Source organism: Zingiber officinale, chromosome 6A (genome assembly GCF_018446385.1).
Source record: "Zingiber officinale cultivar Zhangliang chromosome 6A, Zo_v1.1, whole genome shotgun sequence".
Taxonomy (NCBI): domain Eukaryota; kingdom Viridiplantae; phylum Streptophyta; class Magnoliopsida; order Zingiberales; family Zingiberaceae; genus Zingiber; species Zingiber officinale.
In genome coordinates, this window is record NC_055997.1 from 728,219 (window position 1) to 796,754 (window position 68,536).

Sequence of the window (68,536 nt, forward strand, 5' to 3'; positions counted from 1 at the left end):
TCGGAGATCACTTACTCCTACTACATGGTTGTTCGTAAGATGGATGATTCTAATCCGTCGGTGGATAATTCCCTGGAGAACTTTTGACTAGCTCGCATAGTTCCTTGTGGGTGGAGAAACCTCACCACAACTCGCATAATACCACACTCTATTCTACTAAACACATCCCTATTTATCTTCTAAATGCACTGAACTCAAGTTCAAGTAAGAGTTTTGTGAAAATGTCAGCCAGGTTTGATTTGAACTCAACATAGTTAAGTATAATGTCACCCTTAGCTACATAATCTCTTACAAAGTAATATTTTACTTCTATGTGTTTAGTCCTTGAGTGGTGGATTAGAATTTTGATTAAGTTAATTGAACTGATATTATCAATTAAAATTTTTATATTTTTATATTCTAATTGATAGTCCTTTAAGGTATGCATTATCCATAATAGTTGAAATACACATTCCCTCATGGCTATGACTTCTGCTTTAGTAGTGGATAAAGCAACACAGTGTTACTTTTTGCTTGACTAACTTACTAGGCACTGACCTAGAAATTGACAGCTTCCACTTGTGTTTTTTCTATCTAGTTTGCACCCGGCATAGTCTGAGTCAGAATAGCCAACTAGGTTAAAAATGCTAGTTCTAGGGTACCAAAGTTCTACATTTAGGGTTCCCTTAATATATCTAAGTATTCTTTTAACATTTGTTAGGTGTGATTCTTTTGCACAAGATTGGTACCTTGCCCACATACCTACTACAAACAAAATATCAGTTCGACTTGCAGTTAGGTATAGTAGACTCCCTATTGCACTTCGATAATATTTTAAATCTACTAGTTTTCCTTCTAAATCAAAAATAATTTTAACATTAGTTGTCATTGGGGTATTTCTATTCTATGCCAAACTTTTTAATTAATTCCTTAGCATATTTTGTTTGAAAAATATATATTCCTTCTTTGGTTTGTTTAATTTGTAAACCTAAGAAAAAGTTAATCTCTCCTACTAAGCTCATTTCAAATTCATTTTCCATTAATTTAGTAAAGTCTTTTAAAAACATAGTGTTGGTTGAGCCAAAAATTATGTCATCTATGTAAATTTGGGCTATAAAGATGTCTTTTTCTAAGGTTTTTACAAATAAAGTTTGATCTATTTGACCTTGTTTAAACCACTTAGATATTGGATAAGTTGATAGACATTCATACCAAGCCCTAGGTGCTTGTTTTAGTCCATATAGGGCTTTCTTTAACCTAAAGACATGATTTTGGTAGTCCAAATCCTCAAATCCTGGGGGTTGACTTACATACACCTCTTCCTTAATGAATCCATTTAAGAATGCGAATTTTATATCCATTTGGTATAACTTGAATCCTTTATATACTGCATAGGCCAACAACATCCTAATAGATTCATGTCTGGCTACGGATGCATAGGTTTCATCATAGTCTAACCCTTCTACTTGACTGATTCCTTTTGCTACTAGTCTGGCTTTATTTCTCACTATTTCACCCTTATCATCCAAGTTATTTCTAAATACCTTATTTAGTATCAATTATGGTTTTACTTATGGGTTTAGGTACAAGTTCCCAGACTTGATTTCTTTCAAATTGGGCTAACTCCTCTTGCATTGCTAAGATCCAATCTGAGTCAGGTAAGACTTCTTCTATAGTCTTGGGTTTAATTTTAGAAATAAGGGCTATTTTACTTAGATTTCTATAGGATAATCTAGTTCGGACTCTTAGGGTTGGGTCATCCAAAATTTGGTCAGATGGGTGGTTGGAACTTATTCTTGAAGGTCTTATGTTAGGATCAACAACTAGTTCTTGTGATTTTCTAGGTTTAATTTGAATTTTTTCATCATCTTTTATGTTTCTTGTATTAATATTTTCTATATTTTCATTTGTTAGATTAGGTAAGTTATTTTCTTCATCAAAAATCACATTCGTTGTTTCTTCAACTTTTATGATATCTTTATTATAGAATCTATAAGCCCTACTGGTTGTAGAGTACCCTAAAAAGATTCCTGTTATTGATTTTGATGTAAATTTTCCTAAGTAGTCTTTAATGTTTAGAATATGGACTTTATAACCAAACACCTTTAAATAATTTAAATTAGAGATTTTATTATAATATATTTCATATGAAGTTTTATTTTGAAATTTGTTGATTAGTATTCTATTTTGAATGTAACATGTCGTATTTATTGTTTCGGCCCAGAATTGATTATTTAGGTTATATTCGTTTAGCATGGTTCTAGCGGCTTCTTGTAGTATTTTATTTTTTTCGTTCTACTAGACTATATTGTTTGGGGGGGGGGGGGGGGGGTTCTAGGGAATGAGTACTCATGTTTGTATCCATTAATTTCACAAAATTCAGTAAATTTATGATTTTCAAATTCTCCTCCATTGTCACTTCTAATTCTTTTAATTTTAGTATCTTTTCCATTTTCCATCAACTTGCAAAAGGATTTAAATATTTCATAAGTTTCATCTTTAGTTTTTAAAAATTTTACCCAAGTAAATCTTGAGTAATCATCAATTATAACTAAGCAATATTGGTTTTTGCTTAGTGATTTAGCTCCATGTGAATCAAATAGATCTAAGTGTAGAAGTTCAAGTATTGAGTTAGTTCTATTTAAGTTGGTTAACTTGTGGATTGACTTGGTTTGTTTACTCTGTTAGCAAGCATTACAGATTGTATTTTCTATAATTTTTAATTTGGGTAAACCTGTAACTAAGTCATTTTGACTCATTTTTTAAATGAGTCTGGTATGAGCGTGACCCAGTCTTCTGTGCCACAACTTAGTTTCCTCTTGTTATGTCAGGAGACACTTTAGTGACGAGGTTGGTAGGTTAATTGTATAAATGTTCTCTTTCATAATTCCCTTAAGTGTAATTTCAGGATTTTTAACATTTTTAATTAAACACTCAGATTTTGAAAATGTGACTAAGTACCTAGAGTCACATAACTGACTAATGCTAAATAAGTTAAAATTCAATTTATTAACCAATAAAACATTTTGAATATAAACATCGGAACTCAATCTGATATTACATGTTCCGATTACCTTAAGAGTGTGTTTGGTTCGGGGTTATTCTTGATAACCTTGGTTATCCATCCAAGGTTATCAACAAAAACCTTGTTTGGTTTAGGTATTCGATGATTCCCAAGTAATGTTCCATTCCCGACACATCAGCAAAAGGGTCATGCAGCCCGGAATCGAAAAACCTCAGAAAACTAAGGTTTTTCTTGATTCCGGGGTTAACGAATTTTTTTTACCAAAAATACCCTCCGATAAGAAAAAATATGAAAAAAAAATAAAAATGTAAAAAAATATTAAAAAATGTATAAAAAAATGTTTTAAAAATTTAAAAATTTATTTATTTTTTTTAAATAATTTTAAAAAATAAAAAAAAATAAAAAATATAAATTTTAAAAATAAAAAATAAAAAATAAAAATTTTAAAAAATGTTAAAAATTTTAAAAAATTTTAAAAATTTAAAATTTTAAAAAATTTTAAAAATTTAAAATTTTTTTAAAATTTTAAAAATAAATAAATAAATTAAAATTAAAATAAAAAAATGTAAAAAAATAAAAAATATAAATATAAATAATATAAAAATATAAAAACATTAAAAAAATTAAAAAGCACATAAAAAAGTAAAAAAAATATACAGGAAAAAGAAAAGTAAAAAACATTAAAAAATAAATAAATAAATAATAATAATAATAATATGTATAGTTGGTTTTGTAATTAAGGGTAATACGGTAAAATATTAAACTAGGATATTCATTAAAACCTTCAAACAAACAAGTTTTTGTTGCATTACCTAGGTTGAACCAAACAACATTTGGTTATGTTTTATTCCCCATAACCTTTGTTATGTGATTACCTGGTAATCACATAACCAAGGTTATACATGATGACTTGAACCAAACACACCCTAAGTGTTTCGTCGTTGCCGAATGCAACTGACCCTAGATTTTTGAATTTTATCTTGGTGAACTTTAATCGATCTCCAGTCATGTGTCTAGAGCATCCACTATCCAACATTTATTGGTCCAAATCGTTATGTTCCTACACATAAAGTATTGATTTGGATCCAAATTTAAAGGATTGTAAGATAGATTAGATTGGGTTCATCTCACCCAATCTAAGTTTATAAATATATTATTCCTATGGGTGACTATGAGATGGTTGATTGAGTTTTAAGTTTAATTTAACTTATTAGAATTATTAAGTTAAGTTAAGTTATGAATTGATTAAATTGATTAGATTTAATAAATTTATTTGATTTGAATAAGATTTATTAATTTATTTGAATAAGATTTATTAATTGATTTATTTATTAATTAAATTTTATTCATTGATTGATTTATTAAGATTTATTAATTTATTTAGTAATTAAGATTTATTAATTTATTATTCATTAAGATGATAATTAAGATTTATTAATTTATTAGTAATTAAGATGATAATTAAGATGTATTAATTAATTTAGTAATTAAGATGATAATTAATTAAGATTTATTCTAAATTTTACCTAAGTCCATCTCATCCTTTTCTAAATTATCAATCAAGGAACCTTATAGATTTTTGTGAGATGGTTAATTTTATCTTTAGTTTCGATTATCATCTAAGGATTGATTTATATTTGAGTTAGACTCAGGTTTTACAATCAGTCAATTAAATATTCATTTCAAAGATTGGCTTCCAGGCTGTGGCGAGGCGTTAGGCCTTCTTGAGTATGAGATCATCCACCACTTCTAGACAAAGTCTTTCAAAGAAATTGGATATTTAATTTCCTTTCTGAAACCCTTAGGTCTAACTGGTCAAGTGTAAACCAAGCCTAGGTCCTTATCTAGCCTAGTCTAAACATATATAATAAAGGCGGTAAAACAAGTACCAAACAAATTTATTTATCGATAAAGATGGTCTTGACTCGACTCGCGATAAAGATGGTTGATATCTAGTATTTTTTGTGCATAATTGGGCTCTTGAATTGAGTATTTTGCATCTTCTCATATGATTAATTCTTGTTTTATCTTATATCTTATGAGTTGAGAATTATTTAGAGCCTTGTTGCATTTTCTATATAATTCTTGTGGAATCTTATCTAATAATGGTACTTTATTTGTTTTGAAGGAATAGGCTCATTGGACTACAAGAATTTGGATTGGGCCCGATCCATTAAATGGAGCTTTCCTCTTGAGCTAACCCATATCAAACCTTATCATCAAATCCCTAATTTTCCTCCTAAACTAAGCCCTAAGCCAAATGCAAATCCCGGTTCAAACCTTGGTATAAAACCCAAAAAAATCGCGGGTGAACAGGGGCTGCGTCTACTGTTCATCGTGCCAACGGCGATTTCCTCTCCGTGAGCGCGCGCGCATGCCCCCGATTCCAGTGATAATCTGATCTTGAGTTCCAGATCCATAGAGGAGGATGCAAGGAAGCTGCTGACCTAATTTCCTGAAGCTGGAGGTTTGCCAAAGAGGTTTCGACGGCAAGCTTTGCTGGGATTCGATTCTTCATTCTCCGCCCCTGTTAGAACGGTGTTGACAGCAGGAATTCATCAGCCATCTTCAGGAATCATCAAAGAGGTCTCTCTAGTGGTTCTTGACTTGAATCCAGCCACATTCAACGCCCCATCAGCAAGTCATTGCTGAGCACAGAATAGAATTGCAGATCCAGGTTTCGACAATTCTGCACAGATCTGAACTTGTGTTCTTCCAGAGAGGTTTCTTTGGCTAAGATCAGCGGGTTTCAGATCTAAACTCAGATCAGCTGCGTTCCCTTTTCTGCTTTTCTGGATTTCGCATTTGAGGTTTCAAGTGAGGACTCTTGTGTGACGACAAGAGTTGTGATTCAAGAATTGGTTGTGATTGGAATTGGTTTAGTTTTAATCCTGCATTTCATTACTGCTGTTAGCTAGATCTAGAACTTGTTTGTAGCTCAGTTTAGTGCATAGATTGGTTTCTTTCCAGAATTTTGCTTTAAATCTCTGTTCTGTAATGTAAATTTCCAGCAAGTTTCTGTTAATAAAAGTAGTTTACAATCTTTGTTTTCAATTCAATCATTTCAGTAGATTTTGTTGAGTTTAAATAGTTCCTGGTCTTGTAGTTGCTGCAGCTTTGATTACTGTTATTTGATATAGAAATTTCCAACAGTATTCTTTAGGGACTTGTTCTGTTTTTGTTCTGTTTTTCTCTTGATGCAGTAATTCTAGTAGTTGCTGTTATTGTAATTAGGTTTCAATCTTTGTGTTCGATGCAGTAATTTCATAGGATCTGTTTAGTGTAATTAGTTTCCAATCTTGTCTTAGAGAAGAATGTTATTACTTTAGCAGTAGAGAGTAGTTGTAGTTTGATTGCAATTAATTTTGTTTGCTTAGAGGTACTTTAATCGTTTCAATTTTGAGTAGTTGACAATTCTTGAGAGTTGCTTTGTTTTATTTTACTTCTCTTCAGATTTTAGTCATTAGAATTCTGCAGTTTATTGTTTCTGCATCCTTATTTTCTTTAGATCTTGTCATCGAATTTGTTGTTTCTTTAAATCTGAACGAGTAGTTCTAGTTTTTGTTCCTTTAGATCTCATTTCTGAAATTAAATTCTGCTTCTCTTGTTTCTCTAGTTGGGTATCTTTATTTTGTTTTTGCACTTTCCATCGCTGCAATCGTAGTTGTGACAAGTTCCTGCACAAATTCATTTATGCAATTTAAATTCTGATGTATCTCTTTTAGTTTCTAGATCATAGAGTATGTTAGTTCTCTTAAGCTAGGATTTAATCATTACATAGGATCAGGTTATTAGCTGCATTTGATTCTTAAGTTAGGATTTGAAACAAACTAAACACCCCCATTTTATCAGGAGAAAACCTAAAAAAAATAATAATTCTAGTCTAAGATCAAACATTCTATTACTAGTTTCCTTGAGATATTCGACCTTGGCTTTTTACTACAACAATCTGGAATAGTTAAGGGTTTTCAAGATTAATTAATTTGGAGTTCATACGTGACAGTCAATTCGAACGTACCAAATTTTGGCGCCGTTGCCGGGGAGACTAGTAGAGTTTGTTTGTTTTTAGATTGTGCATAGTTTATCTTTTCTTTGTTTTCACTTTCTTTATTTTATTGTCTATCCACTTTTGTTCTAATTATTGATTTTTGGTGGTATGACCAGGTCTTCATGTGATAAGTTACTTGATATTGATCCGGAAATTGAAAGGACCTTCAGAGCTTTGAGAATTCAGGAGAAAATTTCAGAGGACTCAGGATGTTCTTTATCATCTTCAGATACCCCCATGGCTGATCATAGTAGGACAATGAAGGAGCTTGCAGCTCCTGATGAAGCTTTTAAATATTCATGCATCACTTATCCAACTCTAGCTGGTGATTTTGAGCTGAGATCAGGGTTGATTCATTTGCTTCCCAAATATCAAGGATTATCTGGAGAGGACCCAAACAGACATTTGCATGAATTCCATGTGGTTTGTTCAACCATGAAGCCACAAGGAATTTCAGAAGAGGATATCAAGCTAAGGGCTTTTCCATTTTCACTTACTGGAGTAGCAAAAGATTGGTTATATTATTTGCCACCGGGATTTATTACTTCATGGATTGATATGAAGAAGGCTTTCTTGGAAAAATTCTTTCCAGCCTCAAGGACTGCAACAATTAGGAAAAGCATCTGTGGGATTCAACAAGTGGTGGGAGAAACACTTTATGATTATTGGGAGAGATTCAAGAAACTATGTTCAAGTTGTCCCCAACACCAAATAAGTGAGCAGTTATTAGTCCAATACTTCTATGAGGGTTTATTACCTATGGACAGAAGTATGATAGATGCAGCAGCTGGAGGAGCTTTAGTAAACAAGACTCCAGAGCAAGCACGGGAGCTAATTTCGAACATGGCTGAAAATTCACAGCAATTTGGAAGTAGAGCACTCACTACTAGAGGAGTTGGTGAAGTTCAAATGGTTTCTAATGAACAAAAGGAGATAAAGAATTCATTGATGGAATTAACGACCTTGGTGAAACAATTAGCCTTGAACAATGCTACTCAACCTTCTGTTGTGCCGAATATGCAATTTCCATGTAAACAAAGCATAGTTTGTAGCATTTGTTCGAGTCCAGATCACCTTTCAGAACTTTGTCCAAATCTCATTCAAGATGAATCTTTGGCATCATTCTCTAGAGCTCAGTTCCAACAAAAACATGACCCGTATTCATCTACATATAATCCGGGTTGGAGAGATCATCCAAATTTGAAGTATGGCAATTCATTCTATCAACATCCATCTTCAAATCAGCATTCCAGCCACACTTCCAGCAATTTCCAGCAACCTCAGCAAGGTTTCCAGCAGCATAATCAGAATTTCCAGCAAGGTTTTCAGCATCATTACCAACCTGCAAATCAATATCAGCAATCGTATCAGCCTTATCAGCAATTTCAGAATCAGAATCAGAATCAGCATTATCAATATCAAAATCAAAATTTCCAGCAATCAATTCCAGCACTTCCAGCACCTACAAAGATGAGTTTAACTCAAGGAGGTTCCAATAATGTTTCAAATTCAGATCCACAGCAAGCTAGATTGGAGGAATTGATGCAGCAAATTCTTCAGCAGCAACTAAATCAGGAAAGGCAGATTGGGCAATTGGCTTCTAGCATTAATCAGATTCAAGCTCAGGGATCGAGTCAATTGCCATCTCAAACAATTCCTAATCCTAAAGGGAACGTTAGTGCATTAACTTTAAGGAGTGGGAGAAAAATTTCAGAATCTTCAAGAGGAAGAGCTGCTGCTGAAAATTTTTCAGAAATCCAGCCATCCAGTTTCAGCAATGAAGAACTCCCAGAAGTGCAGAATGTGCCAGTTTCAAGTTCTAATCCAATTCACATTGATCCCTACGGTTTGGAGTATGCACAAGGAGGTGGAAATCTGATGCCAGATTTTTCCAGCAACTCTTGTCCAGCTGAACATTTTCCAGCAACAACTTCAGAAAGCAGCAAATCTGGAAATGCAGGATTTCAGAATTCAGAGCAGAACATTCCATTGCCTTTCCCTCAACGCAGAGTTCAACCAAGGAAGAATGTAGAGGAAGAGAAAGCAAAGGAGTTCCAGGACCTTGTGGACTTATTCAGCAAGGTGGAAGTAAATGTTCCTTTACTCACAATGATCAAGCAAATTCCAAAATATGCGAAATTTTTGAAGGATCTTTGTGTACACAAGAAGAAATTGAAGGGGAATGAGTTGATTAGCATGGGCAAGAATGTGTCTGCACTTCTTCAAACAGTTCCTCAAAAATGCGAAGATCCTGGAGTTTTTACGGTTCTAATTGGGAGTAATCTGTTTAAAGATGCCATGCTAGATTTGGGAGCTTCAATTAATGTGATGCCAAAATTAGTTTTTCAGACATTAGGGATTGGACCATTACAACCTACAGGAGTAGTCATTCAGTTAGCTGACCGCAGTCAGACTCATCCAGCTGGAGTTATTGAAGATGTATTGGTGAAGGTGAGAGAACTTATCTTTCCTGCAGATTTTTATATCCTCGACATGGAGGGAGACTATCTGGCCAGTAGATCTCCACTCATTCTTGGACGACCATTTTTGAAGACTGCAAGGACCAAGATTGATGTTCATGCGGGCACACTTTCTATGGAGATAGGAGACACAGTGGTTCGATTCAGTATTCTTGACGCTATGAAGCATCCTAGAGAGGATCATTCTATTCTTAGTTTGGATATTTCAGAGGAGCTGGACAGTATAAATTTCTTTTCAGTGATTGATTCAGACTCAGATGCTGCAGAGGGAGGTATAGGTGATTTTTTGTTTTCAGAAGAGGAGGATATTTCAGCCTTGGGAGTGGATGATGAGTCTTGTGGAGTATTTCCGAGTGAGAGAGATAAATTATGCGTAGGGGATTGCTTAGGAGAAGCTCTATCCCTAGGATCGCCCAGAGAAGAGAAATTATGCGTAGGGGATTGCTTAGGAGAAGCTCTACCCCTAGGATCGCTTTCTATCGATCAGACACAAGATGAGTTGAAGCCATTGCCTCCACACTTGAAGTATGCTTATTTAGGAGAGAACCAGCAGTTCCCTGTCATCATTGCCCAGAATCTAGAACCAGAACAAGAAAGCAGATTATTAGAGATTTTGAGGCAGCACAGGAAGGCCATTGGATGGACTTTAGCAGATATTCCTGGTATTAGTCCTTCTATTTGCATGCACAGGATTTACTTGGAGGAGGATGTGAAACCAGTGAGACAGCCCCAGAGGAGACTTAACCCATTGATCCTTGATGTAGTAAAGAAAGAGGTGACTAGACTTCTACAGGCAGGTATCATTTACCCTATTTCTGACAGTAAGTGGGTAAGTCCTATCCATGTGGTTCCAAAGAAATCAGGGGTGACAGTTGTGACTAATGAAGAGAATGAGTTAGTGCCCACCAGAGTGAAGAATTCTTGGAGAGTTTGTGTGGACTATAGGAAACTGAACCAAGCAAGCAGAAAGGACCACTACCCCCTACCTTTTATTGATCAGATGTTGGAAAGACTAGCGGGCAAGTCACATTATTGCTTCCTAGATGGTTACACGGGATATTTTCATATTTGCATCGACCCAGAGGATCAGGAGAAGACCACCTTCACTTGTCCTTTCGGTACATTTGCCTACAGACGGATGCCATTTGGATTATGCAACGCTCCAGGAACTTTTCAGCGATGCATGGTAAGTATTTTTGGTGATTTATTAGAGCATTGCATGGAGGTTTTCATGGATGATTTTTCTGTATATGGTTCATCATTTGATGCATGTCTAGAAAATTTGTCTAGGGTTTTAGATAGATGTATTGAGACTGACTTGGTACTTAATTTTGAAAAATGTCATTTTATGGTTGAGCATGGTATTGTTTTAGGACACATAGTCTCTAAGAGAGGTATTGAGGTAGATCCTGCTAAAGTTAGCGCTATATCTTCTTTATCTTACCCCGCATGCGTGCGGAATGTTCGAGCTTTTCTTGGCCATGCAGGATTCTACAGGAGATTTATTAGGGACTTCAGTAAGATTGCTCTTCCACTGTCTCAGTTGCTTCAAAAAGATGTGGAGTTTCAGTTTGATCAGAGGTGTAAGGAAGCTTTTCAGAGATTGAAGGAGGCTTTGATTTCTGCACCTATCATCAGGCCACCAGATTGGGCTTTACCTTTTGAGCTGATGTGTGATGCTTCGAATTTTGCCATAGGGCGTGCTTGCACAGAGAGTAGAGGGAGCACCGCATGTGATCTGCTATGCATCAAAGACCTGGATTCGGCTCAAGCAAATTACACCACGACGAAAAAGAGCTTCTTGCCATTGTTTTTGCTTTAGATAAATTCAGATCATATTTATTATGTTCTCACGTGATTGTATTTTCCGATCATGCAGCTTGAAGTTTCTCCTAGAAGCCAGATGCTAAGCCCAGATTGATTAGATGGATGCTTCTCCTCCAGGAGTTTGATTTAGAGATTCGTGATAGGAGTGGGAAGGAGAACTTGGTTGCAGATCATTTAAGCAGAATTGAAGGGGATTTGGACCACACAGTTATTGATGATGATTTTAGAGATGAGCAACTCTTCAGGGTGCATGGTGAGTCTCCATGGTATGCAGATCTGGTTAATTTTTTAGTAGGTAATGTTTTTCCTGCACAATTTTCAAAAGCTCAAAAGGACAAATTGAAAAGTGATTCAAAATATTATGTGTGGGATGATCCTTATCTGTGGAAATTTTGTAGTGATCAGATTATTAGGAGATGCATACCTGATTTTGAGTTCCAGTCTGTACTTACATTTTGTCATTCATTTGAGTGTGGGGGGCATTTTGGACCCCAGAGGACTGCGAGGAAAGTTTTGGAATGTGGTTTGTACTGGCCCACCCTCTTTCGTGATGCCTATATTTTTTATAGATCATGTGATAGGTGTCAACGAACTGGAAACATAGGACCTAGGAATGAAATGTCTCAACATTTCATGCTATTTTGTGAGGTCTTTGATGTATGGGGCATTGATTTCATGGGTCCATTTCCTGTCTCTTTTGGATTTTTATATATTTTGCTAGCAGTTGATTATGTTTCCAAATGGGTGGAGGCCATCCCCACCAGGACTGATGATTCTTCAGTTGTTGTTAGTTTTGTCAGGACACATATTTTCTGCAGGTTTGGCGTGCCCAAGGCAATAATCAGTGATCAAGGGTCACATTTTTGTAACAAACGCATGAAGGCTATGTTGAGCAGATATGGAGTTTCACATAGAGTTTCCACTCCCTATCATCCCCAAACAAATGGACAAGCTGAGGTATCAAATAGAGAAGTGAAGTCAATTTTGGAGAAAACAGTGAGGCCTGACAGGAAAGATTGGAGTAAGAGATTAAATGATGCACTTTGGGCTTATAGGACAGCTTTCAAAACACCCATAGGGATGTCTCCATATAGGATGGTGTATGGTAAAGCTTGTCATCTTCCGGTGGAAATTGAACATAGAGCATTTTGGGCAGTGAAAGCTTGTAATTTTGATGCTAGCACAGCTGGGGAAGAGAGGAAGTTACAACTCCAAGAACTTGAAGAGATTAGACTAGAGGCATTTGAGAACTCAAGGATCTACAAGGAAAAGACCAAGAATTTTCATGACAAGCACATCATAGGGAAGGAGTTCAAAATTGGTGACAAAGTGCTTTTGTATAAATCCCGGCTTAAATTGATGAAAGGCACATTGAAGTCTCGTTGGGAAGGACCCTTTAGTGTGACTAACATTTTCCCCTATGGAGTATTGGAAATAAAGGAAGAGTCTACTGATCGGAAATTCAAAGTAAATGGACATAGGCTAAAGATATTTCATGAAGGAGCAAAAGGGATGGTAATGCAAGAATTGAACAGTACCGAAGCCATCTATTCAATGTGACAGAGAAGACTTGCTATTTCTCATTACTTCATGTCTTTGTAGATATACATGTCATTACATAATTACATGAATAATTCACTTGTTCGTTTTGGTAGTTTTTATGTTTTCTAATAATGAATTCGGTCATAGTGAATAAGATATCATCATTTGGTGGCCAATTTAACTTCTTAGTTTTCTTAGTAGTTTTACTTTCACATATAATAATTCAAATTTTAGGAATCATGTCCCTGTAAAAACCTTTGAATCAAATTTGGTAGTTTTTGGTTAATAATGGTACCTCCCTTTACACTTCTTTATATCATTTTAGAGGTTTTAAAATAAAGTTACATTTGAGCATGAAGTTTTAAGTCTTTGTTGCATAAATGAATTCTAGGCTTGCGTAAGGTTAACATTTAGTGATGAATTCTAATTGATAATTTGAGATAATAACTTTTGCTTGCCTAGTGAGGATTGAGCCTAATTGTGTGATGCACTGATGGTTTTTATCACTCTAGAACTTGCTTGAATCTTTTCAACATTCCACTTGATCAGAGATTAAATCATTTTAATGAAGGTTATTCCAATTCCCCACTAGTTATCACTAATTCTATTTTCCTATACCATCATATCATTTATCTTTTCCCTTGTTTTATTATCTTGGATATGGTTACATGGGATGTTATGTGATGCTTTTATTTTGACCGGGACGGACAAATATTTAAGTGTGGGGGAGATATTTAGTCTTTGATTGAGGATGATTGTTGTGTTGTGTACCAGCAATTGATACATTCAATGTGGGAGCAGGAGTGTGGTATGTATGTATGCTCAACTACTTAATCACTATTGGATTTTAATCATTCATAGAGCAAGTTCAAATAGTTTCAAATTTCGGAAATTGATACTATGATGGTCTTTTATGAGCTAGGAAATCTGGTTGTGGCAGTGTGCAGGAATTCAGAAGTTGTTGTTGTGAACAGTTGCTAATGACATATTTATTGAGAGTTTTGAAATGTGAAGTGACAAATGGAATACTTGTGTCATTAACCACTTCTAGTCTGAAGTTCAGTTACTGGAGATATCAGGAATGCAGAAGACCATGTGCAGCATATGAAGAGCTGGAATTTAGTATCAAAGTGTATCACAAATCTGATGCAACATTTCAATGACTGAAATGTTCAAGGGAAGTCTTGCTAGATGCAGAAATAAATGGTATTTCAGATTTGTCATGTCAATTTTGATCTCGAGAAACTGAATACATGTGTGCAGGAAACAGTGGCTAGCTGAGAAATTGGATGAAGGCTAATCTGTGCAGAATTGGATGACAGCTAATCTTGAAAAAAAAAGAAAAAAAATGCAGAAATGCAGATGTGTGCAGAAATGTAGAAACTGAAAACAGAATTGCAGATGTGTGCAGAAATGTAGAAACTGAAAACAGAATTGCAGATGTGTGCAAAAATGTAGAAACTGAAAACAGAATTGCAGATGTGTGCAGAGTTGCAAAAGCTGAGAGCTGTTAGCTGAAGTTGAAGTAAATCAGTTTCAATTGATTCTTTAGTGCTGAGGGAATAAACTGGGACAAGTGAGATCAGAGAAGAGAGAGCAAGAATATTAGTCATGAGGTTGAAGCATATGCAGAAAATGCTTAATCACAGAAATGTAGTAGTTGATATGCAGGAATGTGCAAGACTGCATCCTGATCTTTTTGGATGGAAGGGATTGAATGATAACTGATTGTTACTGGATGATGGATAAAATAGTCTTTTAAAGGTTCAAATTAAAATAAACAGGAAAGTTGAAGAATCAGCAAAGCAGAAATTTCAGAAATTCTGCTAATGGTTATTTCTGTGCCAATCTGGGGATCAAGTTGTAACAAGTTAGAATTGCTGAAGCTTGTAATTCTGTGAAGTATGCATCAATAGGGATCACAAGAAGCTAGATGAAGAGGAGTTGAGATTTTAGGGCAGCTAATGATGTGTAGTTGGTACAAGTCCGAGCTGTATGAGAAATTCAGAATGGCACTTAACTGTGCTATATGCTGTAGAGCTATTGGATCACTGGAAAATCAGAATCCAGCTGTTGATTGATTGTGGTGAAATGATGATCTTGTTTCTCTATAATTTGCATGATTTGTAGACGGTGAAATGGACACAGAAACAGAAACATACAGCTGAAAAGTTAAATCTGAAAGAATTCTGCAGCTTGGGTTTTGTCCAAAACACTGAATTGCTTATAATGAGACTTTACTGATATCTGTTTCGGTTGTGAGTAAGGAATTCAGGGGATTTGGTTGGAACATTTAAGTGTTAATATCTGATTTCTCAAATTACAAATTTTGTGGCAGCCAAACTCTACTGAATCAGTGCAATCTGTGTATGTAGAATTAAGAATGCTGGGAATTATTGAGTATCAAATGGAGTATCAAAATCTAGTGGCAGATTTTAATCAATGAGAAACTCAAGTTAAGCTCTATATTGTGCTGAAATAAATGATATTCTACCTTCTATGGCAGCTCAAAATAAAAAAAAAATGAATGATGAAATTCAGGAATGCCATCTGGAAACGGAAATACAGAAGCAGTGTTTAACTATGGAGCTGGAATCAGTTGGTGCCAAATCTCTGCTTGAATTCAATGTCCTATCACAAACGAACGAGTACAGATTCACATTATTTCTGAGCAAATCTGTAAATTATCAGGGGATATCATGAAATTGCTATAGATGGAAGCAATAGCATGCAATGGCTGAATCTGCCATGAAGGACATTCTGGAGCCATTTTCAGAACTAATTCTGATTGTATAGATCTGTTCTTGTTGAATCTGTAGATTTAGAGGGGAAGTGCTGGGTGAAGTATCTGCCATGAAAATTAGCATCAAGACTAAGAGAACAGCATTGAATGCCATGGCCGAAAATTAGCATCACATAGCATTCTCATTCCATGTCTTCCACTTCTACTTTAATCTCTGTTCTTTTACTTGCCTTTGTAATTCTAATGCTTCCATTTGTGTTTTCCTTTATACTTTCAATGAACCTTCATAAGGATGTATTTTGATACCTGTGATGGAGGTGAGAATTAGATGAAGAGCAAGCATATGGTAGTGCTTTTGCCATAAGTAGCTTGAGTGATCTCCACAATTACATGAATTTGAAATTAGGATGAGAGCCACTAAAAACTACCATGTGAGGACTAGTTGTGTTATTATTTTCATTTTATTCATGATGGATGAAATCATTAAATGGTTAACCGAAGTAAGAATGGTGTTCATGATTGCTTGAGTTTTTGAAACTTCATGATTTTAGGTGACTTCTTTTTACTATCTTCTGAATATGATTAAGAAAGGTAAAGGGGGGGTGCAACCTCGGTCATTTCTTTAGTTATTTACTTGCCCGGGACGAGCAAAAAGATTAAGTGTGGGGGAGTTGATATCTAGTATTTTTTGTGCATAATTGGGCTCTTGAATTGAGTATTTTGCATCTTCTCATATGATTAATTCTTGTTTTATCTTATATCTTATGAGTTGAGAATTATTTAGAGCCTTGTTGCATTTTCTATATAATTCTTGTGGAATCTTATCTAATAATGGTACTTTATTTGTTTTGAAGGAATAGGCTCATTGGACTACAAGAATTTGGATTGGGCCCGATCCATTAAATGGAGCTTTCCTCTTGAGCTAACCCATGTCAAACCTTATCATCAAATCCCTAATTTTCCTCCTAAACTAAGCCCTATGCCAAATGCAAATCCCGGTTCAAACCTTGGTATAAAACCCAAAAAAATCGCGGATGAACAGGGGCTGCGTCTACTGTTCATCGTGCCAACGGCGATTTCCTCTCCGTGAGCGCGCGCGCATGCCCCCGATTCCAGTGATAATCTGATCTTGAGTTCCAGATCCATAGAGGAGGATGCAAGGAAGCTGCTGACCTAATTTCCTGAAGCTGGAGGTTTGCCAAAGAGGTTTCGACGGCAAGCTTTGCTGGGATTCGATTCTTCATTCTCCGCCCCTGTTAGAACGGTGTTGACAGCAGGAATTCATCAGCCATCTTCAGGAATCATCAAAGAGGTCTCTCTAGTGGTTCTTGACTTGAATCCAGCCACATTCAACGCCCCATCAGCAAGTCATTGCTGAGCACAGAATAGAATTGCAGATCCAGGTTTCGACAATTCTGCACAGATCTGAACTTGTGTTCTTCCAGAGAGGTTTCTTTGGCTAAGATCAGCGGGTTTCAGATCTAAACTCAGATCAGCTGCGTTCCCTTTTCTGCTTTTCTGGATTTCGCATTTGAGGTTTCAAGTGAGGACTCTTGTGTGACGACAAGAGTTGTGATTCAAGAATTGGTTATGATTGGAATTGGTTTAGTTTTAATCCTGCATTTCATTACTGCTGTTAGCTAGATCTAGAACTTGTTTGTAGCTCAGTTTAGTGCATAGATTGGTTTCTTTCCAGAATTTTGCTTTAAATCTCTGTTCTGTAATGCAGAATTTCCAGCAAGTTTCTGTTAATAAAAGTAGTTTACAATCTTTGTTTTCAATTCAATCATTTCAGTAGATTTTGTTGAGTTTAAATAGTTCCTGGTCTTGTAGTTGCTGCAGCTTTGATTACTGTTATTTGATATAGAAATTTCCAGCAGTATTCTTTAGGGACTTGTTCTGTTTTTGTTCTGTTTTTCTCTTGATGCAGTAATTCTAGTAGTTGCTGTTATTGTAATTAGGTTTCAATCTTTGTGTTCGATGCAGTAATTTCATAGGATCTGTTTAGTGTAATTAGTTTCCAATCTTGTCTTAGAGAAGAATGTTATTACTTTAGCAGTAGAGAGTAGTTGTAGTTTGATTGCAATTAATTTTGTTTGCTTAGAGGTACTTTAATCGTTTCAATTTTGAGTAGTTGACAATTCTTGAGAGTTGCTTTGTTTTATTTTACTTCTCTTCAGATTTTAGTCATTAGAATTCTGCAGTTTATTATTTCTGCATCCTTATTTTCTTTAGATCTTGTCATCGAATTTGTTGTTTCTTTAAATCTGAACGAGTAGTTCTAGTTTTTGTTCCTTTAGATCTCATTTCTGAAATTAAATTCTGCTTCTCTTGTTTCTCTAGTTGGGTATCTTTATTTTGTTTTTGCACTTTCCATCGCTGCAATCGTAGTTGTGACAAGTTCCTGCACAAATTCATTTATGCAATTTAAATTCTGATGTATCTTTTTTAGTTTCTAGATCATAGAGTATGTTAGTTCTCTTAAGCTAGGATTTAATCATTACATAGGATCAGGTTATTAGCTGCATTTGAATTCTTAAGTTAGGATTTGAAACAAACTAAACACCCCCATTTTATCAGGAGAAAACCTAAAAAAAATAATAATTCTAGTCTAAGATCAAACATTCTATTACTAGTTTCCTTGAGATATTCGACCTTGGCTTTTTACTACAACAATCTGGAATAGTTAAGGGTTTTCAAGATTAATTAATTTGGAGTTCATACGTGACAGTCAATTCGAACGTACCAATGGTCTTGAGTCAAAGGATTTAGTTTAGTATCCTCCTTAAGAATTGTTACCTCCTTTTGGAGTGACTTGACTCGGAGGTTGGATTTGGCTAACTTATGTATGAGATAATTAACTAAATTATCCAATTTATTTAATTGAGAGGTTCTTACAATGGGGTTAGGCCCTTCGAAAATGGATTCGGATTCGTGGCTTCTCTCAAATTCTGTTTCCGACTCACTCTCGGTTTCTGATTCGTCGACTTGTTCCCGGGTCGTAAGCGTGAGGAAACTCGTCTACTCAAGCTCTTCGTCAGAGTCTTCTGAAGAAGACTCATCCCATGTCGCCTGTAGTGCTTTCTTCTTCCTTTGCTTCTTCATTTCCTTTTAATTCGGACAGTTGACTTTGATGTGTCCCTTCTTGTTGCAGCCGTAGCAAGTTACTTCATACTTCACTTTTGGACTTGATTGCACCGTCTTGGACTGAATCACTTTCTTGATGTCTTTCTTGGTGAATCCTTTCTTCTTCTTGTAGAGCTTTCGTACAAGGTTGACAAGTTCAGCTGCTATCTCATCGTCGTTGTCTTCTGAGTCCGATTCATCTTTGGACTCGGGTTCAATCTGATACTTCTTTCCGGTCTCCTTTGTCTTGCTTGTACCTGCAACCAACACAATACTTTTCTCGATCAAGCGTGCATTAATCTGTTCATGTAACTCAAAATTTGAAAATAGTTCATCTAATTTAATTAATGAAAGGTCCTTAGATACTTTGTAAGCATCTACCATGGATGCCCACAACGTATTCCTTGGAAAAGTATTGAGTGCATACCTAATTATATCGCGATATTCTACTTTTTGACCGATTGCATGAAGACCGTTCAGCAGTTCCTGAATCCGTGCATGAAGTTGGCTAGCTGACTCACCTTCCTGCATTTTTATATTATACAATTTATTTAAAAACAAATCACGCTTACTTACCTTTGTGTTGGAAGTTCCCTCATGTAGCTCAATCAACTTTTCCCATAACTCTTTCGCGCTTGAGAACGGGCCGACTTGGTTCAGCTCTTCTTTTGTCAGGCCGCATTGTAGAGTACATGTTGCTTTGGTGTCGGCCTCAATTTTCTTCATCAAAGTTGTGTCCCAGTTTGGGCATGACACTGGATTTCCAGCACCGTCGAATGGAAGTTCGAGATCCGTTTAGATGATTATCCACATCTTGACTTGCGTCTTGAGGTGGTACTCCATTCGGCTCTTCCAGTAACCAAAATCCTCGCTAGAGAAGAGGGGAGGGTGTGCAGTGCTATACCCTTTTTGGTGGGTCATTTGAGAAGAAATCTCACACATAATAAAAAGACAACAAAGATTCCAAGAATTGGTCTTGGATTAGTAGTGCGGGAACAAGAGAATATAATAAAAACTTGAGTGGTGTTTGCACCGACTTCGAGAAACTAAGAACTCGATCGATAAAATAGATCGGAAGGTGGCAAGTTTACCAATTCCGATTGACTCTGAAAATTTAAAAAATTACCATGGAAAAAAAATTACTTGAATGGTGGTTTCACCGATTCGAAGCGACCCCGCTCTGATACCAATTGTATGATCGAAAAGCGCTAAAGGAGGGGGTGAATAGTACTCATGGTTAATTCATTTGTTTCATAAATACGTAATGGAATATAGAGAAAGAACATAAAAACAAGCGCTAACATTTTACTTTTACTTGGTTCGGAGCCCGTGATGACTCTTACTCCAAGGTCCGCGATCGTTGATCGTTTTCATTGGACAATCACTAATCAATAGTAAAATCTTTACAAAGATAATTACAACAGATATATAATTTAAGTGCAAAATTAAAAGTATACCAACAACTATAAATAAGGAACTTCGCTCTTCCGGTTGTCGGAGTTGCGTTACAGCTTCGTCGGATTATTTTTATAGCAGCATGCAAGAGAAGAAGTCACTTAGAATGATGATCTCTGCCATCTAGTCGAGACAGCCTTAAATAGCCTGCTGAAGGTGCCTTCAGACTCTATAGAAGGGGGATATTTATCCCTTGCTGATTGAAATTGATAACTCTCACTGCCTACGAAAGTTATCTAGCTTAAGGCGCCTTCAACGTCCTTGGAAGGCGCCTTCCATTAGTTGTCCAAGGTGCCTTCAGTGCCCTTGGAAGGCGCCTTCTGCCTTGCTTCCTACGCAGCTACAGCTAAGGCGCCCGAGGTGCCTCTAACAGCCTCGGAGGCGCCTCAGACACTGTTCATCCGAGCATATCCTTGTGCAACTTCATTCCTGCAAGGCATATTGGTCTACAAACAAAGTATACCCTACAAAACCAAGTCAGCACAATAAAATACAAATAATATAAGTATTTGACAGTCTTTGGGTTGTCCAGTTTTGGCTTCAAATTTTGCCTAGAAATCTTAGGTCGAACCGACACCTACTGTTCCCACTTTGGGGAATGCGTCCTCACCTACTTCTCTCAGGAGAAGTTACCTGCTGCCAGATTGATCCTCCAGACTAACTGGACTTTTGCTCAGCGTCTGAAGCTTCCGGTCTTAATGCTAGATGTCTACTCCACGACCCGTCCAGACTTCCACCCGGTTCGCGACACCAGGATTTCAACCTAGAGTCCCCGACTCTAGGATTTTGCCTGAAGCTCTCGACCCACCAAGACTTTTTGCCTAGGGTTACTACCCCCTAGGACCTAAGGTTACCGCTCCCTAGGGTTTGCCACCTGCCTAACTGTAGGTAGGACTTTTGCATAAGAACACTTAGGACTTTCCTGCAATCTCATTCAAACTTGTTAGACAACAAATAACCTTAACTTTGAATCTTTTACCATTATCAAAACCTAGGTTTGATCGTCTGATGCTTCCTGCACCAACACACTCGTCCTTACCTGACCAACCTTGACCTAGCCTTCTAGCCTCCTCCATTAGTCTCACGTCCCTCGAATGTCTCCCCATCCTTCACGTCTTACCTTCTGGAACTTCCTTCGGCCTTGTCCTAGTTGTCGGATCTTCTTTGTCAAGACGCTCCTCACCTCCGAGACTTCAACCATTGACAAGTCACACTTGGACTTATGTTGCCAAGACTACATACTTGGACTTACACTGCCAATACTCCTCTTGAACTTTTCTCCTTTGCCAAGATTATACTTGGACTTTCCTTGTTGTACATGTATCTTACACACTCACAATACATATCAAATACAACAATAAACCTAACTTAAATCTTTGCCAAAATATCAAAACCTAGGGCACATAGATTACTCCAACAATCTCCCCCTTTTTAATGTTTGACAACCTGTTTAAGTTAGGGAAACATAAATACAATAACAATGCAAATAAACATGTATATCTACTCATGCATAAGTCATGGAACCTAACCCTAGGCTCCCCCTTCATCTAAGCTCCCTCTTGAGCTAGGATTTCCCACAAAGTTAAACTTCTTCTCCTTTACCAATAAGTGAGCAATTGCTTCCCCTTCACCTAAGCTCCCCCTTGAGCTAGGTTTTCTTGCAAGGGTGTGTAGATTTCCCACTTAAACTCAACACTTCTCCTCCTTTGCCATACATCAAAAAGAACTCCAATACTAGCCTAATTATTGGACCCTTTAACTTCTAATGACCATAAACATCATGTATTAATCTTCCATAAAATTACATACATATTCATCATCCTTTTGGTCATTTTCTATTGCTAAAATATATTTTCAGACTGTATCAGTCGACTGTCATTAACCCTAGTCAACTGCCCTCTTCAAAATGAGCTTATAGAGACATTCTGTGTTTGTCAACATTTCTGACCCAATTTCAGAAATACACTAAAAATTCCACAGACCTCTACAAATTTTTAAGAGGTTTGTTTTATCTATGTATACTTAGGAAAAATATATATATAAATATATTTATCATAGATCTCAAGATTAATATAAATTCTAAAACTATCTAAATAGTTCAATTGAACCTTGACCTAAATTCCTAGTTTTGGCTTCCTCTTGATGTATCTACCTATACCAAACCATAATGTATCCCTAGCATTGGTTTATATGGCATCTATACATCAAAAATCAATTTTTATGCAATATGACCCCAATGTCATATTTTCGTACATGATAGATATCATCCCAATTGTGTCAACCCATTAGGTTAGAGACTTAAGTCTATCTCTTAACCACTTGGCACATTTGATAACTCATCTACCATGGGTCCCAGAGGCTCTTCCTAACTTTAGGAATTTTAATCTTAATCACCTCCTTATGTGACTCATCTAATATGTCTACACCCACATGGTGTACCTTAGTAGACTTCTTCTTCTCAACCTTGAGCACCTCATCCTTTCCATAATCATATGTCACCCTTGCATATTTCTTATCATAGACCTTGGATGATTCTCCCTTGCCCTTGGTCATTCCCCCTTGTCATTGTCATGTGCCGCCCTAGCACTTGATCTCCTCTTGACCTTGGAAGGACCCAATTTAATATTTTTTAGTCTTTGACCATCCAAACACATGTCAAGTCCTTTAGGTCTAATAATGAATCTATCTAGGACTTTCTCAATTTCCTCAAGCCTTGACTTTAAGGCTTGATTTTCCAACTCTAGGGTTCTAACCCTAGAGTTAACATGTCCACCTTGGACATTCCTAGACCTACTCATCTTCCTAAGCATATGTGTCACGCCCCAGAGGAGTCCCTACCCAATAAACGGACAGCATCTCTCTTGCAGTAGTGACAAATAAAACTTATATAAAATGCCACAAGTCTATTCACAATCTAACAACAGCTCACACGGCTGGATGTAAAAGGAATATAATCACAGTTGTATAATAAATAGCCCACACGGCTGTACATAGTAGAAAACATAAGTAAAACATAAAAACCATACATTTGACTGTGAGCCAGCCTGATTTGACACAACAAGTATATAACCAAATATAAACACATCATAAAATGAAAACCACAATCAAGTTAATTATTGCACAACCAAGTCTGAAATCCAAAATGAAAATAGCAATAGAAACAATGTAGAAAACACGATCTTGAGTGTGATGTGGGACTGATAGCGAGGACCTCCGAGTGACACGACACATCCTTTACCTGCTAACCTAAAAATAAAGGGAAAGCAAGGGTAGTGAGTATAAAATACTCAACGAGTATAGGAAGATAGTGCATGATACTATATACATGTAAGGATATCAAAGGAAGCAGTCTCAGGAAAAATACTTACCATAAAAGTAAGAGTACCCATATAATCATCTACTAAGCAAAAACATACCTCATAATATAACCTTCACTAACTTGCTCAACCAGGTATAACCATTAAATCAAGAGTACCTACAGTACGTCCAAACCATGCACAAAAAAATGCATAACTAGTAAATAACAAGTACTGACTGTCTCAACAATATGCTACCATGAATGGTCTCGTGGTCATTCAAGATATATAAATAGTCACTGTCCGCGAGAGAACCACGGATGGTCCTGTGGGCGGATAGGATGAAGTAGCTATCTAGCACCTCAGCTATTGACTATGGAAGAATACTCTACCATGGATGGTCTTATGGGTAGTCAAGGGATGCAAACAATTACTGTCTGCAGGAGAATGCTCTACCACCGATGGTCCCATGGACAGACAGGATGCATAAGTGGCTATTGCCTGCGGGAGAGTACTCTACCACGAATGTTCCCATGGGCATACAGGGTATATATAGATACCAATCCATAATGACAAATAAGCAGTAACAATTCATCCGAGGATAATGCTCTTCAAGCTACCCTACGGTCCAAAATCAACAGCAGATAGACGTGAGCATAAATAATAACCAAGGATCTAATAGGATACTCGATATCATACATTATAGTATAATCTTACCAATGTGTAGGGTTAAGCTTATATAACAAGTAAAAGGTCTAGTAGGATACTCAACTATTCGCTACAGTTTACATGCGATAGGTCAAGATTACTATCTAGTCTAATGGGCAGTTCAAATGCATAGATATGCATTAAATAACAAGTCTAATAACATATGTTTAGGTATCACAATAGCAAGTACAATAGTAACAATCTCAATTCAAGGGGATTCTAGCCATCTAATCATAATATTCTCTCAGACTCCATGATATCATCATACATATAATAAATAATGAGATTAAGATCAAGTGGTCCTAGATGGTGATCTAAAAGACAATAGCCTAGTGGGATAGGCTACTCTTAGGAAGTGATTTCTATCAAGTATAAGTAAGTATGATCTCACTAATATATATGCCCTTACGCAAGTATACAACTTTACTACATATGATGTCAATAACCTACAGGCAAGAGCCTAAGTATATAGTCATATTATAATATAATGCACAATATAAGCCTATAACTAAACTATGGTCTGATAATATCATGTATATATATAATCAACCCAATCATGAATAACAAACAAGACCGACTACGTAGATATCCAATAGATCAAAATATAAGGGCAAGCAATAAAGTATCAAACTCAAGAACCAATCTAGAGTAGAGTCAGGTAAGTAAATTAGTACTACCAAATTAATAAAATAGATCATGCAATAAAGTCAAAGATCTAAAGAAACAAGTCAAGAAGTACTCATCTTTATGTAACTCATGCTGAACTAAATCTGGCGTCAAAATGCACATCTCAAAATAACATCCCTTCGCTTTCTCTTCCGACAGATGGTCACTGATCCAGCAGTGACTGAAATGGCTCACGACACTGATGAGGCGACCATGACTGGTTTGGCTGAACACACCTGATGAGGACTGTGGCGACTGGTGAGCTCAGCTACCGATAGAAGCAAACGACAACAATGGTCGTGAGCTACTGTGGTGGCTGGAGCAGAGGCACGACGATGGTAGATTTAGGTTAGGCGATGGTGATAGAGGGCCAGCAATTGGGTCGGAAGAAGAAAGGGTAGTGACAGTGGTGAACATCGGCAACCGTTTGCGGTGATCGGGAGATACGTGATGACCAATGGAAAAAGGATCAAGAGGCGATGCACCATGGACACTGGCGCTCTCGCAGTGGCCGGCGGCATCAACGTTGCCGACCTAACCCCTCCCGAAGGAAGGGCGACGACACTTGGGGAAACCATTGGTTTCTTGCTTGTGACCGGAGAAGGGTCGACAGTTGCTCCCACAACGACTGGTAGAATCGACAATCGGTGGCCTGGTAGGGATGGCGCGATTAGGGCATTGCAAGAGGGAAGGGCAACGACACGGGTCGAGAGAAGAGAAGCTCGGCGGTCGATCAAGAGAGGAAAGAAAATAATCCCCGATCAACACTTAGGTTTTGTCATTTAAACCTAGGTTAAAAATAATTCCAGCTTAAGTTAATGAAATTAATTAACTCCCAACTTAATTGGGATATCAAAACCAGCTTTCTCTTAACATAATAAATTTATCACTTAAAATATGTCATCTGAACTCAGATTAGATTCTGAAAAGCCACTTAAACTAACCGATCCTCATCTAAGAATAACTACTATGTAACATACTAATGTACTAATCCATCCTAATATCTTAAACAAATTTCTAACTAAATATACTCACAAACTTTGAGATGCTCCACCCGATACTCTAATTTTTGTACACTGCTCAAATTTCACCAACAGCAGGTTCTATCGAGTAATGATTTATTTTACCAGCTAGCTTGGCATGTGTGAGATGAGAAAACAGATGAGTATTATCAAATGTCTCTTATTGACAAACTACCTCAAAAGTCCCACATCCAATTGACATTCCTTCTTTGTGCCACCTTCTCTCCTCTACTAGGCATGGGCAGGTGTCAAGCCATGCAATTTTTTTTTTTGTTCAAAGTTGTAAAATTCCTTGCCATTATCAATTCCACGGACACATTCAGACTCTAGATCTTCTTTGACACTAGTGTCTACTTCTGGAAATTTGACTTCACTATGAACATTTTCAGAAGGTTTTAAATTCTGACTTCCACTGGAATGCTCTTTCTTTTCAAATCATCATTTTTTTCTCATCCCATTTGATAACGATTCATGACTTGTGCTCTTCTCGGTTTCCTGAAAAGTATTTGTCCCAGTTTGTCTTTCATCCATAGTGGATTTCAAACTTGAACAACTACTTCCTCTTTTATATATATATATTTGTGCTACTACTGTAGTTAACAGAAGGAAACATCTTTGTGGAGTTAATGGGAAGAGATGCACAATCAAGTTCCAAACGATCCTTAGGAGTACCTTCCCTTTCAGTACCCATCAACTTATATGAAGAACATAATGAGAAAAAAAATGAAGTATTTCATTGGGTGGAATCATGAATGGGGGCATTTCTTTTTTCCTTTGCTCGCACAAACAAGCTCACGGTATCTTCTAGCCATTCCAAGGGAACACTAACTCCAGATCCCTAAGCAAAATCTGAAAGGATTTTTACTATTTTATATGACAATTAATCCAGCAAAATATGCTCTCAAAGCTCTTTCCTATCACATTTTTTTATATCTTTTGAACACCACCACAAACTAAAAGGCACTAGTTCAAACAACAAAGAAGTCCGAATAAATTCTGTTTAAATCTTAAAAAATTAATAAAAAAATCTTTTAAAATTTTATAAGATTATTTTTTTAATAATTATTATTATTTAATTATCATAACTTACATATAAAGTTTACCAACCAAGGTAACATTGAACCAACACTGAATTAAAGAAAATACTAAAAATTTCACTTCTAAATAAATAAGAATAAGCTAATTTGTCAGAACAAGAAATTAAAATTAAATTTCGTCAAAAAATTAGTACAACAAATGTATTTTTCTAAATCCAAAAAGACATTGATTCCTAAACAAAGCCTAAAAATACCAATCGACTCGATTTTATCCTTTTTTTCATTTCCTGTATAGATGTATTTTTCACTATCAAGAGGAAGTCAACTCCTGGGACAATCCTGCATAATAACACCTATGTGAGTAGTAACACTGGTATCTATCCATTAAGTGTCGCTAAATTGACTTCTGAACTAATAAAGTTGAGAAGTTTACCCTTCTTTACACGTCAGTTGGCGTATTTGAGATGATCTTTCCTCACATAACCTTTCTTCTTGTAAAAGAAATAAGTGAATTTCTTATCCTACTTCTTGCGCTCCTTATGATCATTGCCTCCAGAATCTCCAATTCATTTTCCTTTTCTTTTATTATTAATCCCCTTTCACTTTTTGCTTGTACTTTGAAAACCATATGCTAAATGAGCACTCTCAAATGCCTCAATCTTTAGTCTTCCCTCCTCTTGCGCACATTGAGCAATGAGCTCATTCAATGATTGCTTTCCCTTTTGAGTATTATACAATATTTTAAAAAGAGTGAACCGTGCAGATAGAGACATCAAGACAAAATGCACTAACATACTCTCAGACATATCGAGTTTTAGTGATTTTAGACTTGTCGCTATATTGGACATCTTCATAATATACTCCCTTCTTTACCACTATACCACAAGATTACTAACTTTATAAGAAGTGTAGTAGTCTCGGCCTTTTCATTTGAGGTAAACTGGTCTGTCCATTGGTCTAGGAAACTCCTAGCATCTCCTTCCCCTGTTATTGAGCCATTTATTGGTGCTGGTATAGAAAGTTTCATGATACTCAGACACATGCTATTTAATTTCTCACACAGTTGAAATTCATTCCTCTACTCTATAGCGCTAGCATTGGTCTACGAGGTGATCATTCATTAATGCATAGTCTAAGTCCATGCAGCTTAAGACTACGATCACATATTCTTTCCATTCAGTAAAATTGAACCAGTTAATATCAGCATGTTATTAATACTGACAATTACAGATTGTACTAAATTAAAGAGAGAAATTTATTTTAAGTTCATAATTAAATTAAAGCTAAGAACATATATAAGTGCAAGTAATAAAACACCATATTATGCAAATAAAAAAAAAATAATGCATATGAATGACACTTTATAAGATACCAAATACAACATTGTATTTTACTTTATGAACTAAAATATAATTTGTTAATGGTATTGTCAAATATAATTCAAACTTTAATTAACCACATAATGTGTCTTCCTTTGGGTCAACTCATTGTGCACATAATATGATATTTATATGAGTTATATTTTTGTTCATATATGACAGCAATCTTAATGAACCACATAATATGTCTTTTTTTGGGCCAACATATTTTATACATGATCTGAACAAAATAATAATTTTTTTTTTCTATAGTTATAAACTACCTTGTACGTATATCTAGCATAAAAATAATCTTCCCTTAAGCTGATTACTCTTAGCATAGATATACGTTTACTAACGCAAAATGACTAACCCTATGTAAGGTGTCTTTTTTTGGGTCGACACGATAGTTCAACTTAGTAACATGTTATATAGATAGACCTAAGAAAATACTAAAAACTTTAATCGAACAGATACTTATTTAATCAACCTTAATAACTCTAAATTAAGTTTATCAATTAATTGATACTATATGAAATTCGATTAATTTTACTACATCAATTATCATAATCATAATCGATTTAAAAGTCTACTATATATATGGTTGCATAATTATATATATATAGGACTTGAAGTTAAAAGCTTGGGTGTAAGTCCTATAATTTAATCATTTATGTATTAAAAAAATTATTTAATGTATTTATTATTATTATTATTTAATACATTTTAATGCATAAACACACTGTTTACTTAAAATTGTTTTAATTGATTTCTATTCCCGGAATGATTAAAGCAATATTGTCCTTGAAGCTATATATGGTGCTATGGTAGGATATTTAGATTGTCATCTAGATATCCATAATTTGATCCATAACTATGGCATATTTATAGAATTTTTTTTTCTAAATGGGACACGTAACCAAAGGATGTTAGGTTCCTAGGTTGTCCGCCGTGCGCACTTTCCGATTTATCCTTGTGATCAGTGGAAAATTTTCATAGGGTCGGATTGGTCAACCTCAGGGTTAGTCAATGGGACTAACTAGGTTTATTATTATTTTTATTAAAGCAATGTTAAATTGATAAAGAAATGTGTTTAATCGATTAAAGTAATGTTTAATCATTAAGAAATATGTTCACTCGATTAAAGCTAGTTTAAGGTTATTAATCGATTGGACTTTAATCTCAATTGATTGGACCTCAATCTCAATCAATTGAAGTACCAATCGATTGGTTGATCAATTCTAATCGAGTTTGTCATATTTTCAGCCTATTAATTGATTAGGAAAAAATTCTAATCGATTAATACCAAAATTTTATCACGACTCAAGACTTTTAATAAAAAAATTCTCAATCAATCAGGGAAACTTTAATCGATTAAACGATCAATTCTAGATGATTATATTCATAATTTTAGGCTTGATAATCAATTAGCCAGTCAAGTCAACCGATTAAGTCATTGCAATTTAACCTAAATCGATTAAACGATCAATTCTGGATGATTCTATTCATAATTTTAGGTTTGATAATCAATTAGCCGACCAAGTCAATCGATTAAGTCATTGCAATTTAACCTAAAAATTAAGTTAAACGCGGTAGTTTTTTCTACTGTTCTTTATGTTCCTCTCATAAACATGAAAAACTTGAAAAAAAAAAAAAAGTCTATCCTAATTCTTTTTTACATGTTTTTCGATCATCAAAAAATTATGTTATACTAGGAAAACTTGATCTAGCATATAAAAAATAAAGATTGATGCAAAACTCAACCTTTACTACCATAAAAACGATGAAACATATCCTCGGATCTGATACGAATTGGTAGAGTTTATTGTTTTCCTTAACCTCATGATTTCTAAGAACAAATAAAGAAATCCAAAGAGATAAACGATAAATCTAATCGAGATCTAGTTATGTCATAAACACGACATCACATAAGAAAGCATAATAGACAAAGAAGTTGATTGAAGAGTCATGTCCTTGTCTTTAGTATCGTCAGCTTAATCCATGTGGAAGATCCAGCGGAAAGGAAGGTCTTCCAAGAAGTTTAGGGGATGATGATGTCGAAAAACTCTAGGTCAATGGGGAACCAAAAACTCTGTTAAGATTGTCATAAATTCTTGGAGACCTCCCCTTTATATAGAAATCTAATCATTTATCAACTCATAAATAATAATGGATTAGACTAAAAGATTATATACATTGAACTCACATATAATAATCTGAAACTCAATGACTTAAGTTAGATCACTTAATATATTTTGGTATTGTAAATCTCTTAAATCACATATGAGACCATTGTAAAGGATATTAAATTCAACAACAAGCTCTTTACACTCCTCATTCATCTTGTTTGAAATTGTTTTTGTGTTGCATACTCTTTGACTCTTTGTATGGAGGCGTTTAACATAATTGAGCTCGTCATTCATTTCTTAACCTTTGATGTTCTTCCTACTTTCTTACTTCTAACTATTATATCTATATCTATTTTGTAAATCTAACATATGATTATCGGCTTACACATATTATGTGTTGGTATCCTATAGAAAATCTTTAAATAAGTTGATATTGATATTGTATTTTCAGTACTAAATAATTATATATATTGTCTATTTTAGATTTAGAATAATAGCAATTGTTGACTTTATAAAGTTGATAATGTGTAAATATTGATGATGAATTCAAATGATTTTAAAAAAGTTTTTACCATAGAATTTTATTAAGTTTTATAAATTTCATTTTGTTTTCATGTGCTGAAATATTGTGGTACACTTGTGCATTAACGAAAATGCTAAACTTGAGTTTTACTTATGTTTTCTTTCTCAAACCTTTATGAAATTGTTTTAAAATCAAAATCAATGCACTTAAATATAACAAAGTGTCCTTGATACTAAGACAAAGTGGTGGACCAAGTTTTTTCTTTTCTTTTGAAAAATTAATGCACTGCAAATATTCTAGATACACATAACTAAGACGGAGTATTAGGTTAAAATTAAATAGAATTGAATTAATTAAAATTAAATAAATGAATCGTTTTAAAATTAATTTTTTTTAATAAAAAATAAATAAATAAAATATCAATTAATTCGATCAAAAATTTAATTAATCAGATTTTTTAACAAAAATTGAATTTTTTTAACGTGAAAGATTTATCGTTTAAATTTTTTATTTTGATTTACTCGATTTAACTAAATAAAAAATTGTATAATTAAAATTGAACTAAATTAATTTAATAAATTTATTTTTTGAAAAAAAATAAAATACCGAAATAACCAAGCTAAAATTTTAAATTCCATCTGTTTGATCGTTTATTTGGTTTAACTGATTTTTCTCACCCATATACACGAGGATTAAACTTAGCATAAAAAAAGTGGCCTACACAAGAATTTTTTATATTTTATATTAAAAAAGTGATTCTTTTAAGCCAAAATTAATCCAAGATATATAAAAGTATTCCTCATAGTCTACACGAAGAATTAAGTCTCAATTTGAGGGTAATACACGTAATTATCGTTAAGAATTAAACTCCATTAAATAATATAACACATTGTGTATTAAAGAGGGTTAAGTTATCGGATGTGGATTAACATGGGTAAACTATAACTTGATTCGTTAATGATGTTCTTTTTTTTACTTACTTGGGTTCCTCCTTCACGAGTTTTCCTTTGTCGTATGAACGAATGAATTTGAGATGGTAATACAAGTTAGAGTCAGGATAACCTCCGACGCTCAAATTAGTAATCGATTGAAAAAGAGAATAAGAAAAAATAGTATAGCAAAAGAATGACTTGAAAAAGAAAGAATTACCTTTATAGTGAGAAGAAGGCTATAGTACCTAAAACTTCCAAGGCATTTATATACATGACAGAAAAGGAATCTCCACGTTATTCATCTTCGCACTTTTCCATTTCTTCCTGCTTAAGTCAGTGATTGTTACTGCACCCCCAATTCCTGACTGCCACGTAGAGTGAAGGGGGGTTCTGAGGACACCGTCTCTAACAACCAATGTCCATCTACCATTCACTAATTATCACATATTATGAAGAAGGAATAAAGGGAACCACCTCTAACCTCTAACACTTGTCTCCCAATCATTAGTTATCATGTAAGACAGGAAGGGTTCAGAGGAAACACCTTTATCTCCCTCTATTTGATTATTATCACGTATTGTTAATCAAGAGCTTTGATAATGAAGGACTTGCTTGACCATATTGTTTTGCAGATCTTCATATTATTTCCTTCTGCACTCTTAGCACTATTACTTGACGATCTTTCATAAAGTTATTCCGCGGAATGTAGAGTTATTACTCAACATGTCTCATAAGATTGCTCTGTAGAACATAGAGTTATTGTTTGGTGATCCTTCGTGAGATGGCTCTGGGGAACGCAAAGTTATTGCTCTGTAGGCTTTGAGGATATTGCCCGATGAATCCTTGTATGATTGCTTTGCATAACACAGGGTTATTGCTCGACACATCCACAAAATCCTTCCACAAATTATAAGTAACATTGTCCAGTAGGCTCTGAGGATATTGCCCGGTGAACCCTCGTAGGATTGCTCTATAGAATACAGAGTTATTGCTCGACATATCCATAAGATCATTCTACGATTCTAAATAACATTGTCCTATAGGCTTTGAGGATATTGTCCGATTATATTCATCCAGCCTCCAAAGGAGGAAATTCAACTATATTGCTCAGTAGGATCTGCTACATCTTTTTGAGTAAATGTAGTTACCATCAGTTAACATTAATAGACTATTAATGGGTTACGGATCCTTGAGAATGGTCCTTGTAGGACTTGGTTGGTATAAGAGGAGGAAGTCTAAATTCATTTGGGCATGCTGAGATTTTGATTCTTCTTCTTCTTCTTCTTGAGACAAGACTACGATTATCGTCAAATCTCTTGCAAAAAACTTTTCCACTGTGTTTCAGGTACATTCAGCGAACAAGATCAAGACAATGTCATTGGCTTTGGATTCAGGTCAACCTTTTGGTTTCACCATTGTTTCAATATCGATAGGATTTTAGCCGTAAACATGATAACTACATCCTGTAGATACATATCGTTAATTTGGTTTTGCTAGTTGCATTGAATTCCTTTCACTACGAGCATCTGAGATCTATTAATGTAATGTGTATAATTACTCTTGCACCGTAGACTAATATCACAATAACATTTATCAAACATGTTCAACTCTAAACATGTGGGTAAACTTGAATTAAACATCAAATAATTTAACAAACTTAGGAGTCTTATGATGCAAGTTTTGATAGAAACACTATATACAGAATAATAGAAATGTGTTTTTACTTGAATAATTAGAAATGTTTATAGGGTTTAGGTGTTAATTTTTTATGAGTTTTATATATCTTTTTACAAAATATTTTTATATTAGTTTTTTTAAATTTTTTGAAAAAAAAAATATCAAAAAGATATATAATTAATTCTATCTAGTATTTATCGCCGCTATTTTAACGACGGCACTTTCTTCTAAACCGCTTGCACAGCGGACGACCGTCGTTTTTGGCCCAATTGATTAAAAAGGGGAAGGCCAGAGTAACGGTGGCCGGTTACGACGTGGGTTCCACTTTCCTAATGGAATCACGCCCCAGAAATTAATTCTGATACGCCGAGTAATACCCGCCCCACCAACCCGGCAACAACCTCGCCGAAGGAGCCCACTCATGCTTCCACGGTAAGCCAGTGGGTGGGTCGGCTATGCAGCTTGCACGGAAGGCTAGCACCGGCACCACGTAATCCGCACCTTCCCATACGCCACGTGGCCATCGATCGGTGCTGCGGCAGAACCCCACTACCATTGACTCTGAACAATCCGAAACGGATGACTTCTCATTTGACCCCTTTCGTTCTCTCTCCTCCGTAGGCGATGCCGACCAATCTGTTCTCCGGTCATCATCCGCCCTAACGATCCTGCGTGAGATCCACTTCCGATGTATCCCTATCGACGGATCCTTTCCGATGGACCAGAGCACGACGACGAGTGCCCTCCCTCCCTCGCCCTCCTTCCTCCTCCTCCGCTTTCCAGCCCCGAACGTCAACACAGCCTCCGCCTCGCCAACTTCCTCCTGATCGGCGCCTCCATCTTTGCGGCCGCCCTCCTCTTCTTCTTCACCTACTACGCTGTTCTCCGCCGTCGCCGCCGTCCCCCGCGCGACGCCGCTGACTTAAGCCTCGGAGGTAATCAAGACGATGGATCGTCGTCGGGTGATGGGGATCCGTTCCAACACGTGTGGTACATCCGGACAACCGGCCTCGACGAGTCCATCATCAGCTCCATCTCCGTGGCGGAGTACCGCGCCGGAGACGGCCTCCTCGAAAGCGCCTCCACCTGCTCTGTGTGCCTTGGCGAGTTCTGCGATGGGGAACGCGTCCGCCTGCTCCCTAAGTGCGGCCATGCGTTCCACGTACCCTGCATCGACACCTGGCTCCGAGCTCATGTCAATTGTCCCCTCTGCCGGGCTCACATCGTAGATTCCCAGGGCGAGCCTGCACTCGCTTTCCCGGACCTCTCTATCTCTAATTCGAGGGACTCGGTGGACTCCGACTCAGTATCCTCCGCTGTTGTGGATAGCCAGATAGGAAACCCTCTACTGGATGAACAACAAAACGGAGGATCACGGAGCTCGATTGACTTAGGGATTCCGATCAACCCTTCTGAAGCATTTGATTCATTTCCTGAGTGTTCTTCGTCGCAAGAGCAAATTGACATGGGTGCTAATATTCGGCAGCCGGTTAGGCGATCCGTCTCAATGGACACACCATTTATGAATTCTATCACTGTTAGAATCGAGGCAGGACAAATAATCTTTGAAAAGAATGGGAAAGATACAAACTTCATGGAAGGGAGTGCAACAAAGGGCAATTCCTCCAAAGAGATTGTTAATCAGAAGGATGGTTCTGATATGGAAAGATCGGTTTCTACCAATGGAAGAGGGTACTTTTTCTCAAGACATGGGCGGGTTGCCAGAATCCACAGTATGCCTATGTAACATGACATCTGTTAGCTTTTAGACAAGTTTTATATTAATATTATGGAAACAAAGTGCAGTCAGCCAATTCAGGAGTTTGTCATTTCTGTTTTTATCTATGATGTATTAGGATGGAGTTCAATATTTTACCTTGGCCGAGGACTTTGGTGGCGGTAAAGTAAATAACTAAAACTTTGTTAAGGGCAAGTTGTTGGATGCTTAACTTCCATCAATTTTCTGCTCAGCAAAGCAAGCTTGTCGGGTCATTGGATGTTGCAAAAATAAACATTTGGTTTGAATCTCTAGCCTACTTTGGTTTCCTTGTCTGATTTATTCTTTCGCCTTACATAATGCATGGTGTTTGTGTTTTATTTTGTTGGCTGCTAGCTCATATGGCATTATTCTGCTTCACATTTTGTCTGCTAATACAATTTATTTGCAATATGTACCCTTCATTTCTTTTTGTCAGCATCACATGTTTTTGCTAGAACCGTTTACATTTGTGTGAACCTGAAGTTTGGAATGTTAAAAGTTACTTAATATCTCACTTTTACACTGTAGATGCCTACTTCACTGTTCCATTGAATGACTAGATGCTAGTCAGAATATATTCAGTTCCAACTCATATCTGGAGGCTATGGATGAACAAGCTTGCCTTTTCCGGTGTCAGATTAATGTTGTATTCAACCTCCTAGTTCATACACTTCTTTTTATAGTAACTCTCATAACTTGAAATTCCATGAAGAAACTTTTTATTGTTTGGGTTTAAAAAGCTAGATTAGATTATAGAGTTCAATATGCACCGTACATATTTTAGCTATGCTTCTTTTTGTTTGCATTAGCAATCCAGTCTGTTCATATTTGTCTTCAAGATATTGCTTAGCCTGAATTACTTAGGCCACTTGCTAATTGACAGCATTTTGCATTAGAACTGGAGTTAATGGTAATATATTATCATACATTCACTTTGATTTACTTACTATACACAATTCTACTAGGTTTTGCTTGTTGCATGTAATTCAATTCTTGCAAAATCATATATGATTAGAGGTATGCTATACCTTTGTTGATTTTCCAGTGAGTTTTTTTTTCTTTTGCAAATCATAAACGTTCACACAAATAAAATTCTTCTTATGTTTTTACTCATAACTTATAACTCATAACTGTGGTACTATCTCATTTGATTGTACTGTAATTTGTTTTCAAGACATCGCTCATTCATATTGAAATTTGCTGCCTAGTAGTTTTGAAAAGCATGCTTATGGTTTCATTTTGCAATTGCGCTGCAACACAAAGTTCCTATCTTGATTTCTCTTTTTGAAGTTGTGATATAGTGCTGTTTAAGTGCCTGTCTTTGATTATATTTTGGCTATCCTTTTGGTTAATTCATTGCATAAGTGGAAATAGTTATTCAATACTATTTATAGTTATAGTTATTCAGGATACTTCCAATATGTCATTTTGATTTGGAGTGAATTATGTGAGACATCTTCAAGATCTATGAAAATTAAATCTTGTGAACAAAAATAAAGTATCCTAAATCAATCTTCTCAGGTTCCATGTAGTTTGGAGGGTTTGAATTACCAGATACAAAGTGGAGCCTTTCTATTTGACTTTGGCTCAGCTATCTATATAGGCAAACTTTCTCTACCCAACTAGATTTAACTCTCTGTTTAGTTTGGTCTTTAGATCTCCCTTCTATGATTTTTAAAGGCTAGAAAATGAATTAATAGTGATTCATTTTAACCCATACTTGGATATTTTGTTCCATATTTTTTTGGTGAAAAATATTTTAAGTGAGTCCTTTTAAACCTTTGTAATTGATGTGGAGTGAGATAAACCAATAAATACCAATGCTTACATAATCCCCAACCAAATTCACAGATGTAATTATGTTAAAAACTGCCTTCTGTTGTGTGATTTCAGAATAATTGGATTTGTTTTGTGGGCTTTCTTCATTGCATTTGTTTTTGTTGAAGTGATTATTAGGTTTTACGTGGTACCTAGGTCAATATTCATACATAGACATTTTCACCTTAAATTTCGTAAAGGAGAGGGAGAGCTTACTTGACAATTTTAATACTTTTAGTTTGTAGAACACCACCTTTGCTAGACCTTTTGTGATTGTACATCATTCTCATTGAAGTCTACTAAGGAAATAGAAGGTACTTGACATTCCTTTCTTCAGAATCCAAGTCAAATTTGTCAAATAATACCTACATAATATACATGTAGTATTGAGAATTGAATTATGTATCTACTGAGTTAATCTTGCAGATGGAATCAATCCTTCTTCTTAGAATCAGTCTTGTAATTGGAATATAAATACTTCATGCAAGTACCCTGAACAAACAAAACAAACACACAATGTTTTTGAAATTATGTTTGGTGATGGTATCAAATCCTAAATCCTAATTCAGGAATTATAGGCCATCACAAAAAATAGAATGCATCTTTAGAAACTTCTTATGTTGCCATGAGTGCTTGGGGTCTTTCGCACTGGTTTAGCACAAATCTCCTATAAGTTATTTCCTTATTTAAAACAATATTATAACCAAATTCAGATCTTTTCACGAACTCTGTACTTTGTGACATTTGTGCTCATATTGCTAACCTCTGTGTATACCTGAAAGGCTGCACGTATCCTGATGCCCTTTGTATCTAAAAAAAAAAGGGCAACCCCGTGCACGAAGCTTCCGCCATGCGGGGTCCCGGGGAAGGATCCATTGTACGCAGCCTTACCTCACTTTTTGCAAGAGGCTGTATTCAGGATTCTAACCCGTGACCTTTTGATCACAAAGTAACAACTTTACCGTTACGCCAAGGCTCCCCTTCCTGATGCTGTTTGTATCTAAACTAAAATATTTTGTTTGCTCTTATCTAATAGCTTCTCAGATCGCTAGATTTTTACTGCCTCTGTATTAGTATTATAATCTTCAAAAAGGCATTTCTCTAAAACAGTGTTGATTGCAAATCTATTGTATCTAACACAAAGGTAAGTCCAGTAGATATGATATTTTCTGGATGTCATATTCATTGTCTGAGTTTCTTGAAGCTATATGTAAACTTTGATTTGGGTGGGTTTTCACAGGTTTGGCATATTATAAGTTATTTCTGAATTTAAATCGGCGCTCAGTGCCAATATTATATTATTGTGAATTTAAACTGCTACAATGTTTTTGTACTCATTCTACCCTTGTTTAAGAAGCTTTATCTGATTTTAATGGTGACCAATATGCGCCAACAGCATGGTTAGTGCACCTATGAGCCTAATTTAGTTTTAATGTTTGCCATTACCCTTTGTAGATTCATCTGCACCACCAACATGCCAAAGATGATCTAAATTTTATGTTCATTACTTAGCTTCTTGTGCTATACTCAGTTTTCTACTTGGAAAGCAATAAACATTTAGTTTTGCTTCTTTCTTTCAATCACTATTTATTTATGGATTTGTATTCCGCAAGTCTATAAAGTCAGTTTCAAATTCCAGTATCCACTGTTGGTTTTATTTTGGATCTCCATCTGATGAAATATTGCTGACTATGTTTTGGACATACTTTGAAGGGGAGCTTTGGCTCAATGGTTAGAGGTCACAGATTCAAGTCTCAAAAACAGTCTCTTACAAAGTAGGGTAAGACGGTATATAATAGACCTTTCCTGGTGACTCGGATTAGTGGGAGCTTCTACTTGACTTACTTGAGCTTCTCTTTATCTCCGTTCACTGCCACTAAATTCCAAGACATTTTAATTCATCTGGAATTGAGAGAACCTTAAAGCTGCTAGAAAACTGCACTATCATTTCATTTTTTTTCTCTGTTTCCTACTGTTTCGAATTGAATGACAAAACATGAACAGCCTTTCTTTTGCAGCTCCTCTATTCAAGAGCCTTTCATGGATGGACTCCAGATCTAAACTTCCCAGGCACTAAATTCTAGTGCATAAAACAACAAAGGAAACATGAGCTGCAGTGAGAGTTAAAAGTCAAAAGTCGTTGTTCAGATTGGTCATTAATTACATGCCTACGCAAAGGAAAAAATCTCAGTAAAAAATTTAGAGATACACATATAAATTTATGATTCATCATTTTTATGTTTATGGACTTATCATTTTATGTATCTATCCTTGAGTTCCTTGAGATTTTTTCCTCTTCAAATCATTTTTCTTTTCGGAAATCTTAATTTCATCAATTTAATTTCCACACACAGTTGAACATGGTAAATATCAATCTAGTCAACCTAGTGTTCTTTAGATTTTGTATCATTTTCGAAAGCGAACTTTTATCCCAAATTTGAGATTGTAAAAAGCTATAAACTCGATCTAAGATCTTGATAGATCTGAATTTTTAGATCAGGTTGATTGGACTTTTCAGGTGGGATTGAATATGTAGATTTTTTCCCCCATCCCTACTGATAAAAGATTGATGCCTAAAAAGAAACAAGGGGCACTTAAGAAGCTGTATATGTAGACTTTTAGCCCCATACAATGCAAATTTGGCTTTAGTTGGGCGACTAAAAACATAGTATGTACATGTGTGTGCACACGTGCACTCTTGCCTGTGTGTGTATGTGTGCGTGCGCGCGCGCATGCTCCTTTCTTTGTGGTAAACATACTTTATGCAATTGGTTAAAGGAAGCAGTAGCTGTTTCCTCTCCCTCCCATACACAAACTGAGAAACAGAAAAGAATTCAAGTAGGTCTCTGTCACATGCAACATATAAATGGGGAATAGATCAAGCGAAACCTCAATGGCACTTTTCATCTCTTGAATGATCAACCATCTAGAAATGATGAGCCTTCCTTTACGAGTCCACATTAACTATTTCATGGAGCCCACTATTTCTTCCTCTTTTGAGCTTTATCTTACCCCTCATCCTTTTTTAACTATCATTTGGAAGAGTCATAGCATTACCCAATTCAAGTATATGATTCAGGCAGAGGTCTGTACTAAAGCTTGCACAAATCTGTATGAATTCAACGGGATCGACAAAATCATTGGTCAAAGCAATATATGATATGAACATTCAGGTCTAACACAAGCCATGTGAAAATTATAGAACCTTGCACAGGAAATAAGACAAAAACCTGAAGGAGAATCAAAAGTAACTAAGTGATTAAGTAGTTGCCTTGAAAGAACGCTGAGATACAGGATGAGCACATGTTCCAGATCAAAGGTAGATGCACCGACGGCAATTATTTGGTGTCCTTGGGGACGTCGAGCAATCCGGTTTCTAGATTCTTGAATGAACTTATACAGTTGATGCCGTTGTTACTGGTTCTGTGTTCTGTGCATCATGCAAAGCATCCTGTAAACTCTTTGCGGCACTATCGTAGTGCATAAACCCCATGAACCAAAATTCATGGTTATCGACCGACACAACCTGGATATACTTTTCTGCAGGTTTCTTTTTGCTTGTTGATGAATTAGCAGATTTGAGCTGATGTAGAGGAATAGCAACCTGCTCAGGATCCGGGAAGCGAATTTGTAAATATCATGTTAGGACATTCAATTCAAAATAGCAAACTATAAAGAGTGACAAAAAGAAACTAAAATGTAGTCGCTGTAGAAACAAGTGTAGTTCAAAAAGAAAATAATTAAAGAAGTTCTAGGCGTTTTGCCTATTGGTAAGTGTAATAACTGGATCTTATTGGAATTTTTTATTAATGAAAATCACATGTGGAATTAGTAAACTGTGTTCATGAGTTGTCTATGAATACTTAAATTACACATTAAGGGATAGAATTATTGATAAATTTTCTAAACACTCACTGAATATGCTCACAAAGTTTACTATATAACAATTGACAGATATGGAACTATATGATCTGACCGCGTACCACCTATATACAATATCTAAACCTTGTTGTGAAAGGTCATATCAGAAGTAATGTAGGCTAAGCTTTTGCATCTTATCGTCAAATTGATACCTAGAGATTAAATTAGAATGAACAGATAGATTAGATTGGTATGACAGTCAGTTAAAAAATAACACCATATGAGACTACATAGGCATATTTGGGATACGTGATGCAAAATATTTCATATGCATGTACACATATGACCATTTGGAATTCATTCTACATTATTCTTTGAGAATTCATTGATCATTATGTTGACGATTTTCTTCAGATATATTATATAGAGATGTACATGAGATGTCTAGTTTAGAAGATTTAGGGACCCATTTTGTTGACTGTATCCTATGAACTTTCTTTTAAAAAGACATTTTGTGGTCACATATTAATTAGTCCGCATATGTATATGCAATATTGACTGCATTTATATTACTTGTCCTCAATTGGGTTGGCTAAATCAAGCCAATTTGTTAGTTCACAACAACTTGATATATTTAGGCAAAAAAAGTGGACAAGGAGAAGATGAGCATTCTTGGTTATGTTTACTTTAATCAAAATATATAGAAATAATGAAATGAATCAGATAAATATTAGAAACATAAATAGTAGTTGTATCTTCCTAATCATCGTATGGTAATAGCACTTTTATAGTTCTATAAATTTATTAGTTTGATTAAGATCATAATTAGTATTTAATTAATATTTGAACAACTGCAATCAACATAATAAATTCTTTGAAGAAGCAACCATATAAGCTTATGGAATGAGAGAATGTTACATTCATTAATGGTTGCATAAGGATTATAGGAGTTAAACAAATCTCCAGATCATAAAGCAAAATGATGCCATTTGATTAAACTTATTTTAGCCAAATAAAGCAACCATATAAGCTTATGGAATGAGAGAATGTTACATTCATTAATGGTTGCATAAGGATTATAGGAGTTAAACAAATCTCCAGATCATAAAGCAAAATGATGCCATTTGATTAAACTTATTTTAGCCAAATAAAGCAACCATATAAGCTTATGAAATGAGAGAATGTTACACTCATTAATGGTTGCATAAGGATTATAGGAGTTAAACAAATCTCTAGATCATAAAGCAAAGTGATGCCATTTGATTAAACTTATTTTAGCCAAATAAACAATCAAGAGCCATGTACCACACTATTGATTGCTTAAGTCAGCATATAAATTTTCTTTAATGGGATTGTAGGTCAATTAATATGGGTTGTTTAATTCATGTGTTTTATGTTGTGTGAATTGCTTAAGGTCATCCCTATGCTACTGTACATGCTATGTCAGAGCTAAGTTTGTCCCAATGTGTGGGTTCTTTTCTCCTTTTCACCTAAGCCATATGCATAAACCATGTACATATTAAGTAGAAGCAACTAGTTTTCACTCTTGTGAAACAAAGCATCTAATGCTTTTTGTATTGTGAGAATTTATTACTTGGATCATAGTAAGAGTATCCATCCAGTATAGGTGTCGATCTGTGTCCAACAGGGTGTTTTTTGCAAATGTTTACATGCTATCAAATTAAGAGTATCAAGTTTTGAGCCCCCAGGGCGTAGCACAGACGGTGGACGCATGGTATCTCTAGCGTAATGGTCAGGGGTCGATTCTCAGGAACTGACGACCTGGGGTTTACCCCGCCATGCGCCTATGGCCTGTGTACCTGCATGAACCTCCCTCCATATCCGTGGGGCCGGCACTAGGGGGGCCGCTAAGGTAGCGGATCTACTAAAGAGTATCAAGTTTTGACTGGAAGTGTGGATGTTGACAGGTGTAGAGAAGGCATATGAATGCCAAAGTATCGGAAAGGACAATATCTAATGAAAAAAAACTGTATTCACTTGTGCATTAAAACCCTCATTTCATCAAGAACACAAACAAATATTTATGAACTTTTGATGTAGCCTGATGTGGGCATATAGTGAAATATATTGTCCTAATTCCATTTGTGGAAACAAAATTTTCAGTATAGATTTTGGCAAAAGTTGGAATGTAAAATTTGTTTTTATTTATCTCCTCATAAAATTTTTTATAGGATATAAATAATTTAAACTGAAAAATCCAAAAAAGTTAATGTAGGCTGTACAGATGAGTTACTCGACTTCATGTGCGCGCATTATCCAAACAATATTGTGGTAATCAACTTCATGATATGTTTGGAAGAATTAAATATTATAAATGTACATTTTTTATTAAAAAAATGTTGCAAACACCATTACTAGTTTTCTACATATATAATGTGAAATTTTCTAGGACAGTTTTTACATCTAATTAGATGTAGTGACAGAGAAATAAACTCATACTTTATCTTTAACTGTGTACCAGTGTCTGAGTGTAGCAACACACTCATGCTGGTAATAGCACACAAAGTTACCTATATAACATTTTGTCTGCAAATGGTTTAAGGCAATTTCAACATTTATCATTGAGACTAATCACCTACAATTATGAACAATGGTCTTGCCATCACGTAACAACAACCAAGCCAAGATATGATTTCCAACTATTTGGGGTTGGCTTCCTAGATCTTATCTAGTAATTGTAACTCTATATTGAGTTGAACATCTTAGCAAATAAAAAGAACTTTTCATTTGTTCTGTAAATGATGATAAAAAACAGTTGTCCATGGTTTAGCCAAAGATAGTTGTTTATAATCATTGCAAATGACAGTGTGTTTTGTGCCACTCCATATGATGCTCCTCTAGTAATGCCCATGTCTGATGCAGTATGATGATGGGCTTCACAAAACATAACTCCTCAGACTAAGAATTTATTTTTGAATGCTTAATCCTATATGCTAAATTTGATGAATGAAGCATTTTGCTAATATACTTGAATATTTTGAGCCTCTAAACTTCTTCTTTCTAGACAGTTAAATATATTTGGGAGGAAATTTATGTATGAAGGTAGCATTTCATAATTCTAATAATTCTAAATAGCATGTATCACACTCGATAGACATATCCTTCTCCACAGAAGAAAGTTGAGTTAGCAGAAAAAAAAAATGTTGTTGATCAGGAAACATTAAATTGAAATGCTAGAGAACTTCAACATGAGTACCTTATAATAACTCCATTCAGTTTTGTCTTCAACCTTATAGGAAAGAGGATTGTCACTACAAAATGCAAGTTTTGCAGTAGAGAGGTATAGAACTCCCATGACAGGACCAGCAGATGTTGATAAATAACAGGCATAGGATTTTTTTAGCTGTTCTTCAGGAAGGGTATCAAAAGTTTGTCGAAATATCTTATCGTAGCCACCTTCTGCAATCACTTTGGTTCCTTGAGCAATTCTTCCCATGGTAGCTTCAACAAAACTTGGTCCTGTGTTCACTGGAGTTGAGAGAGATTATTAGAAGTGAAATTCAGAATAAGAAAATGCAAAAATTGCAATATCAAGAATTCATAAGAGAAGGAAACGTTGAGGCAAAGAATAAAGAAAATTTGAGCAGAATATATTTAGTCATAATAAAGTAATTATGTTATATTAACAACAACAAAACCAATAATTTGCAGCGTACAAATAAATTCATCATGAGATACAAAACTTGAATAATTAGTCTGTATTCATTACCCACTTCATTTAATTTCACTTACTAACTTCAACCCATACCGTGAATTTAGTATCAACAAGTAATAAACTTTCATAAACCAAAGATCAAATAAATCCCTAACTTGTACTAGACATAGGAGAAGGAATAGGAAGGTAAAAATCATTCTTGGTTTTGAAACTCCCTGTTACTACAAAAAACGATATTGCCAAAAAAAAAAAAGAGAGAGAGAAGAAGAAGAAGAAGAAGCAATGTTCTCTGCTCTGCTGTTGTTCTATGATCACAAAATCTAGTCTTAATCAAAATTTAATGTGATTGAAAAAAAAAAATAGAGTCACTATAACAGAACTCCATTCGATATTTGCAGAGCTAATATGAACGAGGTATAAACTCAGGTAAAACATTGCTCACGATGCTGCCATGTATTTTTAGACAAGTCCTCAGCTTTCCTCGCCGACTCCCCAAGTTTTTTCCCCCATCTCTTAAGCACGGTCTTCACAGTCTCCGCGGTACCTAACCATTCGAAAACCTCACAATCAGAAGCTAACTTAAAAGAAGAAACACTCGTTGCCAAGCAAATTTCAGATGGGGGAAAAAGCTAATACTTTTCGACGAGGAAGAGTTAGCGGCGGGGGAGCGAGCGATGTAAGGGTTCGACTCCGGCGGTGCTACTTCAGCGGAGGCGGGGGCATGCAGCGCCTCCTTTGGTAGATCAGTAGGATAAGAATCAGGATTGGGCTGCTGCAGAGTACGAAGGTCTTCGGAATTCAGAAGAGCCGCCTGTGGCGGCGGAGGCGGCGAAGCGTCGTCCTCGGACTGGAGATTCGCGTGCGAGGCAGCTTCCGGAGCATGAGATCCGTCAGACACGGGCTTGGCGGCGTGTGCGACGGTCGAATCCATGTCGATGGAGCGGCGATGTAGCTTGGGCTTCGGCAGTTCGCTCCCTTCCTTGCGGCGGAGGTCTTCCAACCTCCGAGACCCGATTCGTGTCCTGAGTCGTCACCGGGACTGAGTTCACGTTACCGCAGGGACCAGATTAATGATTCCGACATACCTAAATAACGGCACAATAATCTTCAAAAACACAAAATGCTGCTCTACGTCACTCTCTAATCACGTGAAAGGTGCTTTTCCACCGTTGGATATGTTAAAATGAATCATAATCGCAAGAAAATTTGTGGCTGAGATTAATTTTCATCCATCCAAAGGCAAGGAATCCCTCTTCACGAAACTTTCTATCAAGCGTCGCTTCATGGAAGGCCAGCGGAGCGCCGAAGCGTATCCGTCAAGAAAAACAAAAAAATATTTTGAAATTTCGCCCGTTACGAATAAACAACGCTCGATATATTGACGATACGTTGATAAATTATGAAGTAACAGTCCACTCCGGTTTGACTCATGGCTACGCGCCCCCGGTCCACCAGATTAGCGGTCACGGCTCCTCCAGTCTCCAGAGCGCCACCTGTATATTCTGAACGGTTTTTAAATAGAAGTTAAATAAAGTATTTATACTTGTAAAAAACTTGAATCATAATATTGCGCATGATCGATTTGCAGGTAGAATCGGATCAGTAGAAAACCGTTATTAAAATTTTTTAAAATTTTAATTTAATATTTATTAGGATGATCAAATTCTAAATCAACTTTATATTTTGAATTTTCTTTAAAATAAAATATATAATAAATAAATAAATAAAATTTATTTATAATTTTTTAACTTTTAAATAAAATTATATATATATATATATTAATGTGATAATTTGATTAAGATTTTTTTAAAAAATCTGCTGAAATTATTTTATTTAAATTAAAAGTTGATTCAATCAATTAAATAAGATTTCAATTATCCCGATATTCCCCTCATTTGTGCGCTCATGCATTCCCGTTATCCTCTTTCTTAGGATTGTCAAAATGCTTTCGACCCGCCAATCCAATTCGAGTCGATTCGAAAACATGCCCCTCCATGATCTGCAATTCCACAACCCAGCTCGATCCCTAAGGCTTTAACGGTATTAGGGTTTCAGATTTAAATGTTGATCAACATTTAAAATCTTAATCTCTTTGGCTAATACTTTGATTCTCCATTATTGTTTCATTATGATTTAAATATCAGTTGGATTTGTCGAACGACTCCGACACCTCTTTTTAATTAGTATTCTTTTTTGATAATATATATCAAATAAGTTTGAGGTATAGCTTATGAATAATGAAAAGTTGACCTTCATGTTATTTGTCCATAATAGATTTTTTTTATTTTTAGTTAATCCTCTGAGTATTTTACCACTCCACCGGAGGATAGATCCTTTTTGGTTCATGAAAAAGTAAATCAGAGGATAGATGATTTATAATTACGATTGAATTACAATTATGATCCAATCATAATTAGTTGTGATCTCTTTTTGAATTTATTATTTTCTTTAGATTATAATTTAGGTCTAAGACAGGTGGCCGGAGGCCATCCAAAGACTACCTCTCACTTGGCTTCAGACTGTTTGGTCACTTACCCATTGTTAACGGTCTTCGGATGGTCTCTTACCATTCGTCCTGATTCAAACTATAACCTAGAAACAATGAACTCAGAAAAAAAAATCATAATTAATTATATTCAAATCACGATTACAATCTAATCGTAATTATAAATAATTTATCCCTTAATACACATATAGACCAGAAAATCAGGGCACCACTACAATAGGTGTATGAGAAAGGACTCCAACAAATTCTAACCGCATGAGGATCAATTTTTGCTTTTTATCTAATTGTCCAATATTTAAAATTAAAGGTATGCTTGAATAATGTTTAAATCTTAGTTTCGTATTAAAATGATTATTGTAATGGACAGTAATTTCGTAAAAAGAAAATTGGATCTTACCATAAAACATTCTTCATCGATATGATTACGTACCTAGGAATCGATGTCTTATGTCCATCGGTTAATTACTATAATGTTATCATTTTATTTAGCAACGTTCTAATGAACCAGACGGACGTTCAGTATTATTCTTTCATCCTCCCTCTTCGTCTCTTCGGGATGATCTAATGAATTCGAATCTTGATAAAGTCGAAGCAAATATCTTCCTTATGTGCTAATTACTATTCCAAAAATTAGTAGTCATCCGTAATTTATCTTTTCCGTATTATTCCTGAGACGAATTGACGGGAGTACTGAAAATGAACATATTCATCTTTTACCATCATTTCATCCTCCCTCTCTATAATTTAGAGACGGATAAAAGTATTTGAAGTAAGTGAAATCATTTTTTTTATTATAAAAATATTATCATTTCATATACTTAATTTTTATAACTCCAAAAGTATACATCATATTCTTATTAATTATGCTCCTTTCTTTTCATATTTAAATTTTTATCAAACCTATTTAGCAAACATTCCTATCAGATGTGAGAACATCAATAGAGACATGTAGGAATACATTCATTTGGTTTGAAATGATTCAAAAAAATTTATATTTATCAGTCAATTTTGAATGGAAATTAATTGATAGATTTATGTTATTTAAAAATTTTAAAATTTAATATTTGTTGAACAGAATTTTAAGAATTGATTGATGGGGTTGGTAAGTAAGTATCATTATCTTAAGTTTTATAATGACCATGTGATAAATTTTATCGAGTCGAATTCAGACTGAGGGCATGAATAGATTTATGAGATTTACAGAGTATATAGATTTTAATTTAAAATGATTTAAAATTTTCTAAGCTCATCAGTTAATTTATCCTAACTAATTAATGGCCTAGAAAATTTCAAATCGCTTCTTCAAGCTAAAATTAATATAATTATATAAGTCTTATAAATATATCCCTACTCTAACTGTGTAAATTAAGTGCAATAGATTTTTTAAATGAGTAGAGTAAAAATTTAAATATAAAAATAAAAAAAGGATATAATAAAAATGTGATATATTTTTTTAAGTTAGCATCAAATATTCCACTATTCAAATTGATTAATACTAACATGATCAATTTAACTTATAAAAAATTTTTATAGATCAGAATAAATTAGACTACTCATGAAGACTCATCCAACTAGCTAATATTTTTAGATCTAGTTTTCACAATCGAGAAAAATCTATTATAATACATTACAACTGAGAGTTAAATTTTAATTTTTTTTATTATCTACTGAGCAGCTTAACCATTGCATTATTATCTCATGCGCTTAATAATATTTTTGGAATTACGAAAGTTAGATATATGAAAGGGATAATACTGAAATTTCAGTGAAATGCCATTCTATTTATATACTATTATCTGAACTAACGATGGGAGTACGGTACGCGGATCGAGAGAACTTGCAATTTGCAAATGTTTAATCGGCAGCTAGTGATAGTACCAACCAGAAGAAACTTTCCTATGGTGATTAAAGCAGACAGCACAAAAAAACTAAATTTGAAACGAATGGAGGATGATGCAAAGGTAAGTAAGGTTTATGTGGCAGGTCTTTAACCCGGTCAATAGGGAAACCATACGGTAAGTTAAGACTCGGTCAATATAATCTTCATCTGAAATATCCCTTGACACGATCAACCCAGTACCTATATGGTATGTCCCTTGACTTGGTCAACATATTATAAGGCACTCCTTAATGCCCCTTTTAATCATGCTTTAAGACTCTTTACTGCCCCTTAGGTCTTAATGTTCCTTGCATGCTCATGAATTGTGCAAAAGGCGGGTCCTGTCGCCCAGCGGTCCCTTAGGCTTGGCCCCACAGGAATCCTAGGAGGAAGTAAATCAGCGGTGAATGCTGGCCCGGTTAAAGCATAGTGTCTCCGGAATTTAACACAGCCGGCCCAGATTATTCATCCAGTGCGCGTCCGTGGACCTTCGACCCTATAACTCATTGTGCAAGGATGTCACATCTTAACCGGATGACTTTATTGAAGATTGGGGGTTATCATCTACTTTTACTACTTATTACCTTCTTTCTTCTACTATCAAAACCTCCATGCTAATTTAGACATCGGAATGATCTCCTTTGATGTTTGTTATTCTCTACAGAAAATTGTCATGTTACGGAAAGAAATCTAAGGAGACCTTGACATCATCATTCTTGATGCCGAGATAGATTTCTACCATCGAGTCATCGTGGTGAGATTTCTGAACCAGTGCTGGAGTGAATTTCTATTGTCATGTCATCATGATGAGATATTCAAATCGGATTAAATTGGTATCATCTATGAAAAACGTGAGCGAAAGATATTGAGCAAGCACTCCCAAAAAAAGATAGATATGTTACCTTAGCGGCTTCCATAGTGCCGACCCTATGAATATGGAAGGAGGTACATGCAAGTACAAAGATCATAGGTGCATGGTGAAGTAAACTCCTAGTTATTACGCTAAAGATATTATACGTCTACCATCTGTGCTACGCCCTGGAGACTTGAACAAGCACTCCCAAAGTTTCTACGCAAAGCATTCACTAATCCGATTTGGTATTTCTTCATCCAATTTGGTATTTCTTCATCACAACTATTCCTAAAATACATTAATCTATATTTTATGTGAAGATATACTAAGCCTAAAAGTAATCAATCCCACTTTTATATTTTGTTTTATCAGTATGTGCTTTCATATGCTTATTTTCTTAAAAAAAAAAAAAAAATAGAATCATCACATCAGTGGTCTCCTTAGAGTCGATTTCATAGATATAGAGGAAGGTAAATATAGGTACATAGTTGAAAGCACATGGTCGAGACGCTAATCTCAGATACTAACACCCTTAATATTCTAAGGATCGAACCTTAGACCTCTCAACCACGAAACCACGCCCCCAGCTTACTTATTTTCTTTACGAGTATTTTGCCATGATGGTCAGGAAAACAAAGCTTCCTCCCTATTGTGAATGGTGTTGTGGTGGCACTTTCCGCAATCTGCAATCCAGATCTATTCCACGGTCCGTGTTTCACGAATGGATTACAAGAAACAATATGTCACTTTGCAAACCAATGTGAAGAATTTACGGAAGCATTTCTTGTGGCATGTAAAAGCAGTCCATGATACTTCAACGTCGCTGCTTTAGCTTTCTTAAGACGTTTTTTTCCAGAGACAGAAGCACAACACTTGATAGATAAAGTACAACGACTACAACCCGAGGGTCGACCCATAATAGAGGAGGGTTAAGTACATATTATTGGTATAATTAGCACTAATGGTTAAACTCAGGTTTTGATAAATAAGAAATGAATTAAAGTTATATGTTGTATTTTCTAACCCGTTTACTAAGTATGCAGGACTTGATGGGATTGACACCAGGTTGAAGTCTTGTTAGGTTGTTAATTGGCACGGGAAGACCAGATACGTTGATATCAAGCAGAAAATCTAGTTGGGTCTGTGGAATCTGACAACTGGTTGAAATCTAAATTGGACATATGGAAGAAAGACCTGACGAGTCAAGAGATTGAGATTAAATAAGTTTGTAATGGTAAGTGAGGTAAGTAATCGAGGAGAGATCCAGTGAGGACGCGCTCCTGTTCAGAGAGTAGTAGGCGTCGGTCCGACATAGGATTTCAATGAAATCCAAAGTTAAGACCGGACAGTCCCGAGATTGTCAAAATATTTATTTTTTCATGTTATAATTATTGTGCTAACTTTGTGGTGTAGGAAAGTGAAAACTGGAAAGAGGGTTCCAAGCACTCGAAAAGTCCAAGCGCCCGTAGGTTGGGGTGTCTCGAATGGATCCAGGCACTTGGATTGGCCCGAATCCAGTTACTTATTTAGATGAGTTGGCGTACTCTGATTGATCGACGCACATCAGCATCTAGGAACCCGGGGATGGTTTAGGCACTCGAGAGTAGTAAGAGGCTACTAGATAGATCTTCACCGAGGAGCCACGATGTTAGTGATCCAGGCATCTGGAGGTGGTCGAGGCACCCGAATATGGATAATCTAGCGACGAAGCAGGATCAGATATGCCTCAGTCCAGGCACCCGAGGGTGATCCAGGTGCCTGGAAAAGTCTATAAAAGACTTCGGCCAATAGCTTTAAAATGACAATTGCTTTGACTTTCATACTCGTACGCTGCTCCGAGAAGCTTTCCACGACACCAAAATATTGCTCCGACAACCAACACTCAAGCTACTACTCTACTTGTTGATATTTTTTACTTATTGCTTTGCACTTAAAATCTTTGTATCTATTTGAGCTCATGGTGAATTATCCAATGAAAACACTCATCAAGTGCAAGCCTTGGAGTAAGAACCATCGAATACTTCAAACCAAATAAAATCAACTTATATTAGCACTTACTTTTCTCTCTTTATTTTCCACTACGTGTTCTTTGTTTTACGAAAAAGTGACTTGCGCCCCCTCCTTCAATGGATTAGTGACAAGCTGTAGGGCACGATTTATTACGGAGTTGCTCCAGGACGTTGTTCGCCTCTCCTTCAATGGATCGATGGCTTGGTTTTACTACCAACCTTGTTGAGTTCCTCTAAGAAGTCGTTCGCCTCCTTCAAGGACATTTTCAGGGGCAGTCATGGCTCCGCCACCCATCTCGCTATTTGATTTTTCAAACCTGGGTTTTTTCCTTCTCATTCTTGGTGTTTCATTGACTTACTGTTTCAGATATTTCGATCCTTTCTTATCTCGTTGCGCAATCATCTATTGGATATGCATAAAGCTTGACAAGGAAGCGTTTTGATCTCTATGCAGATCTTGCACAAGGGTCGAGTTTCCTTCTATAACAGTCTACCCAAGACCTACGTAGTTAAAGAAGAATTATGGCTGAAACTTGTATTTAGAACTTTTCCCAAAAAGACAACGTTTGCACAAATTGCATAGCATTGCTTTTGAGTTTCACTCCATGAGGTATTTTTCAGGACTTATTTGGAAATAGCCAATTGCTTGGTTTGAACAGAGATAGAGATAAGATGAAGAGAGAAGAGGGATTACTCCTGTCTTCATCTCTTGTTGATATGTTTGCTATTAAAGGTACTCTATGCTTTTTTATATCCCAATTAACACCTCGGACTTGATCTTTCACACTAGCACATCTAATTTTTTTAAAACAAATTCAAGTTCTTCTTGAAAAGGACAATGCAAATTATATTTTTGATATACTCGGTATGTTTTAATATATTGCTACCACTCTTATGGAATTATGTCTACTTCTCAAGTAGAATGATTAGTACTGATCTTGCAAGAAATTGCAAGTCATATACAAAATGGAGTTGAATCAAAATATATTACTAACTTTGGATATTCCACTTCACTGTGAGTATTTTACTGGATGACATATCCAAATGTGCTCCCAACTTCTACTATCATAAGTTATTGAAAAGGGGGAAGGATTACTTTATGAATTATTAGAAGATGATTGATGAATCATAGATTCAAGAATACAAGAATATTTCTAAACATAAACTCATCCTTATACATGCTTCAATTAAGAAAGGTGAATATTTATTAACAAAGTATTTATTGGTCAAAATGTATTGCCATAGTTTGCTTGCAAATAACCTTGTAGTTTATACTTCTCAAATCCTCATAACATTTATAAGCTACTCCATGGTTCAAGATAGACTTGTCACCCTCCCTTTATGGGGTCGATTCATTGTTCTACTCTTATAGGTTGAGAGCCTAGATATCTTCATGATAAGATCGACTCTTTTCTCAACTCTATTAATAACTTGCTTGTTAGTTCTAAACTTATGTTGTTATTTCCTTTGATCATTTTGTGAGATTTTTAGACACTTGTATCTCTTTTAAGTCTTAGATCTTGGACTAATACTTAGGATATTGCAAGTTCAAGCTTGTCACTTTCTCCCCGACTCCACAGGCATTTGAGAGTCGTGGGATCAACTTTTTTCTACTCTCTCCAACTCTACTGGTACTCAAAAGTTGCGAGATCAAGTTTATTATTCTCTTTCCGACTCTGCAGACGCTCGAGAGTTGAGGAAATGAGCTATTCTATCTTGGATAGTCAAAATTGTACATCAGGTTCGAACATATTTAGTTATAGGCTTTGAATATAAATTGTAGCTCATCCTCGCAGCTTTACTTGAAGATACTTTATCATGGCCATCGACTATTTCTCTTAGTCTCATACCAATGATTTGTTAGAATAAGTGCCCTATAAGCCAACTATTGGCTAGGGCTTTATAGACTCTTGTAAATAAATAATCTTTATTTTAATATAATTCAATTCAATATGACATTTACTTAATCTTTATACCCATGTTAGATGCATAAAGAAAGTTCTTGAATATATTAGTGAGATATAATTGTACATATGATGACCATCATAAAATACATCAATATCCACTAGATATTCTAAATATGTTCCTAGTCAATTAGGTTGCCTAATAAACAAGAACAAAAGGTCACTCTACTTAGATATTAACATCTATGATGTAGTGTACCATGTTTTATTAGTAAGGATATAGAGATATTCAAGCATACAGATGGATGCTTATACGATGAGTTCGTCGAACAACTCTCACATAGGCTTTCCAAGTGGGTTATCAATTATTGAGTGGATAAGTCCTTGGTTGTTGTTATATGTTGTTATACACCAGTAGTCCTTATGATTCAGGACAACATTGAGGCTCTATATGCTGAAGCTGTACTTTAACTCATTTACTGACTCAATTAGGGTCATAAGATGATGAGATTGAGTGTAGTAATGAAACATATATGAGTTACTGTATTGTAATCGAGAATTCGCCACACATCCACAAGTGTGGATATTCTATGTAATATATTGTTCTATAGTATATGAAGTCTCTGATCAAACCTGTAAGATGTGCTTTAGGAAAAGAGTTTCCTAGTTGCACATGCATTGTCACTATAAAATACATTACATAGTTGTCGAATTAATATACAACTCTCGATGTATCAATGGTTATAGATACAATCGGGATATATGAGATAAAGGTACATGACTGCACATTAATTATAATTGACTGATTCTTGCAGATACTATTCAGTGATACCTAAGAAGTCATAGGGTGATGCTACTAGATGCTCTTATCATGATTCGTTAGGTATTAATCAAAATTAGTTTTGATATCCTATAATCAAGTAGTTGATTATAGGATGAGACTATGAAGGATATGCCAAATAAAGGATGAGCATCGTCCTAAATCATAAAGAGTTGTGAACTCACGATTAGTTATATCCCTGAGCCATTGAGGGTCACATAAGTATTGATTTTCCTATTTCTTGTTAAGAAAGTGAAATTCAATTAATTAATTGAATTTGGTAAATAAAGTTTAATGTGATCAAATAGTGAATTGACAACTAAAGTTTAATATGATTAAATGTTATCATTAATATGATTATGATGGACTCATATTATTGGATTTTAGAAAATTTCTAATATCCAATGGGTCAAGATAGAAGAAAGAAAACCTTGGAGAGATGATGAGACATATATCTCTTCATCTTCCTTGGAGAGATCATGAAACGTACATCTCTTCCTTGGAGAGATAATGAGCTATGAATAGAGTGGATATCCTTGGAGGTTTGTGTAGCAACCTCTCCCAAGTCCCCCTTTTCTCAAAGGATGGGTCGAGCATATATTGTATCATCTGTTAGGATATGACCAATGCGGTGTATGCCAAAAATATATTTTATAAACATACACAGAGGAAGACTTAAAGATAAATAAACTAATTTATTATATCGCATACCACACACATGGAAGATATAATAGTGCAGACAAGATCATAAAATAAAATAAAATCGAATAACAATTATTCTAGGTATACCTTACAAATGACTTGTAACTAGAAGGGTATCAACCTTTTGCAGTGTTATTGAACCTCACCTCTATTCGTATCCACGCTAAGCTCTTCAAGACAACTCCAAGAGAATAAGCTTCGCCTTCAGAAGGTACTAGCCACTAGCGAAGGAGAAGGATCAAGAAGAGGAAGAAGAAGCAAAAGGAAGATCTTCTTCCTTTGGGTGGTTCATGGCAACAAGAAGAGAACCTCTTGTAGTGGTCGACGGTAAGAGAGAGGGAGAGTGAGAGAGAGGAATTGAGTTTAGGTTTCCAAAACCTAATCAAGCCAATAATGAAATTGTATTTTAATTCTCTCTTAACCATATAAATATATAGTCTTCTTTATTGAGTTGGATTAGAAAGTTCAAATCCAACTCATCATACCTTAACAAAAAATTAACCCATTAACTCCTAAGTTTGGTTCACAACTAAATCAAGTTATTTTATGGCTAACCAAATAGGATCTAACTCTTTCATAAGAGATATGACTCATCACCACTTCCGTTTCAAAAAATATTTTCATATTTATCTTATATATGATCCAATCAAATATTTATCTCTTGATCTGAGAATCATATTTTCTAACTTATTTTACGTCTTTTAGAGACTCGTAGTGCGTGTGACCCAATAAGTTCATGATATATCTTGGCCATTCATAACTAACTACTTAATTATAAAATGATCATGAGTGACACCTAGTAGTACATCATAATCCTCAATTAACCAGAAAATCATAGTTTATCTCAGAACTAATTTTAAATCCTTCAACAGCTACAGTGAGTCATGTCTCATTCCTTTCACTCGTCTTATACCCACTTAGTATAGGACATGATCTATGTGTCTGCCTCCACTAGGCTGACTATGTCACACCTAGGTCAATTAATACTTTCTCATTCTGCAGATTCAAATTACTCGTACATGTATACAAGAGTCTCATACTCTTAACATGTGATGCGTTGGCCAAAGACTTTGAGTAACAATCCTAACCAGTGGTTATAGGGTATGTGTCTATTAGCAAGGAGTGGTGAATCTTTTATGGACTATCCAAACATCTTCGGGCACTTTGACTTATACCCAATCATCTCGGGTCAACACTGTTGGTGCAATTTCCCTAGATTAAGGTTGACCAGTTTGACTAAACTTGAATTGGCTCAAACTTAAGTCATTATGTTTGAATTCTGATGTTTGACAATGTATGGAGGTTGCAGGTGCAATCATCCATTTGGGAGTTAGAGCATTTTCCCTCTGGTCAATGTTTAACCAGTTTGGTGTGAAGAAGAGTCAAGTAAGTCAAGGTTGACCAAATACTTGACTGAGAAGTCCTAACTAGAGGTTAGGAAAGGGTAAGTCTAATGGGAAGGTTAGCAGAAGAAGAAAATCCAAGTGGGTCATGATTGACTGGACACTTGGTGTGAAAAGTCCCGATGAGTGAAACCGGGCAGTGGGAAAGTCCTGGTAACTGAAGTCAGGCAGTGGAAAAATCCTAGTAAGTAAAGTCAAGTGAAAAGCCTTATTGAATGAAGCTATGCAGGTGAAAAGTTACGGTGAGTGAAGCCGGACAGTGGAAAAGTCCTGATAAGTGAAGCTGGATAGTGGGAAAATCCTGCTAAGTGAAGCTAGGTGAAAAGCCCTAATGAGTAAAGCTAGACAAATTAAAGTTCTGATGAATGAAGACAGACAAATGAAAGTCCAAGTAGATCAAAGGATTGACCATATACCTGGCATAAGGAGAAAAGTCCAAGTGGATCAAAGGATTGACCGGACACTTGGTGAACAAGTCCCAGCAGGTCAAGATTGACCAGATGCTAGGCAATGAGAAGTCTCAACCGATCACAGTTGATCAGATGTTGGATAAAGGAACCCTAAACTTCGATTTAGAAGTTAGGGTTTGGTAATCGACTAGGTTAGTCGATTACCGAAGCTTAATCGATTAAGCAGTTTTCGTGAAACATACAGAGAGGTTCATAATCGATTAGGTCAATCGATTACGAATGTTTAATCGATTACAGCAATCGATTAAGTCTGGATTTCGCGAATGTACAAAGAGTTTGGTAAGCGATTAAGCAGGGAAGCTTAATTGCTTACAGGCTATTTTTACACGAACAGAAGGCTTCCTAATCGATTGGTCTAATCGATTAGGATGACTTAATCGATTAGGGTAATCGATTAAGCTTGAAAAACTAGCCGTTATTAGTCCAATAAAATATGTTCGCGTGTATTGTTTCATCATCCCTCTTGACAAAACTTCTCTCCGATCTTCTTCACCAAGCTCACGCAGACATCACCGTTGGTTCTTGAGGCTTCTTGGAGACAAGTGTTGTTGCACTTCCAAGGTTAAAAGACATTCCCAAACAAGAAGAATCAAGCTATGGTTTCATGTTGTAAATCTTGTAAGATTTATTATTGTATTAGCTTTTTTTGTTCTTCTTCTTGTATTTTTATATTGTGAGCTTGCACAAGGCTTCTCTACCTTCGCATGAGGGTCGAGTCCTTAGATTAGTCACCTCTTCTTAAAGTGGATACCAAGTAAATCCATCTTGTTAGCAATAGGGAGCTTTGCGTCGAGTTTATCCACTGCACATCATCATCGACAAAGAGCGAGAAGCTATTCACCCCTCTCTTGCTCTGAAGTGTCCCAACAAATAGTATCAGAGCGAGGCCACTCTTCACTGGACTCATCGCTGGAAGGGCAACGAGCTAGAGGAAGAAGATGAAGTTGAAGCCCTAAAGTTAACAAAGTCAAAGACTTCATCAAAAGGGAGATCAACTTCAATATGGATTTCCAAGATAAACTCAAATTTGACACAAGGGTGCCTCCACCATTCACATCAACGAGCTTCGATTCTTGGAAATCAAGGATCGAGAACTTCTTCATAATGGAGATAGAGCAATGGTTTGCTCTAATGGAAGACTTTCAAGCACCAACAAATGACAAGGGCAAGATCATCAAAAGGAGAAAATGGATTTAAGAGCAAATCCAAATATATGAGACTAATGATAAAGTGACCAAGCTATTGGTCAATTTATTGTCTAGCAACATTTTGAGCAAGATAAGAGAATTTGAGGATGCCAAGGAGCTTTGAAGCAAATTGGCAAGAATCCATGAAGATCCCTCCACTATACAAAATTAAGAAGAGTCCAAAGAGGGAAACTCATTGGATCAAGAAGAAGAGAAATCCAAAGTTGAGAGGTACTCAACAAGAGAGCATGAAGACAAAGGCAAAGGAGTATACTCCTTGTTTCATGTGCAAGAGGATGAAGATAAAGAGGCCTCCACCTCTAGGATTGAGGGGGAGCGTGGATCATCAATGTCGGATCAAGAAAAAGCCTCTTTATACAGATCAAATGGAGAAAGTGTCACCACAACAAGTAAAGGTATATAAATTTCAATTGTAAATAATAAAGATCATATCATTTGTTTTAAGTGTACGGAAAAAGGGCACTACAAGAGTAAGTGCCCCAAATTAATCAAGAAGAAGAGTCAAGTGGCACCAAAGGGTAAGGAGAAGCCCAAAGAGGTTGGCCCCATGGTACGTAAGGGCAAGGAGCATATTGTGTACTCTCTTATCATCAAAATAGACATTATCGGAGTCAATATCTAAAAGGGAAGAAATTGACCAAGCTTAAAGGAGGAAGCACAGGTTAAGGGGGAGCTCTTAAGAGCAAACGCAAGGTATCTTTTATTAATGCAATTCCTTTAAGTAATGGTAAAAAGCATGCTAGAAATAATTTATATTATTTCAATAATATTTTTCATGAAAATAGAAAGTATGATAGAATTAAGGAAAAATATGTAGCATATCATGCTAAGACTACCTCACCTAAGGTTAGAAAGGTAGATAACAAATTAGACAATAATTCTAAAGATTTTAGATACATGCCTAAGAAAAAGAAAACTTAAGGCTTTAATGAAAAATCAAAATTTGAGAATTTAAGAAGTGAAAATCAAGTCATGAGGTCAAACCTTGATGGATTAGAGAAGACTCTAAAAAAAATGAAAAATATTCTTAAGGGGTCAAATGAGTATAACCTAGGAATAGATAGACAAGAGTCATCCAATAGCCATAGAGGTTTGGGATACAAACCCAAAGCCAAGAAAGATGTGACTTCTTATCATAGGATTCTATATAACTATGGAACTAACCGTAGGTCTTGGGTTCAAACCAAGGTTATAAGAGAGATCATCTCTGGAATTAACCTTGCAAAGAAGCCTAAAAAAGTCACTAAGAATTAAGGTCAAAAGGGAAGTTATCCCTAGTCAGTACTTAGAACACCCAAAGAGCACTAATCGATTTTGGGTTCCTAGGAATGTGTTCTCTTCACTCTAAATGGGTCTAGAGAGTGTCAATTCTAATTGGAATGATAATTAACCCAACCTTGAAAATTTTGACATTTGGAGGACATTTTCAAAGTAGTTGTACTCCTTGAAAATGAGAAGGATTAATTACTTACTCCTTGAAGCGTAAAATGTGCCAACATTTAAGTGTTGGGGTTGCAAGGTTGCAAACATAGTCCCATATTGAAAACACATGGAAAAGATCATGGGTTTATAAGAGAAAGATATCTCCATTGGCATGAGGCCTTTTGGGTAGAGCCCAAGAGCAAAACCATGAGGGCTTAGACCCAAAGTGGATAATATCATGTCATTGTGGAGATATCTAAATTCTTTTCGATCCAACAATTGGTATCAGAGCCTGGTGCTCTTCATTTCGGCTTAACAACCCAAAGAGCTAAACAATGGCCATGAAGGAGGGACTCAACACCAACCGTCCACCCTATTTCGATGGAGCAGATTTTCAATACTGGAAAAGCCGCATGGAGTATTACCTCAAGACCGATATCTCCATGTGGTTCTCCGTCAAGGAGGGATTCTCACCTCCAAAGGACGAAGAAGGTAAGGAACTTGACTCATCGAGATGGTCAACCGAGCAAACTCGCAAGGGACAAGTCGATGCCAAGGCGGTTGTCACTTTGCAATGTGGGATAGCCAAGGATCAACTTGTCAAGGTTGGTCCTTTCACAAGTGCGAAGGATCTATGGAACAAGCTCATCGAGCTCCAAGAAGGGACTCGAGACTCTCGGATCGCCAAGAGGGATTTGTTCCTAAACCAACTACAGAACCTTGTCATGAAGGAAAATGAAACTGTAAGTGAGATACATGGAAGGTTCAAGGAGATCATCAATGGTCTCCATTCGGTGGATGAACGAGTAGAAAACCGTGACCTCGTAAGGTATGCTCTAAAAGCTTTTCCTAGGAATGCCTTGTGGTCATCTATGGTGGATGCCTACAAGGTATCCAAGGATCTTTCCATTGTTAAGTTAGATGAATTTTTTTGTGAAATGGAATTACATGAACTTGCTAACAAAGGGCAAAAAGAGAAAGGTATTGCTTTGGTTGCAGAAGAAAAGAGCAAGGAGGGAAGAAGAAAGAAAGAAAAGAAGAAGGAGAAAGAAATTATTTCATCTTCATCCTCCTCCGAGTCCGATGATGAAGGTGAATCATCATCAAGCGAGATGGCCAACTTCGTGAGAAGAATCATGAGAAGGAGCAGAAGATACAAAGGGAAAGGTAAACCTAGTGAACAAAATATTGACAAAACTAATGTTACATGTTATGAGTGCAGCAAAAAGGGACACTGTCGGAGCGAGTGTCCGAAATTAAAAAGGAAGGAGGAACGAGCCAAAAAGAAGGAGGAAAGAGTGAAGAAGAAGAAGGCTCTAAAAGCTACATGGGATGAGTCTTCTTCAAGTTCATCTGAGGAAGAGAAGAGGGAGAAGAGTACACGGCAGTTAGCCCTCATGGCAAGAGAGGAGTCCGAGTCCGAGAGTGAGGACTCAAGCTCTTCAGCCGCGACTTCATCATCTTCGGATGATGAAGAGGTAACCTCTCCCCATTTAGAAAAGTGTTATAAAACAATTGCACATTTGTCTACTTCCCTTAAAAAATCAAAAACAGAAACTAAACTGCTAAAAGATGAAATAGAGAAATTAAGGGCCCTTAGGGAAGATGAGGTCGATGACCTTTATCAAGAGGCCCTAGAGGATGAAAACAAAACCTTGAAGGGTGAAATTGAGAAGCTCAAGAAAATGCTTGAGAAATTCTCAACCAGCTCTAAAACCTTAGACATGATTCTAAATGCCTAAAGGGTGGTTTACAACAAGGCTGGATTAGGATACCAACCTAAGGAGTCTAGTTTTATTTCTTTAGTGTCAAGAACCCAATTTCATAGAACACATGTTTCTAGGGTTCATGAGACTAGGAAGAAGGTGACTAAGGCATGGGTGCCTAAGTCTCTCATTGTAGATGCATTAGGTCCCAGAATTTGGGTACCTAAAACATCCGTCTTTCGTGTCTTGTAGGCATTGGTCGAGGGGGAGCGTCTATCAACTTGGTTTGTTGATAGTGGATGCTCCAAGCACATGACAGGGGACAAGTCACTATTCTCTACCATACAAAATAAAAATAGAGGTAATGTGTCTTTTGGCAATAATGGTAGTCTTAAGGTTATAGGGGTTGGAGACATTCATATATCCGAATGTCTCCACATCAAGAATGTTCTTCTAGTCAAGGGGATGACTTTTAATCTCCTAAGTGTCAGCCAATTGTGTGATACGGGTTACACAATTGAATTTCATTCAAGTCAATGTTTGGTTAAACACATTGACACACTTGACACGGTACTAGTAGGCACAAGGGTTGATAATATTTATCAAGTATCGTTTAAAAGTGCTACTAATGCTTTGATTAAGTGTTTCATGTCAAAAGAAGAAGAGTCTTGGCTTTGGCATAGAAGGTTGGCACATGTAAACATGAAGAACATTCGAAAGTTGGCCAACAAAGGACTAGTACGAGGCTTACCAAGCATCAAGTACCAAAAGAACAAACTATGTGATGCATGTCAAATGGGTAAGCAAACAAAAGCATCTCATAAAGGTAAAAGCATTGTGAGTACATCTACTGCCTTAGACTTATTACATATGGACTTGTTTGATTGTAACAATGTTATTTCATTGAATGGTAGTAGATATTGTTTAGTAATTATTGATGATTTTACTAGATATACATGGACCTTCTTTTTGAAAACTAAGGATCAAACCATAGATATTTTTATTTCTTTTTGTAGAAGAACTGAAAATGAAAAATCAACAACAATTAAAACCATTAGAAGTGATCATGGTGGTGAATTTCAAAACCATAGGTTCTTAGAATTTTGTCAAGCAAAAGGGTATAGACATGAGTTCTCAACTCCAAGGACCCCACAGCAAAATGGGGTTGTGGAGAGAAAGAACCGAGTCTTACAAGAGGCTGCACGAAGCATGCTCAATGAGTACTCAGGGCTGAAGCTGTGAATACAGCTTGCTATGTGCAAAACCGAATCCTGATACATAGGTTTTTAGGAAAGACTCCTCATGAACTTTGGTTTGGGAAACCACCTACAATTAAACATCTTAGGGTGTTTGGTTGTAAGGTGTTTATTTTGAACACCAAGGACCATCTTGGAAAATTTTCGGCCAAGGCTGATGAAGGGATACTGGTCGGGTACTCGCTCACCAGCAAAGCCTATCGAGTCTACAACAATCGGACTAAATTGATTGAAGAGTCCTCTGATGTAGCTTTTGAAGAAATCCCTAAATCAAATGATCAATCAAGGGATGTAGGAGAAATTCAACTTGAACTTAGAAATCTAAGTTTGAATGATCAAAATGAAGAAAGAGTCGAGGTTGACTCTGATGACGATGAGCAAAGGCAACGAAGGGCTCCGGTTGATCCCTTGCCTGATATTGAGTCCTTGCCTGTGCCTAGTGAGACCATTCATGAGGCACCACCAACACCAAGACAATCTAGGATAACCACTAGTCATCCCCAAGACCAAATTGTGGGAGATATCCAACAAGGGGTTAGGACTAGGTCATTCTTTAGAAATGAGTCTAATGAAGTCGCATTGATTTCAGAGATTGAACCAAAATTAGTTGATGAGGCATTGCGCGATCCTGATTGGATCATAGCTATGCAAGATGAGTTAGGTCAATTTGAAAGGAGCCAAGTGTGGGACTTAGTTCCTATACCTAAGAAGACCACCATTATTAGAACTAAATGGGTCTTCAAAAATAAGTTAAATCAAAAGGGCGAAGTTGTAAGAAACAAGGCAAGACTTGTAGCCAAGGGCTATAGTCAAGTCGAAGGTCTCGATTATGATGAGACTTATGCTCCCGTGGCCCGATTAGAATCCATTCGTCTGATGCTAGCTTTTGCTGCACATAGAGGTTTCAAGCTCTATCAAATGGATGTTAAATCTGCCTTCTTAAATGGCTTCATTAAAGAAGAGGTCTATGTTGAACAACCCCTGGGGTTTGTGAGTACCGAAGCTCCAAACCACGTATACAAGCTCAAGAAAGCTCTTTATGGGCTTAAACAAGCACCTCGAGCTTGGTATGAAAGGCTGTCAACTTATTTACTAGAAAAGGGCTTTGTAAGAGGCCAAATAGACCCAACACTATTTCTGCGTAGAGATGGTGAAAATATTTTTGTAGCCCAAGTATATGTCGATGACATAATTTGTGGCTCAAATAACAAGGGCTATTTGAATGAATTTATTTCTCACATGGAAAGTGAGTTTGAGATGAGTCTAGTAGGAGAATTGACATTCTTCCTTGGACTTGAAATCAAACAAACTCGAGATGGCATTTATGTCCATCAGACGAAATACACTCAAGAGATGCTTAGAAAATTCAATATGAGTGACTCTAAGGAAATGTCCACTCCAATGGCGACAAGCACTCGCCTTGACAATGATGAGAGTGGAAAACCAATTGATCTAACGCAATATAGAAGCATGATTGGTAGTCTTCTATATCTCACAGCTAGTCGACCAGACATACTTTTTGCTGTGGGCATGTGCGCTAGATATCAAGTCTGTGCCAAGGAATCTCATTTAATTGCAGTTAAGAGAATATTGAGATACCTTAAGGGCACAATTCGAGTAGGTCTATGGTACCCTCGTATGGAGTCTTTTGACTTGATAGGCTATACCGATTCCGATTATGCTGGGTGCAAACTGGATCGGAAAAGTACTAGTGGGGGTTGCCAATTTTTAGGTTCATCATTAGTTAGTTGGTCAAGTCGGAAGCAACATTGTGTGGCTCTCTCCACGACCGAGGCTGAATACATTGCCATGGGAGAGAGTGTATCACAATTGTTGTGGATGATTCACACTCTAGAGGATTATGGACTTTCCTATAAGGGTGTACAAGTGCTATGTGACAACATTAGCACGATCAACCTAACTAAAAATCCAGTACATCATTCGAGGACCAAACACATTGAGGTGCGTCATCACTTCATAAGAGATCACGTAGCTAGGGGAGACATTGTGCTCACATATGTGGAGTCAAAGTCAAACCTAGCCGACATTTTCACCAAACCCCTTCCGGAGAATGAATTTAGTCATTTAAGGAGGGAATTGGGAATGTGTTTGGCTCCTTAGGTCCTTAGGACCTCATCATGATCAATAAGGAAAGATTAAAAATGACAAGAGAAATTGGGAATGATTTTGGGCAACTTGGGAACATCTCACACAAACTATAAGGTTTAACAAAATATTTTTGTTTGCTAGAAATGGGGTGAGATGCTAGGAACAACCAAATTATTCAAAATGTATCATGCATCCCTTGAATAATTAGGTTGAAGAGACAATAATTGAGTATGGGGAACACCATTACATAATTCATGTGTAATTGGTTCCTTGATCTTACTCATATATTTCAATCAAGGAATCTTGGTTGGACTTTTGCCTAGAAGTTATCCAATTATAGTTGATGGTTGATTTGTTGATTGATATTTTTGATTGATACTTAACATGCCTTGATTGAAAATTAGGACAAGTTGTTTATATTTTGACAAACTTGAAACTGATCATAGCAATCCTAGGTCTTAACTAATACCTTGGTTCACTATAGGTAATAGTTTTATAAGGTTCTCTAAGATTGGAACTCTAAGATTCCAAATGTCTGAGTTTTTGGGTTTTGAAGTCTGAAACTTTCGGGCTCTAAACAAGCTCAGGCCATAAGAGTTCAGTTTTTGAACACAATTGTGGGTGTTGATCCTTAGGTTTTAGGTTATGAATTTGGGAGGTTCTGAATTCTTGGTTGTTGAACTTTTCAGAATTCTCGATCAACAACGGCTCAAAAATTTCAGTTACTGAAATCAGAATTTCAGGATTATCAGACACTGATCGGTCCAGGGACCGATCAGGCCGATATCTGATCGGTCCCTACGACCGATCAGTAGAGTTCATTCGTTCCCTGATCGGTCTCCACGACCGATCAGGAGGTTCTGGCACGCATCCACCTCTGATCGGTCCGGGGACCGATCAGGAGATACTGGGTCGGTCTGTCGACCGATCCAGAACGAATCCATAACTCTTCGGTCAGTTCTATGGTTCGCAGGAAGGCTACCTGATCGGTCTCCACGACCGATCAGAGAGTTTCCTGATCGGTCTCCACGACCGATCAAAGGGTTTCCTGATCGGTCCGGGGGACCGATCAGACCTCTTTGGGCGTTAAAATCGATACTGATCGGACGACCGTCCGTTCAGATCTCACTGTGCACTATCCCCTCATTAAATCCTCCCGACCTCCTCTCTTCCCGATCTTCTTCCTTTTCCAAAACCCTAGCCGACCGACTCATAACCTAGCCGACGCCCCTCTTTTCCTCCCGTCTTCTCGACCCATCATCTTCTAAAAGCCGAAGGTTACAATGGCGCCCAGGTAACTCTTCTTCCTCCCGAGATTTGTTCATTCTTAGCTGTTTAGCTTCTTTTCACATTTTCTCTATGTGTGTTGTCTCGGTTCTCTCTATGTGGCTCCCGTGGACTCCCATTTGCCCCGACCGTGTCCAAATCCTTATCTATCTAGGAAGAAAGCAGTCGGTGAGGGTTCTTCTAAGTCCCCAGCTGAGAAAACCAAGTCTCCTGCTCCCTCTCGACCCCAACCAGCTAATTCCAGTAGATTCCCAAACCGCCAGTCTGAGCAAGCTTTTCAACAAAGGACATTCAAATTACTCCCTTGTAGGTCCGTGGATAGAAAATTCATGGACGAATTTTGCCCACAAGTGTCCGAAATCATAGCATACTACAAACTCGAGTCACTAGTCTACTTGGAACGGGATATCAACTATGACTTGGTCTCTGAGTTCTATAATAACCTTCATGAGACTAATGATCAAGGTTTTAAAACAAGAGTTGCTAAGCGGATTCTTGATTTCAGTATCTCATCTTTCTTTGAGTATCTCAATTGTTGGAGGTGTTCCGGTGATGTCTTTTCGATATTTCCTGACTTACCAGATCAGTTACTTCCACCGTTTGATATCTCATCTGACGATATATATGAGTACTTCTTCAGACAGCCTAGACAAAGGCTAGATGAGCTAGATGTTGACTTCCCTACTTTTGCAGCCTTGAGATTATCTCCTCGAGATTACATTCTTTTTAAAATTGTCACGAACTGCCTTCTACCTATCACATCTAAACCATTATCTGAGATCCGATCATATCATTGTCTTATGCTTTATGGTTTGCGTCGGCGTCTCGATTTTGATATCATGTCGAGCATCTACTCCTCGATCATATCATATTCTCAGCCTAGCGGCTTCACCATCTATATGCCTTTTGGACATGTAATTACTGACTGGCTTGAGACCCTGGGTATTGATGTCTCTAAGGGGAGGATAGTAAAGATGGTTAAGCAGGATTGTCGACTTGGGAAACGTGCGTTTTCCAAGTCTGGAATCATAGGGCAAAATGGGGATGTTCAGTGGAAGGATGGGAGGGCTTTAGGCGAGTTACCACGGGGACCTCCACGACAGGTTGCAGCTGCTCCTGTTGCTGCTCCTCCTGCTGACATTGGCGAGGCGGATCCAGACCTGCGCTGGCAGATCGCTGAGTTGGAGAGCCGATTTGATCGTCACGAGGAGATGGTGGCTGCTGAGTTCGATGGACTACGCATACGGATTGACCAGCGCTACGATGACCTGCGCGGGCATATTGACCAGCGCTTCGATGATATGCGCAGTCATCAGGTGGTGACACAGTAGTTGCTACTCGGATGGATGGCACGCTACCCGCCTCCGCAGTCTTACCCAAGCTATTCATCCTCCGGCATGCCGCCTCAGGATTTCACCCCTCCTGCCGATGATGGTGATATTCCTCAGTGTGAGGATGTTGATTGATACAGTTTGTTTGTTGGTTGTCTGTATTTTGGATGTTATTTGTTAGTCTTTATGACTGACCTGGATGTTTGCACTTCTGATGCTACTCCTGTATTTATGCTACTCCGTTTTTCTTTTTGCTTGCTCTTTATTATGCTTCATTTTCTATTGGATATTAATATGTTGTTCACTTGCATGTCTTGTTTGTCCTTTATTTCTTTATCACTGTCTCGTAATACACTTAGAGGCATTTTGGGGGATTAAGAAAGAAAACAGTATGGGTTAAGGGGGAGTCTTTTAACATTTTCTTACATGGTTCGCACCTTTTCGGTGTTTGACAAAGGGGGAGAAGGTAACTAAGTTTAGAATTAAATGAAAGTTTGAGTTAGGGGGAGAATCATGATTCTCCTATTCTTACATGGTACTGTATCTGTCTTAGGGGGAGGATCTTGATTCCCCTAAAATTATGAAAATTTGAACAATTTTGATCTAAACTTAAATCGTGTTGTCAAACAACAAAAAGGGGGAGATTGTTGATACAGTCTGACCTGGCTGTTGTTTTGATGTTGACACTGATTTAAGTTTGTATCAGATATTAATTTAACTCAGAATGACTACTGATCGAGGTTGATCAGTTGGGAGGGAAAGTCCTGGTGAGTGAAGCCAGGCAAGGGAAATCCAGATGGGTCAATGTTGACCAGACATCTGGTAAAAAGTCCAAGCAGGGAGCTTGGCATGGGAAAAGTCCAAGTATGGTGACTTGGCACGGAATGGTCAGAGAGGGCTCGGTAGCTCGTTCTCTGGACCGGATGAGGTCGGAGAGGGCTCAGTAGCTCGTTCTCCGGACTAGGTCAGAGAGGGCTCGGTAGC

The 68,536-nt window shown here is 36.5% G+C and overlaps 3 protein-coding genes across 3 annotated transcripts; 2 read left to right on the forward strand and 1 right to left on the reverse strand.

Moving 5' to 3' along the window:
- Positions 1-5,216: 5,216 nt before the first annotated feature.
- On the forward strand, positions 5,217-17,425 carry LOC121995530. The gene is made up of 2 exons (XM_042549251.1): positions 5,217-10,718; positions 16,499-17,425. The coding sequence occupies exons 1-2, from the start codon at positions 7,161-7,163 to the stop codon at positions 16,502-16,504; spliced, it is 3,564 nt and encodes a 1,187-aa protein (XP_042405185.1). The 5' UTR covers positions 5,217-7,160; the 3' UTR covers positions 16,505-17,425.
- Positions 17,426-34,143: 16,718 nt separating this feature from the next.
- On the forward strand, positions 34,144-35,604 carry LOC121995531 (E3 ubiquitin-protein ligase RING1-like). The gene has a single exon (XM_042549252.1). It carries the CDS (start codon positions 34,262-34,264, stop codon positions 35,318-35,320), a length of 1,059 nt encoding a protein of 352 aa, XP_042405186.1. The 5' UTR covers positions 34,144-34,261; the 3' UTR covers positions 35,321-35,604.
- Positions 35,605-40,278: 4,674 nt separating this feature from the next.
- LOC121995532 (GEM-like protein 1) lies at positions 40,279-45,745 on the reverse strand. The gene is made up of 4 exons (XM_042549253.1): positions 45,324-45,745; positions 45,130-45,231; positions 44,229-44,500; positions 40,279-40,754 (listed from the first exon to the last, which is right to left on the reverse strand). The coding sequence occupies exons 1-4, from the start codon at positions 45,616-45,618 to the stop codon at positions 40,545-40,547; spliced, it is 879 nt and encodes a 292-aa protein (XP_042405187.1). The 5' UTR covers positions 45,619-45,745; the 3' UTR covers positions 40,279-40,544.
- Positions 45,746-68,536: the final 22,791 nt, after the last annotated feature.

Coding starts and splice junctions, on each gene's coding strand:
- LOC121995532 (XM_042549253.1), bottom strand. CDS start 45,618: ATGGATTCGACCGTCGCACACGCCGCCAAGCCCGTGTCTGACGGATCT. Junction 45,232..45,323: donor TAACTCTTCCTCGTCGAAAA/GTATTAGCTTTT, acceptor TCGAATGGTTAG/GTACCGCGGAGACTGTGAAG. Junction 44,501..45,129: donor TAAAAATACATGGCAGCATC/GTGAGCAATGTT, acceptor TCTCAACTCCAG/TGAACACAGGACCAAGTTTT.
- LOC121995531 (XM_042549252.1), top strand. CDS start 34,262: ATGTATCCCTATCGACGGATCCTTTCCGATGGACCAGAGCACGACGAC.
- LOC121995530 (XM_042549251.1), top strand. CDS start 7,161: ATGACCAGGTCTTCATGTGATAAGTTACTTGATATTGATCCGGAAATT.